At 45.3% G+C, this 72,089-nt stretch overlaps 2 protein-coding genes, 1 non-coding gene and 1 pseudogene across 7 annotated transcripts; 1 reads left to right on the top strand and 3 right to left on the bottom strand.

Annotated features, from left to right (window-relative positions):
* Positions 1-25,769: 25,769 nt before the first annotated feature.
* LOC119334515 lies at positions 25,770-34,574 on the bottom strand (annotated as a pseudogene).
* Positions 34,575-34,830: 256 nt separating this feature from the next.
* LOC119329788 (uncharacterized CRM domain-containing protein At3g25440, chloroplastic-like) lies at positions 34,831-45,996 on the top strand. Of its 4 annotated transcripts, none has more exons than XR_005159765.1 (6): positions 34,831-34,987; positions 35,068-35,413; positions 35,521-35,922; positions 36,051-36,289; positions 37,838-38,144; positions 45,415-45,996. XR_005159765.1 is itself a non-coding variant. In XM_037602880.1 (5 exons), exons 1-4 carry the CDS (start codon positions 34,917-34,919, stop codon positions 36,240-36,242), a joined length of 1,011 nt encoding a protein of 336 aa, XP_037458777.1. In that variant the 5' UTR covers positions 34,831-34,916; the 3' UTR covers positions 36,243-36,289; positions 37,838-38,321. The 4 variants fall into 4 exon arrangements, 1 of the variants encoding a protein (XP_037458777.1); XR_005159763.1 differs by having other exon boundaries at positions 45,410-45,996; XR_005159764.1 differs by having other exon boundaries at positions 37,827-38,144; positions 45,410-45,996.
* Positions 36,671-36,789, bottom strand: LOC119334760. The gene has a single exon (XR_005161525.1). It is a non-coding gene; the product is annotated as a 5S ribosomal RNA (ribosomal RNA).
* A 155-nt stretch (positions 45,997-46,151) lies between the features above and the next one.
* On the bottom strand, positions 46,152-49,500 carry LOC119330891 (aspartyl protease family protein At5g10770-like). Of its 2 annotated transcripts, XM_037604019.1 has the most exons (3): positions 49,383-49,489; positions 48,245-48,403; positions 46,152-47,745 (listed from the first exon to the last, which is right to left on the bottom strand). In XM_037604019.1, exons 2-3 carry the CDS (start codon positions 48,342-48,344, stop codon positions 46,448-46,450), a joined length of 1,398 nt encoding a protein of 465 aa, XP_037459916.1. In that variant the 5' UTR covers positions 48,345-48,403; positions 49,383-49,489; the 3' UTR covers positions 46,152-46,447. The 2 variants fall into 2 exon arrangements, with proteins under 2 accessions (XP_037459916.1, XP_037459917.1); XM_037604020.1 differs by lacking the exon at positions 48,245-48,403 and having other exon boundaries at positions 49,383-49,500.
* Positions 49,501-72,089: the final 22,589 nt, after the last annotated feature.

Raw genomic sequence — 72,089 nt, 5'->3', positions numbered from 1 at the left:
TGCTAAAAGGTATGCTAGCTCCAGCGATCCTTCTAAGGACTGGAGTGAGCATCTCGGAGTTGGAATGTATGCTTTGATGATGATCAAAGATTTTGGGTTTGTACAAAGTTTATGAGAAACTTGTATTTCCAAAGAAGTGAGTGGGAGCACTATAGAATTTCTGATGAGTATATGTTGTTGACATATTGATGATCAGAGATGATGTAGAATTTCTAGAAAGCATATAGGGTTATTTTGAAAGTGTTTTTCAATGGAAAGCCTGGATTAAGCTACTTGAGCATTAAGCATCAAGATCTATAAGGATAGATCAAAACGCTTAATGGTACTTTCAAATGAGCACATACCTTGACATGATCTTGAAGGTGTTCAAGATGGACCAGTCAAAGAAGGAGTTCTTGCCTGAGTTGTAAGGTACGAAGTTAAGACTTAAAGCTCGACCTCGGCAGAATAGAGAGAAAGGACGAAGGTCGTCCCCTATGCTTTAGACGTAGGCTCTTCAGTATGCTATGCTGTGTACCGCACCTAAAGTGTGCCTTGCCATGAGTCAGTCAAGGGGTACAAGAGTGATCCAAGAATGGCTCACAGGACAGCGGTCAAAGTTATCCTTAGTAACTAGTGGACTAAGGAATTTTTCTCGATTATGGAGGTGGTAAAAGAGTTCGTCGTAAAGGTTACGACGATGCAAGCTTGACACCTATCCGGATAGCTCTGAGTAGAGAGACCGGATACATATAATGGAGCAACAATTTAGAATAGCTCCAAGTAGAACAGTTATTTGGAACAGCTCCAAATAGAGCGTGGTAGCTGCATCTAGGAGATGACATAGAGATTTGTAAAGCACACATGCATCTGAAAGGTTCAGACCCGTTGACTAAAACCTCTCTCACAAGCAACATGATCAAACATAAAACTCATTGAGTATTAATCACATAGTGATGTGAACTAGACTACTGACTCTAGTAAACTCTTGGGTATTAGTCACATGGCGATGTGACCTGTGAGTGTTAATCACATGGCGATGTGAACTAGATTGTTGACTCTAGTGCAAGTGGGAGACTGTTGGAAATATGCCCTAGAGGCAATAATAAAAGTATTATTATTATATTTCCTTGTTCATGATAATTGTTTTTTATTCATGCTATAACTGTATTATCCGGAAATCGTAATACACGTGTGAATACATAGACCACAATATGTCCCTAGTGAGCCTCTAGTTGACTAGCTCGTTGTGATCAACAGATAGTCATGGTTTCCTGGCTATGGACATTGGATGTCGTTGATAACGGGATCACATCATTAGGAGAATGATGTGATGGACAAGACCCAATCCTAAGACTAGCACAAAAGATCATGTAGTTCATTTGCTAGAGCTTTACCAATGTCAAGTATCTCTTCCTTCGACCATGAGATCGTGTAACTCCTGGATACCGTAGGAGTGCTTTGGGTGTATCAAACGTCACAACGTAACTGGGTGACTATAAAGGTGCACTACAGGTATCTCCGAAAGTATCTATTGTTTTATGCGGATCGAGACTGGGATTTGTCACTCCGTGTAAACGGAGAGGTATCTCTGGGCCCACTCGGTAGGACATCATCATATGCGCAATGTGACCAAGGAGTTGATCACGGGATGATGTGTTACGGAACGAGTAAAGTGACTTGCCGGTAACGAGATTGAACAAGGTATCGGTATACCGACGATCGAATCTCGGGCAAGTAACATACCGATAGACAAAGGGAATTGTATACGGGATCGATTGAGTCCTTGACATCGTGGTTCATCTGATGAGATCATCGTGGAACATGTGGGAGCCAACATGGGTATCCAGATCCCGCTGTTGGTTATTGACCGGAGAACGTCTCGGTCATGTCTGCATGTCTCCCGAACCCGTAGGGTCTACACACTTAAGGTTCGATGACGCTAGGGTTATAAAGGAAGCTTGTATGTGGTTACCGAATGTTGTTCGGAGTCCCGGATGAGATCCCGGACGTCACGAGGAGTTCCGGAATGGTCCGGAGGTAAAGATTTATATATAGGAAGTCCTGTTTCGGCCATCGGGACAAGTTTCGGGGTCATCGGTATTGTACCGGGACCACCGGAAGGGTCCCGGGGGCCCACCGGGTGGGGCCACCTGCCCCGGGGGGCCACATGGGCTGTAGGGGGTGCGCCTTGGCCTACATGGGCCAAGGGCACCAGCCCCAAGAGGCCCATGCACAAGGAAACTTGGAGAGGGAAGAGTCCTAAAGGGGGAAGGCACCTCCGAGGTGCCTTGGGGAGGATGGACTCCTCCCCATCCTTGGCCGCACCCCTTCCTTGGAGGAGGGGGCAAGGCTGCGCCCTCCCCCTCTCCCTTGGCCCTATATATAGTGGGGAAAAGGAGGAGCAAATATACCTAAGGCCTTTGGTTGCCTCCCTCTCCCTCCCGTGACACATCTCCTCTCCCGTAGGTGCTCGGTGAAGCCCTGCGGGATTGCCACGCTCCTCCACCACCACCACGCCGTTGTGCTGCTGTTGGATGGAGTCTTCCTCAACCTCTCCCTCTCTCCTTGCTGGATCAAGGCGTGGGAGACGTCACCGGGCTGTACGTGTGTTGAACACGGAGGTGCCGTCCGTTCGGCACTTGATCATCGGTGATCTGAATCACGACGAGTACGACTCCATCAACCCCGTTCACTTGAACGCTTCCGCTTAGCGATCTACAAGGGTATGTAGATGCACCCTCTTTCTACTCGTTGCTGGTCTCTCCATAGATAGATCTTGGTGTTTCGTAGGAAAATTTTTGAATTTCTGCTACGTTCCCCAACACTAGTAACTTGATGATAGTGACTAGAGAACTTTGTCAATCACTATATTATCTGGAAGATTAACTCTGACTTGATTCAAGCAATTGTAGTACCCAGACAATCTGAGCACATGCTCACTGGTTTGAGCTATTCTCGCCCATCTTGTAGGCAAAGTACTATCAGATGTCTCATACCTCTCGACACGGGCATGAGTCTGAAATACTAATTTCAACTCTTGGAACATCTCATATGCTCCATGGTGTTCAAAACATTTTTGAAGTCCCAGTTTTAAGCCGTAAAGCATGGTGCACTAAACTATCAAGTAGTCAAAATATCGAGCTTGCCAAACGTTCATAACGCCTGCATCTGCTCCTGCAATAGGTCTGTCACCTAGCGGTGCATCAATGACATAATTTTTCTGTGCAGTAACGAGGATAATCCTCAGATCACAGACCCATTCCGCATCATTGCTACTATCAGCTTTCAACTTAGTTTCTCTAGGAACATATTAAAAATAAAACAGGGGAGCTATACGCGAGTTATTGATATACAACATAGATATGCTAATACTATCAGGACTAAGTTCATGATAAATTAAGTTTAATTAATAATATTACTTAAGAACTCCCACTTAGATAGACATCCCTCTAGTCATCTAAATGATCATGTGATCCATATCAACTAAACCATGTCCGATCATCACGTGAAATGGAGTAATTTTCAATGGTGAACATCTCTATGTTGATCATATCTACTATATGATTCATGTTCGACCTTTCAGCCTTAGTGTTCCGAGGCCATATCTGCATATGCTAGGCTCGTCAAGTTTAACCCGAGTATTCTGCACATGCAAAACTGGCTTGACCCGTTGTATGTGAACGTAGAGCTTATCACACCTGATCATCACGTGGTGTCTCGGCACGACAAACTATAGCAACGGTGAATACTCAGGGAGAATACTTATACCTTGAAATTTAGTGAGGGATCATCTTATAATGCTACCGCCGTACTAAGCAAAATAAGATGCATAAAAGATATACATCACATGCAATCAAAAATACGTGAAGTGATATGGCCATCATCATCATGTGCCTTTGATCTCCATCTCCATAACACCATCATGATCTCCATCGTCACCGACTTGACACCTTGATCTCCATCATAGTGTCGTTGTCGTCTCACCAACTATTGCTTCTACGACTATCGCTACCGCTTAGTGATAAAATAAAGCAATTACACGATGATTGCATTTCATACAATAAAGCGACAACCATAAGGCTCTGCCAGTTGCCGATAACTTTTACAAAACATGATCATCTCATACAACAATTTATCTCATCACGTCTTGACCATATCACATCACAACATGCCCTGCAAAAACAAGTTAGACGACCTCTACTTTGTTGATACAAGTTTTACGTGGCTGCTACGGGCTTCTAGCAAGAACCGTTCTTACCTACGCATCAAAACCACAATGATTTTTCGTCAAGTGTGCTGTTTTAACCTTCAACAAGGACCGGCCGTAGTCAAATTCGATTCAACTAAAGTTGGAGAAACAGACACCCGCCAGCCACCTGTGTGCAAAAGCACGTCGGTAGAACCGGTCTCATGAACATGGTCATGTAATGTTGGTCCGGGCCGCTTCATCCAACAATACCGCCGAATCAAAATAAGACTTTGGTGGTAAGCAGTGTGACTATTATCGCCCACAACACTTTATGTTCTACTCGTGCATATCATCTACGCATAGACCTGGCTCGGATGCCACTGTTGGGGAACGTAGCATGCAATTTCAAAAAAATTCCTATGATCACGCAAGATCTATCTAGGAGATGCATAGCAACGAGACAGGGAGAGTGTGTCCATATACCCTCATAGACCGAAAGCGGAAGCGTTAGGTTAACGCGGTTGGTGTAGTCAAACGTCTTCACGATCCAACCGGTCCAAGTACCGTACGTATGGCACCTCCGTGTTCAGCACACGTTCAGCATGATGACGTCCCTCGAATTCTTGATCCAGCAGAGGGTCGAGGGAGAGTTTCGTCAGCACAACAGCGTGGTGATGGTGATGGTGACATGATCCGTGCAGGGCTTCGCCTAAGCACTATGACGCTATGACTGGAGGAGCAAACTGTGGAAAGAGACGGCGCCCACATCTTGGAACAATTGTTGTGTCTCCAAGGGGTGCCCTGCCCACGTATATAAAGGAGGGAGATGGAGGAGTCCTACTAGGACTCCCATTCCTAGTAGGATTCGCCCCCCCTTCTTTTCCTTCTCATGGAGGGGGAAAGGGGGAAAGGAGAGGGAGTAGGAGAAGGAAAGGGGGGTGGCGCCCCCTTCCCTAGTCCAATTCGGCCTCATCCCTTGTGGGGGGCGCACCAGCCCCTTGTGGGCTGGTTAGCCTCCCTCCTATGGCCCATATGGCCCATATCTTTCCCCAGGGGGTTCCGGTAACCCCTCTGGTACTCCGGTATGTACCCGATACACTCCAGAACCCTTCCAGTTTCCGAATACTACATTCCAATATATCATTCTTTACTTCTTGACCATTTCGAGACTCCTCGTCACGTCCGTGATCTCATCTGGCACTCCAGAAAAATTTCGGTCACCAAAACACATAACTCATAATACAAATCGTCGTCGAACGTTAAGCGTGCGGTCCCTATGGATTCAAGAACTATGTAGACATGACCGAGACACATATCTGGTCAATAACCAATAGCGGAACCTGGATGCTCATATTGGTTCCTACATATTCTACAAAGATCTTTATGGGTCAAACCGCAATAACAACATACGCTATTCCCTTTGTCAATGGTATGTTACTTGCCCGAGATTCGATCATCGGTATCATCATACCTAGTTCAATCTCGTTACTGGAAAGTCTCTTTACTCGTTCCGTAATGCATCATCCCGTAACTAACTCTTTAGTCACATTGCTTGCAAGGCTTATAGTGATGTGCATTACCAAGAGGGCCTAGAGATACCTCTCCTATACTTGGAGTGACAAATCCGAATCTTGATCTATGCCAACCAAACAAACACCTTCGGAGACACATGTAGAGCATCTATATAATCACCCAATTATGTTGTGACGTTTGATAGCACACAAGGTGTTCCTTCGGTATTCGGGAGTTGCACAATCTCATAGTCAGAGGAATATGTATAAGTCATGAAGAAAGCAATAGCAATAAAACTTAACGATCATTATGCTAAGCTAATGGATGGGTCTTGTCCATCACATCATTGTCCTAATGATGTGATATCGTTCATCAAATGACAACACATGTCTATGATTAGGAAACTTAACCATCTTTGATTAACAAGCTAGTCAAATAGAGGCATACTAGTGACACTTTGTTTTGTCTATGTATTCACACATGTATCAAGTTTCTGGTTAATACAATTCTAGCATGAATAATAAACATTTATCATGATATAAGGAAATATAAATAACAACTTTATTATTTCCTTTAGGGCATATTTCCTTCAGATTTCCTGCGATGTAAAAAACCAGCAAAAAACAACAACTGGCACTAGACACTGGGTCAATAGGTTAGTCCCAAAAAATGATATAAAGTTGCTATAAAATGATTGTAAAACATCCAAAAATGGTAATATAATAGCATGAATACTTCATAAATTATAGATACGTTGGAGACGTATCACCAAGGAAGACTCGGCAGTTGTTTCCCACATGGAGTGGGTACGAGGGTTTACTGGTTTGGCTGTAGTGTGAGGTTGTCGTCGCCAGAGAATATCAGGAGGTGTGGATGAGTAGAGGGATGCCAGGCCAGGGATGCGAGTAGGGTGGGGCCGTGAGGCCTGCCCGGCAGCGCAGGCGACCACGGGAGGTGGGAGTAGGCCGTTCCACCAGCGCTGGTTTGGGCGGCTGGAGCAGAAAGATCAGAGACTGAAGAAGCACGATTGTCATTGTATTGACATATAACGGTTTAATGTTGGTAGAGTCGATTGTTGACTAAGTTTCTTTTTTAGAAACCTTGTGTACGCATGAACTTAGTAGGCCCACAAGTCAGTCTTCAAATTTGCGGCAGATAACATAGAGCCCATTTGCTATTCTTTTATAATTGTAGCCCATTTGCTAATTCTTAAGGGATTTATTACAACCCATTTTCTATCCAGGACCACAGTGAAAAAGTTCAACCTAATTTTGCATATTTCGATGGAGTTCGAACTATTTTAATCCAGAAATGATAAACATTTATTTTTTAAGAACTTATTGATTTGCCAAAAAAATTGTTTTATTTTTGTAAGCTAATAAGATGCGGGAAAATTGAGTTAGTTTTAGGGAAAACCAGTGGTAAAAAAATCAGTATTAGGAAGGAAGAAAACAACAACAAAAAAATAAGGATGTAAAGATGAAAAGGGAACTTTACGTATTTTCAATATAATAATACATGTATATGAACTAGTGAAACTATAGGTAGGGATTAGAAAACGGAAGTAGGACATGGCGTTTCAAGAGAAAAATAGAACTGGGTTGCGTGTTCTAAGAGAAAATATAACTAAGGCTGGCGGGCCAGAGGCCAGTTCATACCTGCTCGATCTTTGTGTCCCATTGTCATCATGTGCTGGGCCTGTTAAAAACAAAACCAAGCCTGGGCAGTCTAGAGCCCAGTTGAAACTTGTTTGACTTGAAAAAACAATGTACCTGCTGGATCCCAGTTATCAGTCTGTACTTGCAGAATTCTCTCGTTTATTGACTACGCTGAAAATTTCGTAGGTGTCTCAGACGTCAGCATTATTTTTCCATCGTGATAATAAGTGCATGCACTTGCTTGCATACGGCCATGGACCTGCTGGTTCCCTACGGTTAGGTTGTGTATGGACAATCGTTTTGTGGTTCCACAGACGAATTTCATGCAAATCGGATGGTTTTCAGTAAAATCAGACTGAATACATTGCATCTTACGTATTCCTTTCTATTATGGAATATTTTACATATTTTAACTAATAATAACCGACTAGGCCTTTTTGAGTCCATGGGAGGCGCTTCACGCCATCGAGGTCGCGACGCTTAACTGTTCTGGAAGGCCCAAATTCATCGCTCCTCTCTTTTAACAATTTGCAGTTGGGATTGGCATGCCACATATTGTCATGTCGTGTAGCACTGTGTTAGGTCACCCCTAGCACTACATATTGTCATGGCATGCATCGTGATGCATCTGTTTGCATTGTATTTATTGTTTCTTCCCTCTTTTCTCTCCGGTAGACACCGAGACTGACACTGCTGCTAGATACGACTATAATGTCGATGACCTCTCCTTCTCAGCAGAGCTTCCAGGCAAGCAAATCCCCCTGATACCGCCTACTCTTTCCCTCTACTGCTTGCATTAGAGTAGTGATAATTGTTACTGTCTTATCGGTTGATCCTGTACTGTTGCATAGCCTTTCCTTGTTACTGTTGTTGATACTTTACCTACTATCCTAAATGCTTAGTATAGGTATGCTAGAATTCCATCAGTGGCCCTACATTCTTGTCCGTCTGCCATGCTAAACCCTAAACCCTAACCTTAAACCCTAAAAGTGATTCACACACTGGGGGCTGAAAGGACTTCTCTCCCTACGGCCCCCTGAATGATTCTTTGTGGCGAAGCGGGCAGGTTGAGACCACCTAGGAGAGAGGTGGGATTGATCCCTGGTCGGCGTTCGTAGTTATTTCTTAATAACACACCTAACGAGTTTGGATATTTGATATGAGTTGGTCGTTGACCTATATGCACTAACCGCCACATGGGAACATTTATGGGCACTTGCATCGTACGTTTTCTCCCGAAAGCTTTTCAGACGTCATAGTTGAGTGGCACGCACCGGGGTGGTCCGCGTAGGCACCTGCCTTGTATCAGGAGGTAGCCAGGACTGATCCCGTCTGTCCTCACAACATGCAGGAGTGCAACGGGCAATGGGCCCAAGACCCCTGCACACTTAGGATGTAGACCGACGCGTTGACCTCTCTAGAGAGCCTAGATAGGGCTACAACGTGTTGATCTTCTGAGGTCAGGCATTACCTAGGAAAGCGTGTCCGGTCAGAGCGATCGAGCGTGTCGGGTAATGTGGTGCACCCCTGCGGGGAAGTAATCTATTCGAATAGCCGTGTCCATGGTAACATGATGACTTGGAGTTGTATTCCGACCTCTTACAACTAATACCGGATACTTGATAAAACACACCGAGATAAGTGACAGATACAACCCGGTGATCGCTCTCTCACAGGGAGACGAGGAGAGGATCTCCGGGTAGGATTATTGGTATATGATGATACTTGTTACATACCAGCTACTCTCTTCTATTGCTTCAAGATGGTGGCTGCCAGAAGACCTAGTCTTCGATAGGACTAGCTTCCCCCCCCCCTTACTCTGGCATTCTACAGTTTAGTCCACAGATACTACCCCTTTTATTGATACAGATGCATATGTATTGTAGATCTGATGTAAGTCTTGCGAGTACTTTGAATGAGTACTCACAGTTGCTTTGGTACCTCTTTTCCCCCTATACCCGATTGCTACGATTAGATATCAGAGCCCTGGAGCCAGATGCCACCACCGACGACTACTACTACTACTACCCCGACGATGCCTACTACTACGTGGAGACCATCGACGACCAGGAGTAGTTAGGAGGCTCCCAGACAGGAGGTCTTGCCTTTTCGATCATTGTTGTTTTTTGTGCTAGCCTTCTTAAGGCAAACTTGTTTACTTATGTCAGTACTCAAATACTTTTTGCTTCCGCCGACTCGTTTGTATTCGAGCCCTCGAGGCATAACTTGTAATATAAAGCTTATATGACTTTAATTTGTGTCTAGAGTTGTGTTGTGATATCTTCCCATGAGTTCCTGATCTTGATCGTACACATTTTTGTGTATGATTAGTGTACGATTGAATTGGGGGCGTCACATGCGTGGAGTTCAATATGCCTCGGTAATTAAATCCATCATGAGAACCATGATATGTACAAAACCAAATGTTTCTTGTGCACTAAGTGTTATTAGCAGGTACCAAAAGTGATCCCGGAGTGGCTCACTGGACAACTATTAAAATATTATTAAGTACCTCAGAAGGACAAAGTACATGCTCCTTGTCTATAAGAAGATGAAGAGACTATTGTAATTGGTTACACAAATAAATAGCTCCATGATTGATATAACTGATTAGCTGGCTATGTTTGGAATAGTTGCAAGCCTGAACACTATTGTGGATTCTATAGCGAAAGAAGAATATGTTGAGGCTTCAGATGCTTCAAAGTAGGAAGTCTAAATCAAGAAATGTCATGATATAGTTGGTGTGATCCTAAATGCAATGAATCTAATGATACTATATGCTGAATAGTAGTGACATTGCTAAAAACAAAAGGAATCTAGATCCCACGTATAAATCAGACATAGAAAGCACAAGTATCACAAGGATTTGAATGTGTCAGACCCTATGACGAAGGCTCTACCATGAGAAAATCATGAGCAACATAGGTGTTAGAGAAATAATGTAATTAGATTATTGACTCTAGTGCAAGTGGGAGTCTTTTGGAGATGTGCCCTAGAGGCAATAATATTGTATTATTATATTTCTATGCTCATAATTAGGAGTTTATATTCTATTCTATAACTATTATGATCCTAGAATATGTGATTCAGTGGAAAACTCATATGTAGGTGTGTAATGATAAACGACAAAATAAGATTCCTAGTCTCACCTTTAAGACTAGCTCAAGTGTTGTTTATGATCATGTTTTTCGAATCTTAGGATATCGTTAAGTGTAACGATAGTCCTAAAACAACATTGAGAGTGTGACGTTAGAAGAACGATCATATTGAATCGACCCAATCTTGTTTGTTATACATTGAGATAATACCGTCAGAAGTCAATTGTTATAACACGGGGTGTTAACATGTAATTTAGTTCCTTAGACCATGAGAGTATCTAAACTTTGGGGTTGCTCAAATGTCATTAGTAACACCGTGATCATAAAAACAACTTACAAGTTCATCAGAAAGTTTGACAAAGGACTAGATAGCTCGAGAGTGGAATTTGCTCCTCCTATAGAGAGATATTTTTAGGGCCCTCTCGTTGTGATGACATCCATCATCGTCTGGACAGACACAGATGACTATGTCACGGGGATGCCGGAACATGACAACGAAAAAGAAGAACAAAACTGGGAACAGGGAGACCGGTATAGTGAGCATGTGAATGACTCAAGATGATACCGATATATCTCACATTGGGTTTTGCAAAGTATTGTGAACCAAAGGGAATATCACATCATAACCAAAGGTTCACTAAAATGTCATTCATGTACTCATAGGGATCGATATGGACGTCCACGGTTCTGCTATTGGTCATTGAACGAAAAGGGTTGTGTTCATGTCTATGTTTTACGAAACCTACAGGGTCACAAGTTTAAGGTAATCACGATCTGCTGGGTGTTAGTAGGACTAGAATAATGAGAATATATTTGTGAAATAGTTTCCCTAATATTCAGAATAGAAAGGATCCAGAAACGTTTCGGGGTCACCAGAAGGGTTTCAGAGTTTATCGGGCAATACCGGGTATTTTCAATAAATAATATATAGGTGGAATTTTTTTGATGATGTTAATTAATAATAAAAAAGACTCATAATTGTTAGGAGGATTTTATATTTAATTTAATATTAACGAGCCTTAAAAGGCTAAGTGGTGGAAGAAGGGCCCAATAGGGGGTGGCGCCCCTTTTGGCCATATTGGGAGGCCAAATTGGAGTGGGGGAGGATTCCTCCTCCCCATAGGGTCGGCGCAAGGGGAGAGGAAATCCTCCCCTTGTGTGGCGTCCCCCCTCTCCAATCTATATATACTAGAGATTTTCGACACATTTAGACACAAAAAGTTTTGGAGCCTCGTCTAGTTCCCTAGTTCCAGTTCTAGTTGATCAATTAAAACTAGACCTAGATCCTCTAATTCTCATAATTAGAAGCCTAGTGTGGTTCTAATATCCTCCCTCTAATTCTCCATCGATGATTAGATCTGGACGACAAAAGTGTGGTTCTAATCTCCTCCCTCTAATTCTCCATCGATGATTAGCTCTAGATGGCAAAAGCGTTGCCAGATCATGAAGACCGTACGCTTGCAATCTATGGAGAGACCGTGCTTTCAGTCTTTCATTCGATGCACTGTTCATTGGTGATTCGACAGATCGTTCATCTACAGTTCGAGGGACTCCAAGTACGATCTACACCGACTTGTCTTCTTCCGCTACAACTCAGAATCGGTAACGATCTAATCAAACCATTCATTGCATCTTTATAGTGTTCCCGGTAGATCGTAGGACAATTTTTTTTTGTTTTTCTACTATGTTTCCCAACAACATGCACGAACCACCAACATAGCCGTTAGTGGCCGTCTAGATCAGAGCGGTTCGGGACCGAGAGGCACTAGGCCGGGAAGGCGGTTGGTGAAATTGTAGGTACAGACCACATCCATGACAGTCACCCCTTGCATCGTCGACGGGTGGGCCAACCTGGTTGGTGCCACCCATCCCTCCCACCACCACTACAAACATCACCCCCTTCGGTTGTCATAGGGGCCGCCTCCCCTAGGTCTTCGGCGACTGAGGTATCAACCTCGGGCGCCCTCTCGACGGTTTCGTCCGCCCCCCCCCCCCCGGCCAGGAGAGGTCCTCCGGGACGACACTTCGATGTCCTCCATGGCGATAGGCGAGGGGGCTCGCGGCGTCGTGTCACTCTCTGTCATCTCCGGCGGTAGATAATTCCCCTCCGATAATGGAGTATGCGGGAGCTTGCGGGGAGGGCTGAAAGGCAAATAATAAAATAACTTACATAATTGAAGCAAGTGGACCGAAGATAAACAGTGAGTTTCTGAATACTTATGATTCGGCCAGGGGCTTCACCCCGAGAGGTTTCTTGGGGACTAGTTTGGACTCTAAGTCCGAACTGTCCGAGAGGATCAGCTTCCCTCTCTTGGGCGCCTCCCCCTCTGGGTCTTCGGAGGCCGCCATCTTCTTCTTCCTTCCCTTACGGGGTGAGTCACTTTCCGCCTCCTCCTCCTCTTCTTCCTCACCTCCCTCATAGGAAGAGAGGGCTTAGGTCTCTCCGGACACCGTTTCCGAGGGACCTTTGTGGTGGGGGCCGCCCTCGGCCTCCTTGCCTTTCTTCTTCTTGGTTTTCTTCTCCGGCGCCTGATAGGGCGCCAGGACCAACATCTTCGTCAGCTAGGGTGTGGTCGGGTTCTCAGGCAGCGGTGCTGGACAGTTGATATGCTCCGCCTTTGCCGTCCAGCCTATACGAAAAGCAGGCATATAACCTTTGTTATATCTGAAATATTGACCGAATAGGTCTTCAGAAAGATTATGCTTACCACCGTGGTCGGGTTCTCGATGTCGAGCCCAATGTCTTCAGTCTTCTTCAGCCACTTTTTCTGAGCCTTGAAGAGCTTCTTCCATATATCTTTGTGTGTGGTGCCGAAGAAGCGCTTCAGGGTCCGTGGCTCCTCCGGATTGAACTCCCACATGGGGGAGGGCCCGGAGTTGGCAGGGAAGGGTGCGACGAAAGAGCATCACTTGAATCACGTTTGTGAGACCGGTGTTTTCGCCCAACATATTGGAGATGTGTTTTTATAGCATCTGCACCTCCGATTTGGACCCACAATCAAGGTCCTTGGTGGTCCATGAGGTGAGTCTCGTGGGGGGTCCGGATCTGAAGTCCGACGTGGCGGGGTTCGGTGATGTAGAACCACTCCTGCTGCCACATCCCCTTTGGGCCAGACGGCGTTGGGGATCTTGCTTACCATAGCCCCACCACAGTCCGCATGCTGTCCGTCGACCACCTTCGGCTTTAGATTGAAGACCTTGAGCCATAGGCCGAAGTATGGGGGGATGCGAAGGAGAGCCTCACACACGACTATGAAAGCCGATATATGGAGGAAGGAATTTGGAGCTAGACCGTGGAAATCTAGCCCGTAGTAAAACATAAGACCCCAGATGAAGGGGTGGAGGGGAAATCCTAGCCCCCGGAAGAAATGGGGGATGAACATGACCCTCTCACCAGGCTTCGAAGTAGGGATAACCTGATCCTTGTCAGGGATCCTATGCGCGATATCCGCAGATAGATAGCCCGCGCTCCGGAGGTCCTTGACGTCCTTTTCGGTGATAGAGGAGGCCTCCCACTTGCCCTTGGAACCGGACCCGGCCATTGCTGGGGAGGGTGGCAGCGGTGGAGAAGATCGGAGCTGTGAGCACTGGAGCTTGGAGGTTGGAAGACAGGGGCTAGAGGAAGGCGTGAAGAAAAAGGAGGGATCTTTATCCTTTTATAGACGGTGAAAATACCAAATGTCCCCCTCTTAAGCCATAAAACTTGCATGTTCCTAATGAGATTGTGTGTAAGTTGCGGTTGGATTACCAAAATCATATTGATGAGAATCCCGTAATGGGCGGGCATGATCTCTGTTTTGACGAGACGTGCCAATGGAGGCTAGACCTCGAAACGTGAAACGGGAAGCGTGAAAATGATTCAAAATAATGTTAAAGAGTCAAGTGTGACGCTTCACCGAAAAAGTTATCAGTAAAAGACACTATTCCTATTTTGATGTCTTGCCTTCATGGCTAAGGGTTGTATTGATTATGCAGAGCCGAACACAGTTCCTTTATGCAAGAAGTTAACTTAAAGTATTCAGGAGAAGGAACTCTCCTTGCAATGCTGAAGATAATCCGCGCGCCGAACACATCGTCATCGAAGACTGGTTCAGGGGCTACTGAGGGGATCATGGATTAGGAGGTCCTCGGGTGTCCGGTCTATTCGATATGGGCCAGACTGATGGACCGTGAAGATAAAGCAGAAGGCTATCCCTCGTGTCTGGGTAGGACTCCTATGTGCGTAGAACGACAAGTTTGGTGTCCGGGTGTAATGTTTCCTTCCTCTGCAAGCCGACTCTGTACAACCCTAGGCCCCTCTGGTGTGTATATAAACTAGAGGGGTTTAGTCCGTAGAGGCTATCAGAATAATCATAGGCTAGACAATTAGGGTTTAGCCATTACGATCTCGAGGTAGATCAACTCTTGTAACCCCTATACCCATCGAATACAATCAAGTAGGAAGTAGGGTTTTACCTCCTTTAAAGAGGGCCCGAACCTGGGTAAACATCGTGTCCTCATTGTCCCTTATTACCATCGATCTTCAGACACACAACATGAGACCCCCTACCCGAGATCTGTCGGTTTCAACACCGACAACCCCACCACATCTCCCTGCCTGACACCATATATGGGAAGCGCCGAACTAGCCACCACCCGTCGCCTCAGAAGAGCTCAAGCACCGTCCACATGGGCCGCTCGTAGACGAGATGCCACCGAGATGCGACCTGCCAACCTCTGTAGAGCGCCGCACCGTCGATAGGCCACCGTGCCGCCATGGACCACATCCCATGCATTCGGTGGCCTCCGTCACCACCCCGCGACGCCAACGACAACCAGGCGCCATATACGACCAGATCTCGCAAGCATGCATCGCCAGCAGGCTGCAATAGCCGACGACCATCGGCCTAGGCGTCGCTGCAATGCGGCCAGGCCCCGTCGACCAGGCTGCCCTCAGCACCAAATCCAGCCGAGCAACAGATCCATCAAAGGAAGGCCAGTCAATACGACGCACACTGCCGCCGCCCACCACTAGTAGAAAACAGGGCTTTGGTCCAGGCCGAGGTGGCCCATTAGTCCCAGTTCAGTCCAGAACCGGGACCCATGGGACCATCTGTCCCGGTTCATGAGGCCAAGGGCCTGCCGGGCCTCGTGGGGGCATTGGTCCCGGTTCGTCATGCCCCTTTGGTCCCGGTTGGTGGGACGAACCGGGACCAATGGGCCTCGCTCCTGGCCCAACACCATTGGTCCCGGTTGGTGGCTTGAACCGGGACCACAGGCTTCCCTTTGGTACTGGTTCATGCCACGAACCGGGACCAATGAGGTACCTATATATACCCACTCGCCAGCGGGCAGAGCACTCCACACTGCTCTGTTTTTCTGGCCGGCGAGGGGAGAGCTTTATGGTGCTCTAGCTCACCTCCTATGCACATGAGGTGTTCGATGAAATGCCCGAGCCACACTAGTTAAGCTTTCTCCTCTCGAAGCTCGACCTCAAAGCTCCATTTTCCTCGAGATTTGTCTAGGTTTAGCGGCCCGTCACGTCCCACTCCCGTCTTCTCCGTCGTGGATCGCCCGCACCGATCTCGTCGCTGGCACCACCGTGGTGAGCCTCTTGTTCTTATCTTCTTTCTGAAAGAAAAAAAAATCTTACTTTAGCTAGATAGATACTTGTCTAATTTTCTTACTTTTATTATTGCTTGTTATTACATAGTGCGATGGTTTTGGTATCCGCCCCCGTCGGCCCTCGTCATGGCTATGATTCGGATGTGGTATATATTATCTTTTTATAACTATTTGGTTCATTTATTGTTTATGACAATTATGCCGACCAACATGACATAGATTTTATTTATCTAGGAGGTAGTTGAACCGGAAATTCCAACCAACCCTATTGTCGAGAGGTTAAATTTAGTTGAAGAAGAAAACAATTACTTGAAGGAAAAAATAAAAAAAATTGAGGAGGAGAGGATGATATTGGAGTTGCATGTTGCGGATGTCGTCGATGATCACAAGATCAAGATGGATGTAATGCGGTTGAAGATGAGGAAGATTAGAAAATATGTCATTCATACCGAGGCTTGGTATCATTATGCCGTTGGATCAATTGTTACCTTGGTTGCGATTATGATCTTATTTGTTTTCGCATTGAAATGTTTTACATAGTTTCAATGTATGGTTTAATTAATTAGATGCTCTAGAGAGCTATATGTTGTTAGATGAGAACTATGTATGTACTTTGGTTATAATGTGATGATGAACTTCTATTAATTTGGTCACTTAATTATCTATTCATGATGTTCTGTAATGGTTTTTGACACACTTAATTATATATAATGCACGTAGATGAACCGGCAATGGATGTACGGTGGCAGACACACCTCCGAGTACATTAAGGACGTGCATGATTTTCTCGAAGTGGCCGAGGCAATACATATTCGGTCCTTCTCTGAAGACTCCAGAGAAGTTACCATACGAGAGGACCCCGGAGGAGAACGCCGACATCGCGCAACCGAAGTGAGGAACTTCTTTGAAGGGGTGAAAGCAAAGAAACATCCACCTCTGGAGGAGAAGGTAGATCCAGTGAAAGCGAAGCGCACTCTGGCTGCCCTGAAAAAACCAGCAAAGTCTCCGCCGAAAGGCAACTATGAGCGCATTATTGAAAAGTCATTTGTCGAAGCGGAGCGGTTGGGAAGTACTGTCAGTGATCAAAGGTTAAAAGAACGACGAGCTGGGAAAAAAATTCCCCAGCTCGGCAAACAAGCGAACCAATCGTGCCCCCCGCTCAAGGTGCCTACTAATGATCCGAGGATGGTGCCCGGTTATAACAATCTTGGAGATTACCTGCCTGACAATGTACATTATGAGTTCTTGGAGGTGGAGGAACACATATACGAGTACGGGAAGCCTCTCGTCAAAGATGAAAGATCTCTAACAACGATGATGCGAAGATTCCATGATTGGTACATAAAAACCTGCAGAGAGTCTGCGAGGAGGAATACTTTGCTGCTGAGAGTTAGAGAGGAGCATGTCCTCGTTGGAATTGAACTGTTGAATGTTCCATTTGAGGAGTTCTTCCAGTTTTTCAATCAAAAGACCCTCGATAAAGCAACGGTCACTTGCTACTGTCTGTAAGTAGTACTACTTCTGTCATTAAGTCTCTCTATATAGGTCAACTCTTTCATTGCATGTATTTATAATTATCCTCACTATATTATGCAGATTGAAGATCGCCAAATTGAAGAAAAGACAAATCGATGATATTGGGTTCATTAACACAAATCTCATAGATGCAACTGAGGTTAAATATCATGCTGAAGATACCGAGGCCAACTTGCTATGATCACTGGTAATAAATGAAAACAAAGATATAATACTCTTTCCTTACAACTTCAAGTGAGTGTTACTGTCTTGTGCATATTCGGTTTCCCTTATTAGTCCAGGTTATAGTAATGTAATTGATGAGTTATGCATGCGTGCGCAGCTTCCACTATATTCTCCTAGAGATTAAGCTTGAGCAGGGACTAGTAACCGTCTTAGACTCGAGACAAAAAGATCCCCAGGACTATGCGGACATGACTCAAATGCTCGAGAAGTAAGTTAATGAAGGAAATATGCCCTAGAGGCAATAATAAAGTTATTATTTATTTCCTTATATCATGATAAATGTTTATTATTCATGCTAGAATTGTATTAACCGGAAACATAATACACGTGTGAATACATAAACAAACAGAGTGTCACTAGTATGCCTCTACTTGACTAGCTCGTTGATCAAAGATGGTTATGTTTCCTAACCATAGACATGAGTTGTCATTTGATTAACGGGATCACATCATTAGGAGAATGATGTGATTGACTTGACCCATTCCGTTAGCATAGCACTTGATTGTTTAGTTTGTTGCTATTGCTTTCTTCATGACTTATACATGTTCCTATGACTATGAGATTATGCAACTCCCGTTTACCGGAGGAACACTTTGTGTGCCACCAAACGTCACAACGTAACTGGGTGATTATAAAGGTGCTCTACAGGTGTCTCCAAAGGTACTTGTTGGGTTGGCGTATTTCGAAATTAGGATTTGTCACTCCGATTGTCGGAGAGGTATCTCTGGGCCCTCTCGGTAATGCACATCACTTAAGCCTTGCAAGCATTGCGACTAATGAGTTAGTTGCAGGATGATGTATTACGGAACGAGTAAAGAGACTTGCCGGCAACGAGATTGAACTAGGTATTGAGATATCGACGATCGAATCTCGGGCAAGTAACATACCGATGACAAAGGGAACAACGCATGTTGTTATGCGGTCTGACCGATAAAGATCTTCGTAAAATATTTAGGAGCCAATATGAGTATCCATGTTCCGCTATTGGTTATTGACCGGAGACGTGTCTCGGTCATGCCTACATAGTTCTCGAACCCGTAGGGTCCGCACGCTTAAAGTTCGATGATGATCGTAATTAGGGTTTTTGTGTTTTGATGTACCGAAGGTTGTTCGGAGTCCCGGATGTGATCACGGACATGACGAGGAGTCTCGAAATGGTCGAGACATAAAGATTGATATATTGGAAGCCTATATTTGGATATCGGAAACGTTCCGGGTGAAATCGGGATTTTACCGGAGTACCGGGGGGTTACCGAAACCCCCCCTCCGGGGGTTATTGGGCCTACATGGGCCATAAGGGAGAAGAGGAGGGCCGGCCAGGGCAGGCCGCACGCCCCCTCCCCCCTAGTTCGAATAGGACAAGGAAGGGGGGGGGGCCTTTCCTCTTTCTCCCTTCCTCCTTCCTTTTCCAACAAGGCAAGAGGGGGGAGTCCTACTCCCGGTTGGAGTAGAACTCCTCCAGACACACCCATAGGGCCGGCCGCACCTCCCCCTCTCCCTCTTTTATATACTGAGGCAAGGGGGCACCCCAGAACACACAAGTTGATCCTCGTGATCGTTCCTTAGCCGTGTGCGGTGCCCCCTTCCACCATATTCCACCTCGATCATATCGTAGCGGTGCTTAGGCGAAGCCCTGCGTCGGTAGAACATCATCACCGTTATCACGCCGTCGTGCTGACGAAACTCTCCCTCAACGTTTTGCTAGATCGGAACTCGAGGGACGTCACCGAGTTGAACGTGTGCAGAACTCGTAGGTGCCGTACGTTTGGTACTTGGATCGGTCGGATCGGGAAGACGTATGACTACTTCCTCTACGTTGTGTCAACACTTCCGTTGCCAGTCTACGAGGGTACGTAGACAACACTCTCCCCTCTCGTTGCTATGCATCACCATGATCTTGCGTGTGCGTAGGAATTTTTTTGAAATTACTACATTCCCCAACAGTTAAATCGATCATTATCCACCATATCAGCAACTTTGTTCATTTCCTGATATCAAGTAATTATTTTCTTTGTATGTAGGGTTTGGAGAAAATTCACCAAAAAAGCTCCGGGACTGCCGAAAAAGCTGCAATTTAGACACTCGAAAGTAAGTACTATAGTAACATGTTCCGCGCATCTCCTAGTCATTCAAGCGCTAGTTTCCTCAATACCATTTGGCATGCTTGCTTATCAGTTTGATTGACCTCTATTTCTTGTAAAGTGGTTGTGACAGAAACAAGGGAATGATTTCTGTGGATACTACGTTTGCGAGTCTATCCGCCACATGACCTGTGAACGAGGGTACTTTGATGAACAATATGAAGTGCGTAAGCAATAATATTCACAATTTTATTTTATTACCATCATTTGTGTTGAGTTTCATATATATATATATATATATATATATATATATATATATATATATATATATATATATATATTGACCCCCTTCTTCAAATTAGATTTTTCGGATGCGGGATGAACTCCTAGCACCACATCGTATGCGAGCAATTCAAGAGGAATTGGCGACATTCTTCCTTGACCACGTGATCGCTGAAGACGGAGAATACTATGTGGATCCTGTGTTCGTATATAATTAGGAGATTATATTTTAAGAAATAATTATTGTATATATGTAGCCGATAGTGTCGGATAGATATACGAGAACTTGTTGTTCGACCAATCTCTCGGAGAAGGAGAGGTGGTCGATATCACTTCTCACTGTATGCATATATATTCATGACAATCTTCTGTTTCCTTCGTTTGCTTACTAGCTAGCTAGCGTGTCTAGTCCTCTCTATACGTATATAGTACGTAGCGTCGACCAAGCACGGACATAAGAGAGGACACTTCTCTCTTTTAATTAGCCAGCTAACACAATATATGAAACACCTAAATTAACCTCCCAAAACCCCCAACCCCCCCCCCCTTAAAAAAAACAAAAACCTCAGCCCCTGAAATGCTGACGCGTGGATGCCTATTGGTCCCGGTTGGTGCCACCAACCGGGATCAAAAGCAAAAAACAAAAACCTCAGCCCCTGAAATGCTGACGCGTGGATGCCTATTGGTCCCGGTTGGTGCCACCAACCGGGACCAAAGGCCCTCCTGCCTGGGCTCGACGCACCGGCCACGTGAAGGCTCATCTGTCCCGGTTCCTGTTTGAACCGGGACTAAAGGGCCAGGGCATTAGTAACGACCCTTTAGTCCCGGTTCAAAAACCGGGACAAAAGGCCCTTATCAACCGGGATAGAATACCCTTTTTCTACTAGTGCACGACCCTTTACGCCGCCTCCAGAAGGCCGTGAGCCATCGCTGCACCCTCTGCAAGCGCTGCACCGCCACCCGACTACCTCGGCCCGTGCTTAGCCACCCCAAGCGAGAGAAAGAGAGAAGGCCCTGCCAAGGCTAGTCGGGCTTCGGCCACCAACGCGTCGAGACGGTGGCAAGGAGGGTACAAGGGAGCGAGGGAGGAGTTGAGCGGGGCAGCTAGGGTTTCCCCTCAGGTCGCTTGCGATAGGGACACAAAAGGTGGAAGGAAGGGATCTAGTGGGCTTACTAGCTGACACTAAGGTACCGTCATTCCAAACATTATAATACTCTGGTAGCCAACTGTGCGAACTAACGAGTTCGGAAAAAAGTTGCCAAAAATTTACCCATATAATCATAGATATGGATTGAGCTTCAGTGCCTTAAAGGCACCTACCTTTGAGTCTATGACAGGTGGGCTAGCCACCTGTTAGGCCCACCTGTCACAAGCCCAAAGGCAGGTGCCTTAAGGCACCGAAGCAGAGCAGCGTCCCATAGATATGCATGGTTATTTGACAATACAAAAGCACATTTACAGTTGGATATAGGTATGTTGAGTTGTTGACCATCCAATACAATGGCAGGGCATAACTAGTTGCCCCGTTTTCCTTGCGTTTCACCACCAAAACATGCTACTATATTTTTTTGGGTAGGCATTTAATCCCAGATTTTAGCATGAAAGTATTCGATAAATTTCAAATCTGGGTGCCAGGAGTAGACCGAGTTTCTTCACAATCTACACTTATCTTTTGGACGTTTAAAGCATGCATGGTGGGATGGTGGAAATACTAGCTTTCTCTTAGCCCTTTGCACTATACAGAGAAGACAATAAAAAACCACTACACAATTGGCCATATCTTGCAATTAATGCCTACATATATATGCCAATGAATATCTATATATATGCCAATGAATATCTATACGGCGATCGAAAGTCAAACCAAAGAGCATATGCCAGTGGCTCCTTGGGCATTCCTGGTGGTCAAAGGCAAACAGCGTCTACAACCTCCCGCTTGCATGCGCGCGCCCTTGGCAGCTACCACACCATACGCAAACAAACAACATCGCTGGTGCTTTCGAGGAACTCGATATCCCGAAGATAATAGTAACTCGTGATAATAAGCAGATAGAGAGAGCAAAGGAGCTTTACATAAAGTCATTATTACAAGCAATAAAAACCCCGAGAAGCGACGGATACCCAGCCAAGCCGTCCGGGGCCGGCGGGGAGCTGCACTCCCCCGTATATGCATGCATGCAAGGCAACTCATTAATCGAGTACACTAAATACTTTAGCAGGATGTGTATCGCCAGCGTTTAATGGGCAGGCCGGGGGGCGGGGGGGCCCACGCCGCGGCCACCCACCCGAATTCCCGACGCCCCGCCACGACGATTTGAGCAGAAGAAACAGAAATAGCAACCGATCAAAATCAGATCGGAGCCGTTTTTATTCCTAAAAAAGAGAGCCATGATCACAACCTACTCGCCGCGGTGGGCTTCCTCCTCGTCTCCCAGATAAGGATTTGCGCTTGCCAGTTCCCACCACCATTACTACCGACCGAGGAAGGAACGCGTTCGTTCATCATATATATGCGTCCGTTCCTGCTCCTTGCCACCCGAAGCGCCGGCGGCTATCCCTCTCCCACTTCTCCACCGCAGCGCCCAGCTAAGCAGCCATCGCCTTCGTCTCCCCACCCAGCCACCGAACCCATCCCCTCCCCTCCCTCGCTCCGCCTCCTCCTCTGATCCGTCTCTACATGAGTAAGCGGAGCGGCCTGCTCTGCGTCCTGCTCTTGTCGCTGGTGCTGCTGCTGCAGGCTGCCTCTCTCTGCTTGCCCGCGGCCGCAGGCAGCAACCGCCAGCTGGTCGTTGCTGCTGCTGCTGCCCGGATTGGAGACAAATTTTTGTGTCAAGATCCGATCGGGCGACCCAGCAGCAGCAGCGTCATGTCCAGCAATGCCGGCGACGAGCTCAGCAGCCCCCCCGCTGCCGCCTTCACCCAAGAGGGCTTCACTGCTCCTGCTGCCGCCTTCAACCAAGAGGGCTTCACTGCTCCTGCTGCCGCCTTCACCCAACAGGGCTTCACTGCCCCTGCTGATGCCTTCACCCAAGAGGGCTTCCTTGGTGACGAAGCCTTCTCATCCGGTGACAGATACCCAAAAGAAGATGAAGACGAACTGCTATCCGGTGATGGATATTCAAGAGATCCCGACAGATCTGTTGAAGAAGAAGGGCCTCTAGGCGAAGAAGAGGAAGACGGAGATGATCTGATGCTCATCGTTAAACAAGGTGCTCAAGTTGAGCCTAGCAGCAACAACTATGAATTGCATGGGAGCAGTGCCGACGTGCCGTGCCCCGAGTGCGGGAAGCTCTTCAGGAACGACAAGTCCATGTTCGGTCATCTCCGAAGCCATCCCAATAGGGGGTACAAAAAGGGTTCTGGTCATCTCAAAAGCCGTCCAAGCAAAGGCTACAAACCACCTGCCAGGCCCAAGCCACTGCCGAGCCGCAACGGTAAACTGTCGCCACTGCCGAGCAGCAGCGCTAAACTGTCGCAACTGCCGAGCCGCAACGGTAATCTGTCGCCACTGCTGAGCCGCAACGGTAATCTGTCGCCACCTGCCAACGACAGCAGTCGCGTGGCCAGGTACAGCCAGCGTGATCCCGAATTAAGTAGATTTGAAGTAATGATGGCTTACGTGATGCTCACGCTTAAGCAACGTGGTGATGGGGTAGCGCAGGATCAGTCTCACAAGAGAAAGCGTGAGTCCAGCGAACTAGATGTTCCTGAAGAAGATTTGGTAAGGAACAAAGCAGGAGATGGTGTCGTGCTCGGTGATAGACATGGCACCTCTGTTGCTGAGATGCTAGGAGATGATGTGGTGCACCGTAGCGAACAAGGCAGTTCCCTTGTGGAGATGGCAGTAGATGATGCCGTGCTCGGTGATAAACATGGCACCTCTGTTGCTGAGATGCCAGGAGATGATGCGGTGCACCGTAGCGAACAAGGCAGCTCCCTTGTGGAGATGGCAGTACATGATGTCGTGCTGGGTGATAAACATGGCACCTCAGTTGCTGAGATGGCAGGAAATGATGTCGTGCTCGGTGATAAAAATAGCACCTCAGTTGCTGAGATGGCAGGAAATGATGTCGTGCTCAGTGATAAACATGGTACCTCAGTTGCTGAGATGCCAGGAGATGATGCGGTCTACCGTAGCGAACAAGGCAGTTCCCTTGCGGAGATGGCAGGAGCTGACGTGGTGCTCCCGAACGAGCACCACGGTTCTGTTGCGGTGATGGCAGAAGATGATGTGGTGCACCGTAGCGAACAAGGCAGTTCCCTTGCGGAGATGGCAGGAGTTGATGTCGTGCTCGGTGATAAACATGGCACCTCAGTTGCTGAGATGCCAGGAGATGATGCGGTGCACCATAGCGAACAAGGCAGTTCCCTTGCAGAGATGGCAGGAGATGACGTGATGCTCCCAAACGAGCACCATGGTTCTGTTGCAGTGATGGCAGGAGATGCGGTAGTCCGCAACGAACATGGCAATGTCGAGGTACCAAGGAAGAAGGGGAGGAAGAAGTCCAAAGAAAGCACAGAGGCACGTAGAAAGGAGAAGGTGCCCAGTGCAAGCATGGTCAAGCGTTCTTACACATGCAAGCAATGCAAGGCAGAATTCCCCACACATCAAGCTCTGGGCGGGCACATGGCTGCGCACAACAAGGACAAGAGGATCCAGGCCCAGAATGAGCAAGCAGCAGCAGCATGGGAGGCACATCAGCACCAGATAGACCGGAGTCTAAACAGGCTGGTAACCAGCAGCATGAAACCAGCATGGGAGGCACATCAGAGCCAAAAAGGCCAGAACCCAAACAGGCAGGGAACCAAAGGTGGCGGCGAGGAACCCAGGCAAGGTGGCGGCATGTTCATGTCCACCAGAGAACTGCTTATGGAACGCTACACCAAGCTGTTCAACCAGGGGTGGCTATCCAGGCAGGAGGCTGGAGGATCGTCCAAGAGGCAGCACACTGAGAAGGAGGATGGTGGCTCTTCGTCGGTAGCGCCGCCCCTTGCGGATGGAGGTAGGCGCAGGCCATTTGACATTGACCTCAATGCCATGGCTCCAGAAAAGGAATAGAACAAACACATACCTTTTGTGTGTTTTAGGAAAAAGAAGGAATAAATAAAGCCATTCTGTAGGCAAGCAAATTACCATGTATCTTGAGAGAATCTTGTACTTTCACAACAATATTATATAATGTCTCTCCAAAGCTATACTTGCCAACAATACCCAGCAGAAAATATGTCATGTGAACACAGGTAAATTCGCCACCATGACACACTAACAATACTATATATACTAGTAAGATTGAATAGTAAATTTTAGTTTGCGTCTATGGATCAGAATTAGTTCCACACTAAAGTTTCCAAATAGTAGAATCGTGCTTGCAGTAAATTAATTCCAGACTATATCATTTTTAAAGGCTAGTACACTTGATTTATCGACCAATGAACAGCATATATACATTCTTACTGATTTCTAAAAACTACTGCATAATGCAAAAATATAATTCTATTATAATATTCATTAATATGGTGCAGTTGTAAAGTCAAATAAATAAGAACCTGCAAATGAACATATTGAGTATTATCATGTGACGTATTCTTTATTATCCGACCTCACATGCATGCTAAAGGATAGTCAGGTACATACAAATCATGCTTGAACATCGGTTGTTTATTGTAATCACCTTATTTCAAAGCTAAGACAAAAGGCATCATAAAATTCATACTACAGGACATAATTAATTTATACAAGGAAACGCCAAAAGAAGAAAGTTCTGGACCTCATGCTTTAATTTCCCATGCAAACGTGCTCTCGAAGACACTAACATGCTGAATTGATAAGTTTTCGCATAACATATTGTAGTATTCCCCCATGATCAAAGTAAGACAGTTCCACCTGCAAAATCATGTTTAAGGAAAAACCTTAAATTCTGTATGCATACTACTTGAAGAAATTATATATAATAAAAATAATGCGATATCATACAGCCTGTCTACTAAACTGTGCATATTTCATTAGAAATGAAATTTGATCATACAAAAATCAACGTTCTACTGCATCCTAAGATGTTATAAATAAGGAAATGTTGAAGACATTGCATTAAAGCTCAGGAAGATTGAAGTATTTTTTCGTTAGCATAAATTCTCACACGAAGTTCTTTTGGGTTTCATCTCCATAATAGTGGCTGAATTTTGATGATGGCTCGCCAAGCCTATCACAACCCTCCTCCTTTATCTGGGCTTGGGACCGGCTCAGGGTAGACAAAACTTGACATGGGAGGAGTCCATAAAGAGGGACCTGAAGGACCGGAATATCACCAAAGAATAGCCATGGATAGGGGTGCGTGAAAGTTAGCAGTCCCAAACAAGTTGGGTTGGCTAGAGTGGAAACCTAAAAGATCTCGAAATGGTTGTTAGCATAAATTCTCACACGATATTGAAAATATAGATTTAAACAGTTTTCTTTCTTTTGTACATTTCTTATAAATATATTCTATAGTTTCATAATATATTTCAAGAATTTCCTGAGTTAAGTTTATCTCAGTATCTTTTATATGATCAAACGTCGACCTAATGTGGCGTCAATAATAGGGCACAAATAGATGCAGCAAAAGAGAGAAGGTTGGTTTTAGATGGCATGAAGTATTCTCAGTACAGGAACAACTCCAGAATATATATCATATAATTTACTTCTCAATTTCACATTCCTTGCAGACAGAAGCAGCACTAGTTAGCATCCTTAAAAGGAAATTAGTTTACAGAAAATTAAAGGCTCCTAGAGGATTAGATACTTGAAAATTATATGCAGTATATTCTGAGAAGTACTTTGTAATTTGTTATTGGATTTAATAAATATATTATGATATTTTATTAGTAAAAGTTGTGTTTTAGAGATCATATCTATGTCTAATATTACAGCTTTCAGGGAAACGGAAGGAGTAATAAGTAAAGGTTCCATTTACCTCTGTGTCAAAGCGAAGCGTACATGTAAACGATTTTCGTGTGCTTGTGGTAACAACAATATCCTGGCCGGGCTGCATTTCATGAACACTGCTTGGAAGATGAATAGTGTATTGTTCTTGTCCAGTCAAACCAATTGAGTCCATATCTTCTCCAGACTTGAAGCATAGAGGAATTACACCCATCCCGACTAAATTGCTTCAATGGATTCTTTCGAAACTTTTGGCAATTACAGCCTTAACTCCCTGCGGCGACACATTATTCCATGAGCCTACAAAGTGAGGACGTGCAAGGCACGAAACTTCTGTACTAAAATATTTACCAGCAACATAGTACCTTTTGCATCCCAGTCCCTCGAACTTCCAGTCCCATATTTGGAACCCACCAATACAATTGTGTCTTGCCCATCATTCTTATACCTCTATCAATAGTATGGAGAAAAGAAGAAACATGAGTAGCACAACTGCTCTTTTTCACAAATAGAAAGTTTTAAAAACTTTTGCAGCAGGAGAAATAGCCATCAACTAATTCATGAATATGGGAATTATGGACAGTGGAAAAAACCAAGACCAGTCTTTTTGTGCAAAGGAACTAACCATGGCAGCATCATAGACATAAAGCTTCTCTCTTGTTGGAATGTGAATTGTTTTTGGTCCAGGTTCACCGTCCAAAAGCTTGTTGACAATCCGAATATTGCCGAAGGTTCCCCTCATCATTACTTCATAGTTTCCGTGACGGCTGCCATACGAATTAAAATCCCTGTGCTTCACAGAATGGCCAACGAGATACTTGGCAGCTGGGCTATCCTTGTGAATGCTCCCAGCTGGTGAAATATGATCTGTCGTTACACAGTCACCAAAGCTCAACAAGCAGTAGGCATCCTTTATACTATGAGGCCCAGGTAGATCCATACTCATGCCTTTAAAGAAAGGAGGCTCACGAATGTAGGTTGAATTAGGGTCCCAAGAGTAAACATCTGTAGTTGGAACCACCAGTTGATTCCACATGGGATTGCCTTTCGTGATTACCTCATAAGTACTTTTGAACATATCAACCAAGACATTGGAATGCACAATCTGTGATTTGCATTGTCAGCACACAACAATTAGAATCACCATTGAATAAGTTCATGTACTTCGTTTGTGTTAGACGTAGTGAGGGCAGTACCCGTGCGTATGAATGTGATACCCAAGTGTGTCTGGATATGTTGTGTGTGTCTGTGTGTGTTAGGATATTTGTGGTATTCCACCTCTTGTATATATATAGTACAAGGGTAGCACCCGTGTGTATAAGGGTGATACCCGAGTGTGTCTCTAACAGTTAGAAGCGCCAATGTCCAACAGGAGTGCAGCTCCATTGCTAAATTGAATCTTGTTTGAGCAAAGGTGCATATGTGAATGCTGCCTATTCAACCTTTGCAATGTGATGTGCATCAATTGCTTTCCAAGAAAACTTACTTACTTCTGATACTTCCTCGCTAGATGGCCAGATGTCCCTTAGGAAAATTGGTCTGTTGCCCTTTCCAGTTCCAATTGGCTCCTCTTCAAAATTGATATCAACCTAAACACGACACTCTAAACATAAGAATCCATACCGTTTTGGGGAACAGGATCCACTTTTCTTTTTCTATTATAACAGTTTCTAATTGGCAACATGATTTAACTATACAAAACAACCACTATGCTAATGGATATTAATAGCAAAACATACATAACAAAATACCCTATAAGTTACATATTTTTACGTTAGCTGGAAAGCATCATTGCAAACATTTACAATATTTCCACTTACAGTGCCAGCAAGAGCATATACAACGACTAGAGGAGGAGAAGCAAGATAATTAGCTTGAGTTAATGGATGTATCCGCCCTTCAAAGTTACGGTTTCCAGAAAGAACAGCAACCGCGATGATGTCTAACAAAAAGATAAAAAATTATACTAGTGTCTTCAATATGATACTTTGAAAGGAGTGAAGAGGCACATGCAAGAAGATAGTACCATTTTCTGTAATTTCATCTGCAACGATTTGATCAAGATCACCTGAATTTCCGATACAGGTAGTACAGCCATACCCAACTAGATTGAAACCCAGGTCGCTCAAGTACTTCAGCAAACCACTGAAAATGTTATATTGCATCCACGATCAGTATGATTGGAGGTTACAATACATAATTGCATCCAGGCCGGATTGCAGGAACAACAATAAGGGGCATATGATGAATTAAGTGACATGTAGAAACATACCTCCTAAGCAGATATTTGGTAACAACTCCTGACCCAGGGGCAAGACTTGTTTTAATCCATGGTTTGACCTTACCAAACAGAAGAAGGCAATTGAGTACCCTGACTAGCCAAAGGGCAGAGAAGGAAGATGCACACCTACAGTAACTATAAACTATTGATCATAATTAACTAAGTGCTGACCTCGAGGCCCAACTCGTAAGCTTTCTTTGCAACCAACCCAGAAGCAATCATAACGGTGGGGTTTGAGGTGTTTGTGCAGCTTGTGATAGCAGCTATGACAACAGTCCCATGTTTAAGCTCTGCAGTTCGCCCATGAAAATCAAACTTCACCACTCTATTTTGCAAATCTTTTGGGATACCATAACCCTGAAATAAATAGAATGAATCATCCTTGCTTCTGTCTTCTCAAGAGAATAGTTACATTAGGTAAAGCAAACACACTCAACATATCTTATGACCTAAAAATACCATGGATGTTAGTCAGCGCATGAAGCTATTGGAAAATGAGAAAAATTGGTAATTTTCAAATGTATCAGCACAGCCCATGAACTTTTTATGAATACAGACTTGAGACCAGAATTCTGGAATTTGTTTGCAAAGACAGGACAAGAGGCACACTTATAGGCTGTAACGAACGTGTAACGTAAGTTTTGATATATTATGTTTGCTCTCTTGCGCAACACCTCAACCACTTGGAATTAATAGACTTAAATATATAATCTAGGCATCAAGATCCCTTCAATTAGTATGAGCAAACAAATTTATTTGTCTGATGATCGACGCACCTTGAAACCAATTTTATTTTCCAGACATGCATGCCAGTCTGTCTTCATGTCTTTTAAGGTGACTCGATCATGAGGTCTGCAAGAAGAGCTTGTATTAAAACCATGTAAGAGAATGGAAGTATACCACAACATAACAGGATAAATTACCTCTTCGGACCAGAAATACATGGCTCAACATCTCCCAGATCCAATTCTATGTATGATGAATATGTCGGTTCTATTTTAGGCTAAAATCATAATGGAATACGCAGTCAATATTCCTGCATGGTGTTCACTATATTCATAACAGTGAAGAATTAAACTTACTTCATTGTAATCCACAAACATTTTGTTTGCACGTAGATATGCCTCTATTGTTGATACCTACATGGTCAAAGCATTCAGCATTACCGAATAAGAACGTAGTTCTCAGTAGAAATTATGTTAACCATCAGGACATGGATATACTAGTGTACGTTTTTGTTCCAAACAGCATCTGCAAAGCATAGCAATGTATATGTAGCAAAGTCATTTTGAAAGAACAAACAACCATTATACTCACAGTTTCATCTTCTCTTCCAGTCATTTTAAGATATTCTAAGGTGATATGGTCAACTGGAAAGAAACCAACAGTTGCTCCATACTCTGGTGCCATATTTGCAATTGTTGTTCTATCAGCCAATGCAAGCTCTTCCATACCTCGGCCTACACTTACACAGTAACAAAGCTAAGTCCCTGATAATAGCCGCTAACTGTTTGTGACAGGACAAAGGATATCTGCCAATGATCTAGACAATAAAATACCATAGAACTCCACAAACTTTCCAACAACACCATGTTTCCGAAGCATTTGGGTAACCGTGAGAACTAGATCAGTTGCTGTGACCCCATCCCTTAGTGTTCCATGTAGCTTGAATCCAACGACACCAGGTAATACCATGCTCATGGGCTGCGGACAAAATATAGAAGAGGTAAATATATAAAGCATTCACTGAGCTTGTGAGGAAATTTTGTTCTCATGTACTATCGATTCATGGCTCGGTAGTCGCTGAACATTTAATGTTCATCAAAACTGCAGCAACAGACTGACAGGATCATTTACATGTTCCAAACAACTACCTAGACTAAAATTAATTGTTTTATTGATAACTAGTAATCGTGCACGTGCAAATGCACATATATGAATAAAATTGATAATTTAATCTCTTGTAACCCTGTGCTCCCGATCAAATAAAACTATCTGCCTGAAGGTGGTTCGAGCTCCGAACATAACATCAAGAATCAGCTAAAGGCACTATCTTTGCGAAGAATCAGCTAAAGGCACTATCTCTAGACTCTGATAGGAAGCAATTTATGTGTTTCATATTACAGATTACCAGGTTGCTAATAACTTTTAATTCCTGCTGTAGTAACAATCATGCTTTTATATTAAGTATGGTGATAATGGAATAAAATGTTATGCTGATTACTGGCAAAACATGCAAAACAGGGTCCTTGCACCATTTATGCAATAGTTTTAGTTGCAATAGTCAAACAATTATAAACATCATACTTGATTTGGTCCCTGCGACAAATTGTTTCAAACTGAAAAACTAGCACAAGAAACAGGCAAATATCACTCAGCATACTGTTTTCCAGGAAATTGCATATGCAAGCACATGTCAAGGCCAAAAGAATTTGAGCATGTACCTGACCAAGCATAGCTGCCTCAGCATCAATCCCTCCAACCCCCCAACCAACAACACCCAGTCCATTAATCATTGTAGTGTGGGAATCAGTCCCCAGAACACTATCGGGATAAAGAAGGCCATCTCTGTTGAAAACAACTCTGGCAAGATACTCAAGATTTACCTACACTAGATAACATAAGATAAGAGTTCAAACATAAAAAAAGGGAACTCTTGATGTTATTCCTTTCACCTGATGAACAATACCAGAACCAGGAGGTATGATAAGCATATTGTGAAATGCAGAAGACCCCCATTTAAGGAAGGCGAACCGTTCCTTGTTTCTCTCGAATTCCAGTTCCATATTGGCCTGTATCGCATTTTGTGACCTCACCACATTAGCAGTTACTGAGTGATCAATTACAAGGTCTGCTGGAACCAAAAAGCAGAAATACGGAACTGTATATTAATTACAAAGAATATGTGAAAGGAAATATGCTCTGGCTAAATTAATATAGTATAGGAAATAATTTAATACCATCGGGTTAATCTTATCAGGATTGCCACCTAATTCCAACATTGCGTCGCGCATGCTTGCAAAGTCAACAAGGACAGGCACACCGGTAAAATCCTAAGCCGAGGTATCATTAGAAAACACTGCATGCAAAGAGTTTTATATGGGAAATCAACTAATGTTAGATCCTTGTACAGACGTACCTGAAGTATCACACGTGAGGGTTTGAATGGTATTTCAACTTGCTCCAGGGAGGTCTTCTCCCAGCCCATGATCTTCTCTACATCCTCCTTGGTTATTTGGAACTCGTCACAATTACGCACCGCAGATTCAAGAAGAACACGAATGGTGTATGGCAGTTTATCTGGAGAAGGCATCACCAAGCACTCTAATAGGTGATGTACTTCCTTCACAGTTCCTAAATGCAGCTTTGACAAACATTTTCTTATGATGTTCAATATATTTGCAAATATGTTGTTTGGTCCAACTTGAACCCTTAACTATACAACCTGTTTATAATAAACACCGAACTTTATGAAACCATTTAACCTGAGACATAGATACTTGATAGTTGATTTTGTATTATAGGATTCTAAAAAATTATAAATTTCATAGGGGTAGAGAGTGCTCTGAAATGATAATCTGCGAAAAATTCAATCAACAGGATGAATATATGTGTCCTGTGTAAAAGTGAAAAGACAAATTCCTTTATCTCTTGTGTTTTTTTTTGTATAGAACACAAATAGTTATACTGTATGATGAAGTTTTAATGGTTCTCACTTTATAGCATTTCCCTTAGGCATGAATTGTTTCAGATTATTGGTAACCCTTGGAGACCAACCACCCTTCAAGCCTTCCCGCAATATTTAGGGTGGTTTTGCACCTATGAAACTTCAGAAAGCTTTGAAGTATGGAAGACTGAGAAACTGCAAATTTTCATCCAAACATCTGAGTATTTGTCCTCTGTAACAAAACAGGACTCTGTTTATCTATTCTCATTTCGTAAAATATATTTTTGCATGATATAATATCATAACATTTACTGCATATATCAACTGTTTTACATTTTTTGGAAACCAGAAATTAAGAAAACATTATAGAAAACCAAGGAAGGGTTCAGTTTAAATGATTTTAGAAGTTCAGTGTTTGACATAGACGGTTTCATAGTTCAGAGCTTATGTTGGACCCAGCACCATAGCTCACGGTTAAAAATGGACATTTTGCTATAATAAAACTGCAATGGAATTGTTGTAAAAAGAAAAGCCTAGGGTACAAACGCTAAAACAGAAAACTTAGAGAATATCATTATTACACAACTATAGCCACAACCCACATGTAACATGCGCCTGGCCCTGCATGCCATTCTTGCATGCGACGATATATTCTACCCCCTTTATTATGGCATATTTATTTTCATGCAGTTTATACAAGCACGTGTTACTGTCCGAATAACAAACCGGTTTGACCGTTAGCGTGGTCGTGGAAGCATTATTTGTATGAAGCGGTTTGACTGTTAGCGTGGTTGCGGAAGCATTAGTTGTATGTGAAATGCTGTTTTGTCCAAACATTTCAGTGGATTTCACGCGTGGATTCGAACGCGGGGTGTGTGAGTTTACCACCGCAAGATCTAGCCACCGAGCTAGCGGCCGGTTCTCTCGTGGAAGCATCATTAATTTCTATGTGAAATGTTATTTTGTCCAACCCAGCAATACCTATTCGCTGATCGCCTAGGTCGGGGATGCTGTAGTAGCTGCCACAATCGCCACCCTCACGGTCTCGGAGCCCCCTCAACGCGAAGCTGAATGGATTGCTGTTGCTGCTGCTGGTAGCTGCACACATAATCATCAAAAGTGCCTGATTTAGTTAAACTGATTCCATGAACTGCCTACAAAATGACGTGGGAGCCGATCCCCTAAGTCGCCGAATTACGAACCACAACGACGAAACGAAAAGGAGGGCTAAAAGCACATACACTTAAATTAACCCCAAAAATACGGCGAAATTCTTTGCAGCAAGGAGCAACGAGGACTCGACATGCGCTCGAAGATCAAAGTAAAAGTACAGAAAACGAAAAGTTGCAGCAGAAAATCGTACCCATGGCCACCGGACCGATCGGACGAAGAGGGGAGCAATGCGACAAGCGGCAGGCGGCGGGGGGATAGCATTTGGCGCGTGGCGTTGATGAGGACGGGGAGGCGCCGAGGTCGAGGTGCTGTCGTGGCGGGGCGAGGAGGAGGGACGCGAGCGGCGCACCTCGTGTTCCCCCGCGGCATTCCCCACCTGGACGACGACGGATAGCGGCGGCAGGAAGGAAGGAGACAAAAGTCCCACCAAAACGCGGGCCTGGCTGGGCCGAAACCGCTCTGCGCAGCAGGAGATTGGGCAACCGCCAATTCGTGATCGGACGGTGGCCGAGTGTAATTTTGAGTTTCGGGCCGACGATCTCCGGCCCATGTTCTGTGTAGCAGACGTGTGGCCCATTATAAGCCCATCCAAGGTTTTACCAACCAACCACAGGCCCTGCTAGCCCAAACACACAAACAAACCCAGTTGGCCCTAACTGAACACCTCGGGTGTCCGGCGACCGGAGCGCCTTCACTGCTCGGTCCGCCATGGCGTCCCTCGTCCCCCGGCTCCTTGGCCGCCGGACTCTGCACCCCGCCGTCGCTCTACGCTCTCCACGGTTCATCGCCACTCCTCCTATTAATGCCTCCATCGCCATCTTGTATTTTGGGTTTGATTTATCTGTTGCCTCCTAACCAGCGATGCTTGGATGCGATTCCACGGCGCAAATCCCCCACGCCCCTGCCCGCTGTTCCGGCCTTCCCTGGGGGTTGATGGATGCGCGGGAGCTGCGCGGAGATGGTGGTTTCTCTCGCCGGTAAGGCACCGGAGCACGGCGGTGACGCTGAACACGGACGGTGGCTTTGCGCGGTTCTCGGTCGGAGATCTGGACACGAAGCAGAATGGAGTGCAGAATCAGCCGCCGGCGAAGAAGAAGATGTCCAAGAAGTCCAAGGTCAACCAGCTCAAGTGGTTCCGCCTCAAGGCCAAAAAGAAGATGAAGTCGCCCAACCCCGAAGTCAGGATAAGATACAAGCTCGGAAAGGTTGCTTGGTTTTAGCATGTTATATATTACCACTCTGTTCCCTTTCGTATGTATAGTTGATGAGAAATGCTGAAATGCTGCATTGTCAATTTCTCATATGAATTCAGGCCAAGAGGAAAGAAGAATGGCTGATTGAGAAACTCAGGAAGTACGAGGCCCCGAGGGCTCCAGAGCCGGTTCACGACCCTGAGATTCTGACCGAGGAGGAGAAGTTCTATCTGAAACGGACTGGGGAGAAGAAAAAGAACTATGTTCCTGTTGGGAGGAGAGGGGTGTTTGGTGGTGTGGTTCTCAACATGCACCTCCACTGGAAGAAGCATGAGACTATGCAAGTAGTCTGCAAGCCCTGTCAACCTGGGCAAGTGTATGAGTACGCAGAGGAGCTGGCGAGGCTCAGCAAAGGGACAGTTATTGATATTAAACCTAATAATACCATTATCTTTTATCGTGGAAAGAATTATGTGCAGCCAAAGGTTATGTCACCTCCTGATACTCTTTCTAAGCAGAAGGTAATCATCACTAGTCCTATACCGACAAATCTGCTTGTTCTCATGGTACTCCTTTTCTATCTGAGCATACTATCGTTTAGTTTGTTCAGTTGACTTGACATCATGTATCTATACTCCCATGTCCACAGGCCTTGGAGAAATATAGGTATGAACAGTCTCTTGAACATACCAGTAAATTTATTGAGCAGCTGGAACAGGAGCTTGAAGATTACCAGAAGCATGTTGCTTTATTTAAGAAGCGTGAAGGGGCTATTTCTGAGCAAATCAGTAATGAAGACTCTGCTGTGGATGACCTCACAACTAGCTCAGATACCGATTGAATTGCCTTCTTCCTCAATTGACATCTCATATTCTTTCCGCAATGAAGGTTTGAGAAGATCTCGCTACCCTAAAAACTTATGTCATGTTTTTTTTTTCACTCTTCCAAATGCTTGGCAGGTGCAAGAAACGTTTGGTAGCAGCCACATTTGTGGCGTTCCACACTTGTCTAACATTGTATTTATACCCCACCTATCATAGACCTTTATTTACCCAAGTTTTGCCACAAGTGTGGTGACCAATTTGATCGCCACAAAACTGCCACTTGCCATACCTGTGGCACAACAACAACAACAAAAATCTTTTGAGTTTCATCTCCATAAGAGTGGCTGAGTTTTTATGTTGGCTCGCCAAGCCTATCACAACCCTCCTCCTTTACCCGGGCTTGGGACCGGCTATGTTGAGACAACATAGGCGGAGTTTCTTTAAAGGAATGCAACACGAGGACTTCCCAGGAGGTCACCCATCCTAGTACTACTCTCGCCCAAGCACGCTTAACTTCGGAGTTCTGATGGGATCCGGTGCTTTAGTGCTGGTATGATCGCATCCACCTGTGGCACAAAATTGAGTTAATTTATGGATGGCAGCCAAACATGCCCTTAGATGCAGAGCTTAATATTCATACTGAATTGAGAAGCTTTCCCTTAGATAGATTGCAATAGGAATTAAACAGCGCTTCAATGCTCAGAATCAGGTAGAAAAAGAGCGGTAGCATATTCAGGGGTATTATGCTTAAAATTACTAGTCTGGGTAGTTGGTAGGTACTTGGTACAAATGTTCTTTGTTTGTGTCTTGATGTGGTCTTAGATTTGATATATCCATTTAATGAAAGTTCTGTTGTTACTTGAACATCAATGTTGTCAGCATTTGATCTTCATAGGGCTGGTAGTGAGTAAAAAGCTAGTTTTTTCTGTTCAGCTTGATTATATTGGTATGATTAGTTTCATGGGTTTTTATCATGTATGCCACTAGTTGTGTCCCACTAAGTTTTGCCAGTAGAAGTTACAACTGCTAAAAATGCTATCGTTTTGTGAGATGCTTGCTCAAAAATGCCATTATACACCTAAAAAATGCCATCGTTCCATTAGATGCTTGCTCAAAAATGTCATTAGACACCGTTACTGTCAGGTCAAACCCGTTGACCATGTTATATGACCAAAGTACCCCTAGACCCATATGTCAGCTCTCTCTATTTCACAATGATAAGTGTGGGCCCCACTTGTCATGAGTAAGCAAGCAAATAATTTTAGAGGAAAATAAGAACATTGTTGGGGGTCGAGTGGGACCCACACTTTATTGTAGTGAGATAGAGGGAGAGCTGACATTTTGGTCCATGGTTATTTTGGTCATATATCATGGGAAACAGGCTTTGAGCTGACAGTAATGGTGTCTAGTGGCATTTTTTAGCATGCGCCTAATGCAGCGATGTCATTTTTGAGCAGTTGAAACTTAGTGGCATAAATGATAAAACCCCTAGTTTCATTGCACTGCTTTTAGGATCCTAAGAATAAGTGACCTTCTTCTCTTTTAGAATCTGTTGTACATTGCCTTACAACCATTACGCGTGACTTGTAATTTTGCAATAGCCCTTGTGTAGGGTTCTCATGCTTCCTCATAAAATGGAAAAAGGGACAGTTAGTAGTTCAAGAGCTATTATACTGCTGGAGTACCATGAACCCAGAGGAGCAATACCTATGAGGAATCAAGTACCATAAACATATTTATGGGATGCTCACATTGAGAGTTAGTAAAGTTTATGGTTTGAAGATTTAAGGTAGTAGTGGATGCTGATGGTGGAGGAGATGAGTTGAACTTTTTGAGAGAGATGGGCTTGCTTGTTGCTTCGATACTGAAAAATCAACTTGGGTTATCTGCTGCAAAGGAAGCCTCTCAAATGGAAACTGGTAAGCTCTTACCTGGATCTCAACGAGTAGATTATAGCATACATAAGATTGATGTTTTCAGATTAGAATTTACTTTTGTAAGATTAGTTACTATACTGTCGGTGAAGTCAAGATAATGTCAAATGAATAAATTATGGTTTGCAGTAGCAAACTTATATAGTTCATACCATGTTTTACTCGTGAGCAACATTTTGTTCTACTTATTGTTTTCCTTATTGTAGCCGTGAATGGGTTCAGCCCTATTGTTAAAAAAGTCAACTTTTTGAATTTGGTTTCTCTTAGTACTCACCAGCCCTTCTATATTTCACATTTGATCGAATGCTTGATTTGGACTTATATATTCCAAAGATAGTTTCAAAATCTTAGTTATTATAAAATTAAAATTCAACCCAATTTACTTTTGGAAAACTGAATTCGGCAAAGATCATAAGATACTTGCGGTAATTGGTTTTACCACTGGGGTCTTGAATGCTGGTACGACTTACATGCTGCTAGCCATGATACCATGCCATATGTTGTCACAATTGATGATCTCACCATTTCCAGCAACGCACGTACCACCTAGGGGAATACTACCTTATGGCCCTGAAAAGGAAATGAAGTTATTGCTTGACTTCTTCACTTTATGACACTAGTCAAGTGGAGGACTACACATAACTAGTGAAATACCCACGCTTTCCAATTGATAAAGGATTATAAACAATCATGGCATGCTATCGCCGCCGGCTCAATACTCCGCTGGACATACTCCGTGCGCACGGGCTAAGTCATCAGGCCGCTGGATACCCCGTGCGCACAGGCTCACTTACCCTGTGCACACGGGGCTGCCTGTGTGCAGCTGTTGGGCTTTGCCCATGTATTCACATTTCGCCCCTCCTTACCCCTTCATGTCTTGGACCTATATATACTGCTCCATTTAGGGATAGCTAAGAATAGATCTAGACATTAGAGCTTCACTCATGTATCTCCCCTTGTGGGATTCCTCTTGAGAGAGAGAAGACTCCATTGAAGTTCAAGACATCCGTTGGAGAAGATCCTTAGGGATTTGAAGACCCCTTCAAGGGAAGATTCCTCCATGGAATTCAAGACCCATTACTCCTAGAGATCTAGATGAACTATCTTGTATCTTTATTTCCCTTGTTGTCTTTGGATTTTGATGCACCTCTTGCATTACTTGTGATTTGAGGAGTACTTGGAGTGAATCTTGTCCATTAGAGTGTTCTTGTGTTTTCCCCTTGTGTTCTTGATGTTCTTCCTCAAATTCACCTCCAAATCGTGAACATCAGGCCACCTAATTGGAGGTCGATTTGAGGAAGAACACCAAGAACACAAGGGGAAAACACAAGAAGAACACTCTAATGGACAAGATTCACTCCAAGTACTCCTCAAATCACAAGCAATGCAAGAGGTGCATCAAGATCCAAAGACAACAAGGGAAATAAAGATACAAGGTAGTTAATCCACATCTCTAGGAGAGATGGGTCTTGAATTCCATGGAGGAATCTTCCCTTGAAGGGGTCTTGAATCCCTAAGGATCTTCTCCAATGGAGGTCTTGAACTCCCATGGAGTCTTCTCTCTCTCTCGGAATCCCATAAGGGGAGATACATGAGCTAAGCTCTAATGTCTAGATCTATTCTTAGCTATCCCTAAATGGAGCAGTATATATAGGTCCAAGACATGAAGGGGTAAGGAGGGGCGAAATGTGAATACATGAGCAAAGCCCAACAGCTGCACACAGGCAGCCCCGTGTGCACGGGGTAAGTGCAGCCTGTGCGCACGGGGTATCCAGCGGCCTGACGACTTAGCCCGTGCACACGGGCTTGTACCGTGGGCACGGGGTCCTGGGCTCGTGCGCGCGGAGTATGTCCAGTAGCTCTCCGGAGGGGTCGTGCGCACTGGGTCAGGAGGGACCGTGCACACGGGGTCGCCTGGGTGTGTCTTCTTCCTTCGTGTTGTTGGCTTCTGGCTTCCTCGAGATCTTCCCGTCGGTGTTGGTGGAACTTGGCCTTCCTCTTGACGGTTCCTTCTCCACTTCCTTGGATGGTGTAGTCGTTCCCTTGCGCTTGCACTCCTTGTCATCCCTGAAGTTCTAACAATACCTATGTATGCACACGAGAGGGGTGTCAACTGTCAAGTAGTATACCATCCTCGAAGGGGTCAAGTGAACACGCGTAAAGGAGATGGTTCGCCTTTATGTATGTGAACTAGATGTGGCACTTGTCACTTGCCAAACGGACTCTTGACATGGTGATGTCCGTAGGATGCTCCGCATCATGTTTGCTCTTGTGTTCAATCACAAGTCAGACATAGTCCTTTGGTAGAAGGACGAACTGGTCTATCAAATTCATCTGTCGCCATCAAGTACCACTTGTTCACTTTACTTTACTGCTTTTCCCTTAGCAGTTTACTTCCGTGCTCTGTGTCGATAGACTTATTTGATCTATTTTAGTATTTCGTGCTTTCCTCTGTTTCACTCTATCGGTTCGCATCCTTTTAGTTTGTACTTAGGTTGTTTGTCAGCATGGTCTTCTTTGTGTTTGTCTCTATCTATTCAGCTTGTTTTCATTCGGTGTTATACCTGTTTTCCTAGCTAGTATTCCTATCGGTTATATTGTTGTCATATATCTTCCCATGCTACAATATCTGCTGACCTACTGGATTACCATCGTAATAGTCAGACCTATGTTCTACTATGCACGAACAATTATCGCATCTTTCCTCGAAAGATTTGTTCTTCTCTGAAGTGCATGTTTAGCTTTTGCTTTACCGAACTTATTCCGCCGCTGTGATTCGGTTCAATTCAAACATTCGAAGAATTTTTTTAATCTCCCATTCACCCCCCTTTGGTCGATATACTCTCGGTCCTAACAGTGTTGTCTTGTTGTATATATGTGGTGCAGTCGCGTTCCGTTGTTTAACTATTTATGGCTGGAAGAAGCCTATTAACCATGTAATCATGACTTACATCTGCCAGTAGAACCTTGGTGACCATTCCCACCTCACGGATTTTATTACTAGTCTTTACCATCTTTTCATACGTGAAAGCTCAAATGCCTATCTGGCCAATAAAATGTCATGGCACACAAGGTAGCCTTCGCCATATGTAGCTCTAGGAAGATCTTTCAAAGTCGTTCCCTTGCTCAATTGTACTTTACATCTGAATTAAACTCGTATCTTTTACGACCATAATTCTTAGTCCATTTGCTCGCGTCTGGATGTATTCTACCTGCTTTCTAAGCTCTCTTCCATATGTTCTACATTGTACACAAACAACAACTGATGCCACTTTCAAGCTCACTTTCGTGGCTCAATACCTCGAATGCACGGATACTTCAGCCGACCAGCGTATCAGTATCGGATACCGTATCCGATACCGATACTCCTCCGATACGCCCCCGATACGTATCCCTGGAGTATCCGAGAATTAATGATTTAAAACAATTGCGATACTCGAAGGATACTTTGCCAGTACATTTTGGATACTTTTCCAGCCCAGGTAAGAGCCCACTCAGCCCAGTTAAGAGGCAACCAGCAACCCTAGTGCCCGGATGCCCCCCATCCTTTCCCACACAGCGTCTTTCCTCCCTCCCGTGCTCACACCAGGCGGCGGCTGTGTCGCCAGCGGCAGCTCACCCAGGTCCCAGGGCCAGCGGCGGTGGCAGCTAGCTGGTGACAAGCTGCTCCTCATCACCAACGTCCCCTCTCACGCAGCAGCCATCCTCCTCCTCAGCAACGTCCCGTCTCACGCAGTTGCCATGTATGTACAATTCTCTTCATTTCTCCTGCCCAGCCAAGCTCATCTCCTCTTCTTTCTTCTCTGATCTCTGAAGATCTCTTATTCTCATCACCCCAGATTGCTTTGAGTAGCTACAACGTATCCGTATTGGCACTTTTTTGAAATGACGAATTTACGTATCCGTATTGGCCCGATACTGATACTCGTATCCGTATCGGTGCATTTGAGCTCAATACAGCTTGTATGGTTCTCTCTAGGCGCATCGCATATATGGCATCTTCTCTTCATCTTTATATTGTCTGGTTTTAGCTCTTATGTTACCATTGGTGCTTAAGAACCACCACAAGTAAAAATAGTGACATGCCAAAATATTTTACTCGAACAAAATAGTGAGAAGATGCTGACATTTCCAGAGAAAGTCACTGCCGTGGCATAGAAAACTTGGATTCACTCAGGTTTCTCTGTCATGGCAGTGTTTTCCATAAAATTGCTCATACACATAAGACTTGAACATGGTCTCTACGCCGACTACTAAAAAGGACAGACCCAGTGCATAGAAGCTCCCACACAAGGTGGGGTCTGGGGAGGGATTATAGGAACCTAGTCTTACCCCTGCAAAGTGCAATGCAGAGAGGCTGGTTCGAACCCAGGACCTCTTGGCACAAGTGGGGAGGACTTCACCACTGCGCCAGGCCTGCCCTCCTACGCCGACTACTACATTCTCAAAAATCTGACCATGATCTCTACTCCTACATCATGAGTACATCATTTGCTCCTACAATCATGTGCACACAATTACCTGTGCTGTTATGACCTTGTACATCCTCTTGGCCTCCCCTCTAGTCTCACCACCTCCATGTCCAAGCCCACCGCCCTCACGACCTTCATCTCTCCACTCCCGCTACCCTCCTTCATCTTAGCCATGTCGCTCATCGTTTTCCGTCGAAGCCAACATTCATGTCCAGGCCAATAGTGGGGTGGCCAGTGTTCATGCCATGCCCACGGCCTTGAAGACCGGGAGAACGAAGTTTGCATCTACTGCTTGACTGGCCGAGCCATTTTGTGTGCATGGGACCGTGCTCGGCCATGACCCATCAGTCTAAGCCTTCCAAGGCCGCATGCGTTTGGACACACCCGCCATGCCTGCGACCACCATGAGTGTGTCCACCGTCCCCACGACTACCTGCTAGACTGTTGTGATTGTGACCATGTTTGCCTTCCATGTCAGGATGTAGGCAGGGCAGGAAACGGTCAGCCTGCACTTGCTAATGCGGGTGGTCATGGTCCCGGTGGGTTCATGAGGCGGTTTGCATGTGCTCGCGTGTTTTCCTCGTGGGTTAAGTGGCAACTCGTGAAAGCCGCATACAGCCAGAATCATGCAACTGTGACAGGGATTAGAAAGCAGGTAAGGGCGTAAGGCGTTTCCTCACGTCCGGGGCACAGTTCACCTGTAGCACGCAGCAGCCAACACAGCTTCCCTACTGCACGTCCACACAGTCCATCTCCCGCGCCACCTGAGGCAATGCTGCCTGCCGACCGCTGCCGGCCGCGCAATTTTCAGGGTGCGAGTTTACTGTGCATGTACAGTAGATGCGGCTTGCTCATTTACTGCTGTGAATTTTCAGGGATTCTCCTGGTTGGATAGAGCTCATAGTACGAGTTATGTTTTAGTTGGAGATGCGGGATGCTGCGGCGCCCGCCGGACAAAGCGGCCATATCGCTTGAGCCCACTTATGACCATACGGTTTGTCCAACAGCGCTTAGCGGGCATACTTTGTGGGGCGGCGTTGCGGCCAAGCGGGTAGTCCCGTCCAGCTTGCATCCTGACTTCCACGCCACCCTAGGCCGTTGTCATCATGACCGTGGACATGTCCCAAGTCGTCGTTGGCGCTATCAACGTGATTGCAGGCAAGTCGAAGACCATTTGGGGCACTCTAATAAAACCGCAGCCCACTTTTGTATTTCCCCACCTCCTCGCTCGAGACTATATGTTGAGCGTTGCGCCGCCGTAACGAGGGACGGGAGGCGTCGCCGGCGTCCACGACGCGGCAGGGGCGAGGCGCTGGCTATTTACAGGGATGAGAGATGCCGTCCGCTCCGAAGCCGGCGAGGTCCCCGGCGACCGCGATATGCGCGGGGTCTAAGGGCAGCCGGCCGTTTGAACGTGATGTTGACGGCGGCGAGCGGCGGCCGCTCGCTCCCTCCTCCTGCTCCAAGCGGCCAGATCCGCACCATGCTCGCGGTCACCTCTGCCCCCTCCCCATCCTTTGGATGTTTGTTGTATTTCTTCAATCATCGTTGGATGATACAGTGCTGAGACACATCGGGGCCGCTTGGGTGTTGCAATCTGACGGCGGATTACAGGCGGAAATGTATTCGGTTGTATTTTACTGGTGTACAGTAATATCCAGGTGTAATAATTTACAGTTGTAAAATTTCACAGACATTCCAAGCGCGGCCTAAGTGTAATTTCCAGAAACATGGTTCATCCAACTTTTGGTACAAGGGTCTAGGTATCTGCAGTGCCATCTCTTCCAAATTTTGCTGTGAACCTGAACCGTGTAACCTAAATTGGTTTGTGTATGACAAAATTATTATGACATAGGCTTCTGTCACAAAACTCAGACCATGGCCCTTAAGTTGCCTTCCTATAATATGTTTAATTTGGCAACATCAGAGAGTGAAACACCAACCAGCACATGTTTGTTGCTCTTTGTTTTTATTTTGTGCAGCCTTCACTTATTGTTCTTGTCAAAGCCTTATAAAGAATCCAACAATAAGAAACTGAATATCATAAATTGTTCTTGTCAAAGCCAGTTGCCTGGTGGGTACCACGTAGAAGTGTTCCACTTTCACAGCTCATGTGTCAATGTCAAAGAACCCTTTCATATTATCCTATCTGTAGGCCATAGCCAACTAAGACAAAGCAAACCCCAAAGCCATTTGGATGTCTTGCACACCCGCTGCCATTATGCCACATCAAGACTCATATGGTCCCTTTCAGCTGTCCTGTGGTGTATGCTGGCGAACAATTTATGTTAGGCCCCAGCCATTGACATGAGCCCTCACCAGTTGGCTCTGAAGGATTCCTAGTCTCCATTTTTGGTTCTAGTCCAAAAGATGATAAAATCGGTTTATCGGCATCGAGATCTGTCAGTCCTAGATAGCAATCACTCATCATGTAGAACTGGTCATCCTGCAGCATTTTACATCATCTACTTTCTGCGATACAGACATGGTTTAAATTTAAGGCATCATGTCAATTGTGTAATACGGAGACCTCTGAATTTTCCCTTGTGAGTTTTTATGCTGTTAGCATATGACGTTAGTTGGTTCTTGCTTGGCTATGTGTACTTTATGAAGTGAACTACTTCTGTGGATTTTGTTCGGAACCAACTCATACTGTATGACACATGAACAACATTACTATAACATGTATGCATAAATTTAGTTACAATTCGGAAGCTACTGTTTTTCTTATGAGGACCCACAATCTAGTGCCCGACACTGATTGTACCCTTATAACAGTGAAGACCTGGAGACGTAATGGATGCCCATCAGGGATTTCTGAACCATTGAAGAGCTGATTTACAGACCGTTGAAATGAGAGCATACTGGTTATTCTATATGTAGGATGATTTCTTGGATCATCTATCTGTGCTCTGCATGGAATTTGCTGCTTCACAAGCTTTTGGTCTTCTTCACTCGAGAGATTAACAGATTATAAATGGACGAAGTCCTTATCTGCATGTAAATGTAAACTAGTTGTGCTTTCTCATATAATTGGTGTTGGTTTTTCCTTTTCTTCTACGAAGCTTATCAAGAAGATTGCAATTCTATTAGAAGAGAATAACACCGGTTAGTTATCAGTATCTTTGTTTTGTTGTCACTTTCGATATATGCATGTCCTGGCAGTCTTGCCATCCATCATGGGCAGCTTCCTCCACATCGAGAAGTACTTGTCATCCATCCATGTACTCTCCGTTCACAAACATAAGATGTTTTAACTTTTTTCTGAATCAGATGTATATAGACATGTTTTAGTGTGCTTGTTCACTCGTGTCAGCCTGTATGTAGTCCATATTAAAGTATCCAAAACATCTTATATTTATGAATAGAGAGAGTAGCAATTATTGGAGGCGGCAAAACATCCAAACCAATTGAATAGTTTGGCTAATGTTCTGCATTTGTCATTTGTTGCAAAATTTATGATAAGGAAATTGTTCGTCGAATGGAAACAGGGAATCAATGAATCGTTGGAGAACGCACATTAACAAGTCATGAGTGTATCATATCCCATAATCCCAAATCTTTAGGCCATTGCAATACTTTTTGTACATTTACAATACAGTGGTTGAAGCACTTGTAAAGACAGAAGAAGAGCAAACACAGCAGTTGCCCTGCCTGTGTTTGACACAGTACTATTTCACATGCATCATTGCTTTATGACATTGTTTATCTTCTTTGGTGTAATTGTATTTGCAAGTAGCTTGGCGTGCTCTGGTTGCAGATTTACCTAGTTGGGTCCATGCATGCGATACAGGTGCGGTTCGTTTCATCCATTCTTCAGCTGCAGCCGCCGGCCGCGAAGCCGATCCTGGACTGCGCGACGTCGTAGACGACGCTGAACGTCTGCTGCTGCGTGTTCCCGATGATCGCCGTGCTGTCGGTGGCCGCGAACGCGAGGCACGTCGTGGACTCGTCCACGTCGATCAGCACGTTGCCCGGCGCCAGCTTGAGCGTCGCGCCTCCGGGGAACGCCATGTCCATGGCCGGCACGCGCAGCGTTGACGCCTGGCCCTTGAAGCACGTGTCCAGGATGGAGTACGCCGGCGAGCGGGGCGCTCCGCCCATGGCTGCGCCTAGCGCCTTGCTCAGCGCCGTGTACACGGCCGTGGGCAGGCGCGTGATCACCGTGCCGGAGTCGATGATCGTCGGCAGGCTTCCATACTCCGACGGCGACACCGTGAGCGGGCTCCCGGCGACGGACATGCTGGCGAGGCTGACGAAGTAGAGCGAGGCGTCGAGCGAGCTGGACACCATGGGCGTGTACGAGTACTGTCCCGGGCTGTACGACCCGAAGGACAGGTACCCGGTCGACGCCGATGTCGGCAGGCAGTAGGAGAAAGAGTCGCCGAGGCTCGGCGCGAGCTGGTAGAGCAGCGACAGCTTGTTCCGCGCGAGGCCGATGAGCCCGGCCGACCGGCCGAAGAGGCCCTCGTTGTCCTGGCCGCACCCGTAGTAGAAGCCGGGGAACCTGCCGGAGCCGAAGGAGACGGTGTCCCTGCTGAGGTACCCGAGGGAGAAGGAGCTGTCGCCGTAGGTGGCCTGGTAGATGCAGACGCCGGAGGCGGAGCACGCGGACGGGTTGAGCGTGGCGGCCTGCAGCTCCCCGCACTGCGGCGCCGAGCACGGCACCGCGGCGTACGTGCTGGACGTGCGCGGGTTGTAGAGCGGGCCGGCCTGCCGGTGGCACGACACCACGCAGGGGGAGCACTGGAGCCACGTGAGCGACGACCCCGTGTCGACGACCATGGCGTAGGAGGTCGCCGGCGTGCCGAGGCCCAGCTGGGTGACGTAGTTTCCCACGCCCACCGACGCGCCGGGCGCGAGCGGCACCGAGCTGGCCAGCGAGTCGGCGAGGTGGTTATCGCCGGAGGACTTCTCGCGGTGCTGTTGGCGGAGCGACGTCGGGTGGCGGGAGGGAGTCTTGGCGAGGCGCGAGGCGAGGCGGGCGATGCGCGCCTCGTCGTGGGCGATCACGGCGGAGAAGGGGAGGTCCGACGGCAGAGGCGCCGGCGAGCAGGGGCTCTGCGGGTGGTGCAGCGTCAGGTGCATGCCGGTGCCATTCATGTGCTGAAAATCTGCAACAAACGACCATCGTATAGTTTGTTAGTATTACTCACGCCATTATCTTAACATGTTACTGTTTGCTGGGATTAACTGATAGTAATGGTTTATAAAATTTCCAACTCTACTCTTGCTAAGAGAGTGGCGCTTGCATGTTTTCTGACTACTCAATGTGGTTTGCTTTCGCGAACCAACCTATGGTTCGATGGTTAGAGGGACTGTATGGTATCCCCACCCATCAGGGTTTAAATCCGGATACTCGCATTGCATTCAGTCAGAGGAGACGTTCCCGTCAACGACGAGACGTCTATGATGACTTTGTAAATCTCAACATGATATGCCGGCTCAGTCTTTTGAAGGTGTTCATAAAGGTAGGGTGTGCGTGTGTGCGTTTATAGGGATGAGTATATGCGCGTGTATATGAGCGCTTGTGTCTGTACTAATATTTAAAAAAAAATGGTTTGCTTTCAGATGGAGCTAGTCCGTCCGTCCAACCGATGATTGCTAGCTCACCGGTGGTAGGGTACAAACCGTCCGGCCCCTGCATATTTTGGTAGCAGCGGACTGCACGTAACTTTGCACGCACACGACCATGACGCGTCGGGTTATTCATTCCAGCGATGTTTGGATATAAGTTGGTACTGAGTCACGGTCTGGTGTTGACGTGGAGAACTACAAAACGAAAGGGATCGTCAGCAGATTAGCAAACAGGAGAATCTGGCCTAACATTCTATGAATGAATTCTGTCACAAACCATTTTATCAATTATACACGCCTTCCGTAATGTACTAAAACCCTATCCATTTTGTCACCAGCTGCAACCGAAATTTGTCGCGGAATCTCCTGTTTTTTTTTCTCTTTCTCCCTTCTCATCAATGGGGTCTCATCCAGGCACCAACAGACGATGCTCCCATCCCATGGAGCACCGGTTGCCATGCCCTCTCATTTGTCTCCACATCACAACTTTCAAGTCTTAATCAATTATTGACAGGTTACCAATTTGTCCATGATTGTACTACCCGAAAGTCCAACGCCAGAGGAAACCCGTCAAATGGAGTAAACTGAATTGATTCGTCGACAGTTACGGGAAGGGAGAGTCAGGCTGGTTCACGCAAGCGTCTATTCGTGCCACTTATCACTGCTTGGTTTGCTCTGTGTGGTCACCTTCTCTTTTCCTAAGCACTGTTGCTTACTTTCTTGTAGCTTAACGGTTGATATCTCTGCTAATTATCTGGTTCGCTGGCTATCTGGCGCCTGAATTTCTATAGAAATATGCGTTATGAATTTCAAATACTCTCCTATACTATAGATGTTCCTGGGAATGTGTATGCTAATCTATTTAACAAACCTGGCACCTGCGATCCATGGTTAGTGAAGGTGGTTAATATAGTTATCACCACATGCTGCCTGTCTAAGCTCTACAACGCCAAAAGAACAAACGACATAGTATCCAGCCCTGATTCAACCATAAGCCATCCATCCGTCTACTTATCATGGTCCCATGAACGGTTCAAGTTAGGTTGTGTACTGCGCAACAAGATGGTATCTAACGATGATGAAAACCTCTATAATAAAAAAGCTATGATGGACGGAAAACTAACTGGGGAAGAGATAAATACACTGCCAATATTACTGAGTATTATGGGAGTACCATTAGCTTGTGAGGTGCAGGCGTTGGTGATCTCCCTGGCAGGAGCCACAAGAGGGAAGATGAGAGAGCCTGCGAGAAGAAGAAGAAGCGACTCCATGGTGTTGCGGGCTAAAAGCTTCTGCTTCTTCTTGAGGACGTTCAGTAGGCTTGTTCTTGTGGCCTCTATATAGTGTGTGTGAGTGGTTCGTTGGAATCTTTCCGGTAGCTTTCAACGCACATAGTTTGTCACAATAGATGCGTCTGAGTTTATCCACCCAAATGATTATTTTTTAGGGACACAAATTATTATCTGTGGTGACGATGCTCTGGGCGAAGCGATTACTGAATTATTGACGAGTAATGTGGCGCTGCTTCTCAAGTCCCGATTCTCAGTTAAGTGCGTAATTTGTGCACTGCTTTTGCTTAGGGAGCACAGATTTTATTTTTTTTGAAACGGAGGCAAAAGATTTGCCTCATCTATTAATTAAGATAAGAAGAGAGTTTGTTACAGAAGTCACTCTTACACGGCATGAGTGATTACTCGCATAAAATAATAGCCCATAATTTCTTTGCACCGGCAGTGACCCAAAAGTTTGCCTCGCAAATGATGAAGTTGAGCAAGATTGTTGGCGGAGCGCTCTTCTGTCGAAAAACACGGGCATTCCTCTCATTCGAAATGGTCCATGACACGAGCATGGTAAGAGCTCTTCCTATTGGGGACTCCGGCACCGGTTATATTTGTCCACCACTCCTCTACCGAATCATGTAGCTGCCAAGTAGTAGTGTCCAAGTGGTGAAGGTCGAATTTCGCGATGACCGAGTTCCATAGCCGAATGGTGTATCGGCATTTGAAGAAGAGATGTGGTCCACTTTCTTGATCTCTCTTGCAGAGAGTGCAAAGCCCGCAGTTTGACCATCCTCGGTTTGCAAGCCTATCCGCAGTCCAAATTCTATCTTGGATAGCCAACCAAGCAAAGAATTTAGCCTTTGGCGGCGCCCAAGCCTTCCAAATCATTTGATCCATGGGGGAGAGGACCAATCCTAAAAATTGGGCCTTGTAGGCGGAGGCCGCAGAGTAATGCCCGCTTGTCGTGTGCTTCCACACAATGGTGTCTTCGGCATGTTCAACAAGGTGGACATCAATTAAAAGCGTCCAAAGAGTGAAGAATTGCCGAAGGTGTTCAACTGATACGACCGTGGAGGTGTTGATCTTGAGGATCTATGCATTATTTTTTAGAGCCTCGCGCACCTTCCAATTCTTCCTCGAGGAGGCCTCAAAAATGAGAGGAGCGACATCCTTGGGTTTGCATCCATGAAGCCAAGGAGAATCCCAAAAAGGTGTTTTAGCACCATTCCCATGGTGATGGTTGTGGATGCATAGAAAAAGTCAAGGTCATCCTCGTCACATGGGTTTCCCAATCCCACCCACATCTTGTGAGGCGCCGTCCATTCAAACCATGGCCACCTCAAACGCAAGGCCCTCGCAAATTTGTCGGTGTTGAGGACCCCTAGACCACCATATTCACGCGGCCGACAGACAATCTCCCAATTCACTTTGCACTTGGCACCCGTCGTCTTGTCCGATCCGGACCAAAGGAAGGCTCGCTCGAGTTTGTTGATCCGGACCAAAAGAAGGCTCGCTCGATCCGGACCAAAGGAGCACAGAATTTAACTTGTCTGCTAAACAGACGTATCTACGGCAGATACACTTAGATGCAGGGTTTATTTTGTCGGCCGGTGCACGAGTAGAAAGAGAAATCAGGCACCGTTTGGAAGTTGATATTGAGGCTCAAAATTGGATAATGGTATTGGGGCTATCTGAGTGTTGATGTCTTTTTTGAGAAACATGGTACATATGCACACGCTCAAAAACACGTACATACACTCACCTCTATAAACGCATGCATGCATACTCTTCCTATGAACATCTAGAAGAGACTGAGCCGACGGGTCTTGAGATTGATGAAGTCACCACAGGCACCTCGCTATCGACGAAAACGTCGCCTCCACCTGAAAGAATATTCCAACTTTTTGGGACACCAAAGCATCAAACCAAGGGTTTGTGACGGGGAACGAAGCATGGAAATCAAAAAATTCCTACGAGCACCAAAGATCTAATCTAGGAGATGCAAGGCAACAAGAATGGAGTGTGTCTACATAACCTTGTAGACCGAAAACGTTAGCGTCGTAACGTGGTTGATCCAATCATACTCTTCATGACCCAATCGCGATCCAATCTGATCAAGTGCCGAACAGAGGGCACCTCTGAATTTAGAACATGTACGGCTCAGCGGCGTCCTCTCCTTCTTAATCCAGAAAGTGAGGGAAAGGAGGTAGATGAGATATGAACGAACACGACGGCGGGATGGTGATGGTGGCAGCGAAATTCCGGCAGGGCTTCGCCAAGCGCTGACGGAACATGAAGGAGTAATGGGAGGGAGACGAAGCAAGCATGGAGGGGCTGGCTGTCCCGTGCGCCTCCCCATTATATATAGGGGTGAGGGAGGGGCGTACCAGCCCTAGCCCTCCTCCCAAGGCAGGGGGTGGCGGCCAAGGGGGAGGAGTGCCCTCCAAGCCAAGTGGAGGGCCCTCCCTTAGGTTTTCCATTCCTCGGGTGCATGGGCCTTGTAGGGGCTGGTGCGCCTGCCCAATAAGGCCAGGGCGCCCCCCTATGGCCCATGCTACTGTATGGGACATGGTGGAACCCTTTACGGACTTCCGAAACCTTTTGGAACCTTCCTGGTACAATACTGAAAAAACCAAACTTTTTTCAAAACCCCGACAACAACTTTTCATATATAAATCTTTACCTCTGGAGCTCCTCGTGATGTCCCGGATCCCGACTGGGACTCCGAACAACCTTCCGACTTTCCACTATTAATATCTCAATACTACCCTAGTGCTATCAAACGTTAAGCGTGCGGCCCTATGGGTTCAAGAATCATGTAGACATGACCGAGACTCCTCTCCGATCAATAATCAATAGCGGGACCTAGATGTCCATATTGATTCCCACATATTCAACGAAGATCATTATCGGCTGAACCACGATGTCAAGGATTCAGTAAATCTCGTATGCAATTCCCTTTGTCCAGCGATATGTTACTTGCCCGAGATTCGATCGTCGGTATCTCCATACCTAGTTCATTCTCATTACCAGCAAGTATCTTTACTCGTTCCGTAATACAAGATCCCGTGACTAACTGTGACACCCCAAATTTTTTGACCTTGTTTTAAATTAATTAAAATTTTGCCAGGAAATAAAATTTTTATTTTCTGGATTTCCTTTTGATTTCAGAACCATTCTTTTCTTGGTTAGTATGGAGTTTTTACCGCAAGTGAAAACTTTCCAAATGTTTTGTTGGACTTGTATACCCTCTCAAGAAAACTTTTCTTTTTATCAGAGGAATTAATTATATAATTATTTTCCTGATCTTTATTTCTTTAAAAATGTTCTCCCATGGTTTTAGGGTACCATTTGAACTACAACCCTTTGATAAATTTATTTAAAATTCCAACCAAAATTTGGGGATGTCATGTGATGTTTTTAAATCACTTTTATGGAAAAACATCTTTTATTCATTGGATATTTTGAGCTCTACGCCAAATTTTCAAATCTGGAACAGTTGGCAATTTTGCACTACAACCTATTTAAATATTTATTTAAAGCTTCCACCAAAATTATGGGATATCAGTGGCAGTATATAATTCAACTTTATGCAAAAATCGATTGATGTTCTTTGAAAAATTTGAGTAAATCAACCCCATCTTCATTCTGGTCCAGCTTGGTGATTTGTACTGCAATCATATTTTTACTTACTCTTTTACCCATGATTCTTTTTCCTGCTTTTAGACCACCCTACAAAACCCTTAAGTCCAGGAGAGTGGACCCATTGGAGGATTTTAAGTGCATGCAAAAATACCCTTATCTTTCTGTCCAGATTTGGCTTTCTCAAAAACTTGCACTATCAAGTTTTGATTTTTCCCAAACCAACCATGCCATGTCTTCTAGTACCTAAAGAGACTCTGATCTAGAAACTTTGGTCACTTGCAAAACCTTCTGGATGCCCCTAGCATTTCGTCGAACAGTTGGAGTGCATGAACTATTTTGGCATAGATTTTAGTTAGCATTATAGAGTTGCTTTACTTGCCTAGCCAGCTTGTCCACTAGAGTTTTAGTAACCACCCTAACTAGTCTGGTAACTTGCAGTATCATCCAAGCCCTCTGGGTGCCATGGCATTTCGCCGAGCAGTTGGTGGGCGTGCACTGGGCGCGCCCAGAGCGCGCCAACTGCAGCCACGCACCCGAGCCGCCGCGTCGCGCTTACTCCGTGCCTCCTGACCCTCTGCCGCTCGCAGCGTAGGGCCAAGCCTCGACCTGTACCCCCTCACGAGCACCACAGCCCCTCGCCACGTCTCCCGCAAGCCAGAAGCTAGCCGCCATCGCCGCCTGCTGTGGTCGGTGCCGTACGGGCCACCTGGCGCGTCCCCGAGTACCCCTGCCCACCGTGCTCATCCACAACCCCATCGCCTACCTCTGCAAGCCCTGCCAGCCAGCCCCCACCTCCCCTGCTCTGCAATAGTGCCGCCGCCGTCGTGCTTATCCTCGGGCAGCCGACGAACCGACCTCTGGCGCCTATAAAACGAACCCCCCTCGCTCTGTCAGCCACAGGTAGCACCGTATATTTCCCTTAGACCAATCCCGCACATCAAATTGACCCGCAGAGGCCATCTCCTTCACCTTCGGCCGAGACGCTCACCGCCACCCTTCTGTTCATCCCGACACCACCAGAGCCCCTCCCTCTGCCCTATCACCATCATTAGCTCCATCATGACCCCGAGGACCCTTTCCAACATCCAATTTTGCCCGGGAGTCGAGGTGTGCAAAGCATCACTCCCTCCCGAAGCTTCCACTCCGCAATGGAGGAAGGTGCTCTCACCCTCAAGCTTCCCCGCGCCCCTAACCACTGCAGGTGGATGCGGTGCCTCCTCCCGATCACCCCCATATCGCGAGGGCGTCGAATGGTGGCTTGTGTTGCCGGGGATCGCCATTGGAAACGGCCCCTGTCTCTGTCGAGGCGCGCATAGGGGGAAGAAGATGAACCCGACAGGTGGGGACCACCTGTCGGTAAGCCAACCCAAGCCACTAGTGGCGCAACCCGTCCGATGTGTTTTCCTCTGGTGGAAGCGTATTTCGGGTAAGTACGCGACCACTCACAGAAGACGTATTCCAGGCGAACCGTTTTCCTTTTTCTGTTTTATTTAAAAAACAGAACTTTGACTAAACTTTGACTGGGCTTATCTTTTTAAATATAAGTCCAAATGACTTGATTCTTTTCTGTTGTTCCTCAAATTTGGTCTAGTTTATTTTCATATTTATTTCAAAATTTTCCAAACAACCTTTTTATACTGTTTTTAAAGTATGTGTTAATTTAAATTTATTTAAAATAGGAATTTGGAGAGGGAGAAGAAAACTTTCAAAAGTTTGGAGAGCACCTCACCTCTCCACACCTTGAAGGCAAGCATTTTTGAACCATGGCATAATATTATTGTGTGTTGTTTGATACGATCGCAACACCACCTCGACACGAAGTTTCCGTTATTTCATGTGATGATATGATTATACTCATAAGTGCATATTGCTGAATTCTGGGTTGTTGGCATTCGATATATTGTGATAGTAGACACCCTCGTATACCTTTCTTGCCTACCGGGAGGAAGTCGGGAGAGCCTCTGTCTTGGGTAGACACGAGCTTGTCTCCGGTCTTTGTTTTGTGTCCGGTACGGCAAAGTGAGGCATGACGAGTGGTGACTTTGTCTGTTGGTTGAAACATATTTGTTATGCTAACCATGCAGGAAATACTTAAACCTCCTGAGTCGACCATAGATCGAGTCTTGTTCCGGTAACCCCCATACTTGTTTCGTACTACCACTTGTCCCTGCCACAGGTAGGGTACGGTTCAGTAAGTTGTCAACCCCTTTCCTAGCACACACCGTACAGAGAGGCCATGGTGGAAGATACCGGAGGCCTCCAGTAGGCATGCCACCTGGTCCGGGGGCATGTGTGTTTTCGGTTGTAGCCGAAGGGGGTAGCTCCCCCAGTTTGCGCGCGGTATAAATTTTGTGATCCCATGCTAAGTCGAGGTTGTAGCCTCCCCACTTAGAGTTTTGCTTAATGGGTGTCAAGGGTGATTCCAGACTCCGGTGAGTTTGGCTGGTGTGTGCGGTTAGGTGGGTTTTCAATTAAAAGACCGTAGACGGAATTAGTCCCGATGGACTAAAGGAATCCGTTACTCGTGGGTAAAGAGTACACCCTCTGTAGAGATTATACCTATTCGAATATCCGTGTCAATGGTTAAGGACTATAGTCTGGGATGGGTCAAGTATCGGTCTTAGTGTCGGTCTTCGGAGGAGAAACTACTAAACCAGAACATTGATTAAGACATGTGACATATGATGATTATGATTATTATTGTGGACTAATCATTTGTATTATTTGAAATTAATGAGTATCCCTGGGACGGTTCTACCTCCTAGATATTCACTGTGATTATTTTTATATATAAGCCCTTTATGCGGTGTTGCTGAGACGCCCGACTGTGGCATGCTTGTTATTTTCATTTACTTATAAAGCCCTTTATGTGGTGTCGCTCAGACACACGACTGTGGCATGCTTGTTATTTCAATTATTTATAAGCCCTTTATGTGGTGTCGCTCAGACGCCCGACTGTGGCATGCTTGTTATTTCAATTATTTATAAGCCCTTTATATGGTGTTGCTCAGACGCCCGACTGTGGCATGCTTGTTATTTCAATTATTTATAAGCCCTTTATGTGGTGTCGCTCAGACACCCGACTGTGGCATGCTTGTTATTTCAATTATTTATAAGCCCTTTATGTGTTGTCGCTCAGACGCCCGACTGAGGCAGGCTTTATATTATTATCCTTTCGAAGCGTCGCTTCAGACAACCGATCGGTGCACTCTATTTTTACTCCCTGATTGCATATTCATATTTGACATGATTGACCTGCTTGCATGCATCATGAGTTTCATTTATGACTGACGTAGTGATCATGGCATGTTTTAGAGCATGATTATCTTTTGATTTATTATACCAGTGTTCATGATGTTTGCGAGTACATTCAAAGTACTCACTGGCTTGTCCCTGGATATTGTCTTGGCCAGTTTTCTTGCGTGGACAGGAGCGTTGCAATGACAGCCCCGGAACCTACGCAATGGAGATAGCAGCCTCGCAAAGATAGGAGTTATCCTGGTCAGATGTTCCTGTGGGAAATGGAGTCCCATAGACACTGATGACCCGCAAACCGCTTCCACCATCAACCACTAGAAACCATTCGTTGTACTCATAGGCCAGAATGGTCTTGTACTACATACCTTGTATTTTGCTTGGAGTTTCTGTAACAAGTTGGTGACTCATCAGCTAACAGTAATCCTGGGGCTGGTGAGCACAAGGGCCGCTTTTGGGAAATTAATACCCCGAAAATCCGGTCCTCACACTAACTCATTAGCCACATTGCTTGCAAGCTGTTTATGATGTTGTATTACCGAGATGGCCCAGATATATCTCTCCGTCATACGGACTGACGAATCCCAGTCTCGATCCATGCCAACCCAACAGACACCTTCGGAGATACCTATAGATCATCTTTATGATCACCCAGTTAAGAAGTGACGTTTGATAGCACACAAGTTATTCCTCCGATATCCGGGAGTTGCATGATATCATGGTCTTAGGAATAGATACTTGACATGAAGAAAGTTGTAGCAATAAACTTAAGTGATACGATCATATGCTAAGCTTACGGTTGGGTCCTGTCCATAACATCATTCTCCTGACGATGTGATCTCGTTATCAAATGACAACTCAGGTCAATCGTTAGGAAACCTTAACCATCTTTGATCAACGAGCTAGTCTAGTAGAGGCCTACTAGGGACACGGTGTTGTTTATGTATTCACACATGTATCTAAGTTTACGGTCAATACAATTCTAACATGAATAATAAACATTTATCATGAACGGGAAATATGATAATAACCATTTTATCATTGCCTCTAGGGCATATTTTCAACAGTCTCCCACTTGCACTAGAGTCAATAATCTACTTCACAGCGCTAAGTGATTAACACCCAATGAGTTCCGGGGTTTGATCATGTTTTGCTTGTGAGGTTTTAGTCAACGGGTCTGCAACATTCAGATCCGTGTGTACTTTGCAAATCTCTATGTCATACTGTAGATGCTGCTACCATGCTCCACATGGAGCTATTCCAAATGACTACTCCACTATACATATCAGGTTTGCACCTCAGAGTCATCTGCATCGGTGTCAAAGCTTGCATCAACATAACCCTTTACAATGAACTCTTTATCACCTCCTTAACCGAGAAACATTTCCTCAGTCCTCTTTAGGTGCCTAAGGATAATTTTGACCGATGTCTAGTGATCCACTCCTGGGTCACTCTTGTGCCCCCTTGCCACACTCATGGCAAGGCACACATCAGGTACGGTACAACATGGCATACATTATAGAGCATGTGGCTGAGACATAGGGGACGACTTTCATCCTTTCTCTTTCTTCTACCATGGTTGAGCTTTGAGTCTTACTCAACTTCACACCCTACAATATAGGCAAGAACACCTTCTTTGACTGATCCATTTTGAACTCTTTCAAAATCTTGTCAAGATATGTGCTCTGTGAAAGTCTTATTAGGTGTCTTTATATATCTCTATAGATCTTAATGCCCAATATGTAAGCAGCTTTACCCAGGTCTTCCTTTGAAAAACTCATTTCAAACAACCCTTTATGCTTTCCAGAAATTCTACATCATTTCCAATTAACAATATGTCATCCACATATACTATTAGAAATGCTATAGAGTTCCCACTCACTTCCTTGCAAATAAAAGTTTCTTCATAAACTTCATATAGACCCAAAAAGCTTTTATCACCTCATCAAAGCATATATTCCAACTCCAAGATGCTTGCATGAGTCCATAGATGGATCGCTAGAGTTTGCATACTTTTTTTAGCATCCTTAGGATCCATAAAACCTTTATGCTGGATCATATACAATTCTGCCTTAAGGAAAGTGGTTTTCACATCCATTTGCGAGATTTCATAATCGAAAAATGTAGCAATTGCTAACATAATTCTAACGGACTTAAGCATCGCCACGGGTGAGAAAGTCTCGTCGCAGTCAACTCCTTGAACTTGCCAAAAACCCTTTGCAGCGAATCGAGCTTTATAGATAGTGACATTACCATCAGCGTTTGTTTTCTTCTTAAAGATCCATTTGTTCTCGATGGCCTACCAGTCAACGGGTAAGTCTACCAAAGTCCAGACTTGGTTCTCATACACGGATCCTATCTCAAATTTCATGGCTCTAGCCATTTGTCAGAATCCGGGCTCATCATTGCCTCTTCATAGTTCACGGGTTCACCGTTGTCAAACAACATAACTTCCAGGACAAGATTACCATACCACTCTGGTGCGAAATGTGTCATGGTCGACCTACGAAGTTTAGTAGTAACTTGATCCGGAGTTTAATGATCATAATCATTAGCTTCCTCTTTGGTTGGCGTAGGCATCATGGGAACTGCGTTTTGTGATGTCGTACTCTCCGATTAGAGAGAAGGTATGATTACCTTACCAAGTTCTACTTTTCTCCCACTCATTTCTTTTGAGACAAACTCCTTCTATAGAAAGGACCCATTCTTAGCAACAAAAATCTTGCCCTTGGATCTTTGATAGAAGGTATACCTAATGGTCTCTTTAGTGTATCCTATGAAGACACACTTCTCCACTTTGGATTCGAGCTTATCAGGATGAGGCCTCTTGACATAAATGTCGCATCCCCAAACTTTAAGAAACAACATCTTAGGTTTCTTGCCAAACCATAATTCATACGGTGTCATCTCAACGGACTTAGACGGTGCCCTATTTAAAGTGAGTGCGGCTGTGTCTAATGCATAGCCCCAAAACGATAGTGGCAAATCGGTAAGAGACACCATAGAACACACAATATCCAATAAAGTACGGTTACGACGTTCAGACACACCATTACGCTGTGGTGTTCCAGGTGGCATGAGTTGTGAAACAATTATGCATTGTCTTAAATGCGCCAAACTCGTAACTCAAATATTCGCCTCCATGATCAGATTGCGAAAACTTTATTTTCTTGTTATGATGATTCTCCACTTCATTCTGAAATTCCTTGAAGTTTTCAAATGTTTTAGGCTTGTGTTTAAGTAAATATACCCATATCTACTTAAGTCATCTGTGAAGGTTAGGAAATATCGATATTGCACCGCATGCCCCAATACTCATCGGACCGCATACATCGGTGTGTATTATTTCCAACAGGTCACTTGCCCTCTCCATCGTACCGGAAAATGGGGTTTTAGTCATCTTGCCCATGAGGCATGGTTCACATGTTTCAAATGATTCATAATCAAGTGATTTCAAAAGTCCATCAGCATGGTGTTTCTTCATGCATTTTACACCAATATGACCTAAGCGGCAGTGCCACAAGTATGTGGTACTATCATCATTAACCTTGCATCTTTTGGCATCAATATTATGAATATGTGTATCATTACGATCGAGATTCAATAAGAATAAACCATTCACAAGGGGTGCGTGACCATAAAATATATTATCCATATATATAGAACAACCATTATTCTATGTCTTAAATGAATAGCCATCTCAAAATAAATAATATCCAGATATAATGTTCATGCTTAACATAGGCACCAAATAACAATTATTTAGGTTTAAAGCTAATCTCAAAGGTAGATGTAGAGGGAGCGTGCCGACGGTGATCACATCAACCTTTGAACCATTTCCGACGCGCATCGCCACCTCGTCCTTAGCTAATCTCCATTTACTCCATAGCTTCTGTTTCGAGTTACAAATAAGAGCAACCAAACCAGTATCAAATACCTAGGCGCTACTACGAGCACTAGTAAGGTACACATGAATAACATGTATATCAAATATACCTTTGTTGACATTGCCAACCTTCTTATTTTCCAAATACTTAGGGCAGTTTCGCTTCCACTGCCCATTCCCTTTGCAATAGAAGCACTTAGTCTCGGGTTTGGGTCCAGCCTTGGGTTTCTACATGGGAGAGGAAATTGTATTGCCATTCTTCTTGAAGTTCCCTTTCTTTCCCTTGCCTTCCTTGAAACTAGTGTTCTTATTAACCATCAACACTTGATGCTCTTTCTTGATTTCTACCTCCGCGGCCTTAAGCATCGCAAAGATCTTGGAGATCGTTTTCTCCATCTCTTGCATATTATAGTTCATCACAAAGCCCTTGTATCTTGGTGGCAATGACTGAAGAACTCTGTCAACCGCTACTTCATCCGGAAGATTAACTCCCAACTGATTCAAGCAGTTGTAGTACCCAAACATCTTGAGTACGCGCGTGCTCACTAACAGAGCTGTTCTCCTCCATCTTATAGCTAAAGAACTTGCCGGAGGTGTCATACCACTCAACCCAGGCACAAGCCTAAAAAACTAATTTCAGCTCCTGGAACATCGCATATGGTATGTGGTGCTCAAAACGTCTTTGGAGCCCTGGTTCTAAGACGTAAAGCATGGCACACTAACTATCGTGTAGTAATCACTTTTATTCTGCCAGACATTCATAGCGTCCAGATTTTTGGGAGCGGGTGGTTCACCTAGCGGTGCATCAAGGACATAAGCCTTCTGTGCAACAATGAGGATAATTCTCAAATTACATACCCAGTCCGGATAGTTGCTTCCATCATCTTTCAACTTTTATTTCTCTAGGAATGCATTAAAATTCAGGGGAGCTACTCTTGATAACCCACAAGTATAGGGGATCGCAACAGTTTTCGATAAGTAAGAGCGTCAAACCCAACGAGGAGCTAAAGGTAGAATAAATATTCCCTCAAGTTCTATCGACCACCGATACAACTCTACGCACGCTTAACATTTACTTTACCTAGAACAAGTATGAAACTAGAAGTACTTTGTAGGTGCTGTTGGATAGGTTTGCAAGAATATAAAGAGTACATAAATAAAAAGTAGGGGCTGTTTATAAGTAAAGAAGCAATAAAGTAAATATAGCGAGTGTGGAAAAGTGGTGGTAGGAGTTGCGAAATTGCCCCTAAGCAATTGACTACTTTACTAGACCGATAGCAAGTATTATGTGGGAGAGGCCACTGCTAGCATGTCATCCCTGACTTGGAATTCTATGCACTTATGATTGGAACTATTAGCAAGCATCCGCAACTACTAATGTTCATTAAGGTAAAACCCAACCATAGCATTAAGATATATTGGCCCCCCTTCAATCCCGTATGCATCAATTTCTATGCTAGGTTGAAGCTTCTGTCACTCTTGCCCTCCAATACATAGTCCTATCAACATACAACTAACCCTAGGGTGTGATCCACGCGCGCAATCATATGATGGGCACCAAAGGACAGCAACATAACCACAAGCAAATTAAATCAATCATAGCAATTCATCAACCACCGATAGGACAACGAAAATCTACTCAGACATCATAGGATGGCAACACATCATTGGATAATAATATGAAGCATAAAGCACCATGTTCAAGTAGAGGGTACAGCAGGTTGCGGGAGAGTGGAACACTATAGATAGAGGGGGGGAGGTGATGGAGATGTTGGTGAAGATGGCGGAGGTGTTGGTGTAGATCGCGGTGATGATGATGGCCCCCGGTGGCACTCGATGCCACCGGAAGTGAGGGGAGAGAGCCCCCTCCTTCTTCTTCTTCCTTGACCTCCTCCCTAGATGGGAGAAGGGTCTCCCCTCTGGTCCATGGCCTCCCTGGCAAGGGAGGGGCGAGAGCCCCTCCGAGATTGGATCTGTCTCTCTTTGTTTCTGCGTTCCCAGATTCTTCCCTTTCACCATTTCTTATATTCCTGGAGATCCGTAACTCCGATTGGGCTGAAATTTTAACACGATCTCTATTCGGATATTAGATTTCTTGCGGCGAAAGAAGAGCATCAACCGCCTTACGTGGTGGCCACGAGGGTCAGGGGCGCGCCCCCCTGCCTCGTGGGCCCCTTGAGCATCGTCTCGCGTGGATTTTTCTTCCCAAAAATCATATATATTCCAAAAAAATCTCCGTCAGTTTTTATTCCATTTGGACTCCGTTTGATATGGATATTCTGCGAAACAAAAAACATGCAACAAATAGGAACTGGCACTGGGCATTCGATCAATATGTTATTCTCAAAAATAGTATAAAAAGTTACCAAAAGTATATGAAAGTTGTAGAATATTAGCATGGATCAATCAAAAATTATAGATACGACGGAGACGTACCAGCATCCCCAAGCTTAATTCCTGCTCGTCCTCGAGTAGGTAAATGATAAAAAAGATAATTTTTGATGTGTAATGCTACCTAGCATAATCTTGATCATGTAATCTAATCATGGCATGAATATTAAGATACAAGTGATTCAAAGCAATAGTCTATCATTTGACATAAAAACAATAATACTTCAAGCCTACTAATAAAGCAATCATGTCTTTTCAAAATAACATGGCCAAAGAAAGTTATCCCTACAAAATCATATAGTCTGGCTATGCTCCATCTTCACCACACAAAATATTCACATCATGCACAACCCCGATGACAAGCCAAGCAATGGTTTTCCCTAGTAGTGAACCCCTCCGGAGTCCTTTGAAACCTTTTGGAAGCTTCCCAGTACAATACCGAAAAAAATCAAACTTTTTTCGAAACCCCACAACAACTTTCCATATATAAGTATTTACCTTTGGACCATTCCATGGCTCCTTGTGATGTCCCAGATCCCGTCCGAGACTCCAAACAACCTTCAAACTTTCCACTATTAATATCTCAATACTACCCTAGCGCTATCGAACGTTAAGCGTGCGACCCTACAGGTTCGAGAATCATGTAGACATGACCAAGACTCCTCTCCGATCAATAATCAATAGCGGGACCTAGATGACCATATTGATTCCCACATATTCGACGAGATCTTTATTGGTTGAACCACGATGTTAAGGATTCAGTCAATCCCGTATGCAATTCCCTTTGTCCAGCGATATGTTACTTTCCTGAGATTCGATTGTCGGTATCTCCATACCTAGTTCAATATCGTTACTGGCAGGTCTCTTACTCATTATGTACTACAAGATCTTGTGACTAACTCGTTAGCCACATTGCTTGCAAGCTCTTTATGATGGTGTATTACCGAGAGGGCCCAGAGATATCTCTCTGTCATACGGAGTGACAAATCTCAGTCTCTATCCATGCCAACCCAACAGACACCTTCGGGGATACCTTTAGAGCATCTCTTTATGATCGCCCAGTTACAAAGTGACGTTTGATAGCACACAAGGTATTCCTCTGGTATCCGGGAGTTGTATGATCTCATGGTCTTAGGAATTTTTTTTAGAAAAGGGGGACATCCCCGACCTCTGCATCAGAGTGATGCATACGGCCACCTTTATTAGCAAGCAGATAGGTTCAACAATAGTCTTAACGTCTCCAACAAAAGCTGCTCACAAAGAGCTAAGGAACAAAATTAAAAGCCACAACCGGCTGGCAAAAGAGTGAAAGTGCTAGTGATCGACTAGAGGGGGGTGAATAGGCGATTTTTATGAAAGTCTTCAAAACATGGAAGTTTCGCAGACAAACGATAGAAATAAACCTATTACCATGCAGCGGAAGGTAGACTACACTAAGCAAGCCATAGTCAAGTATTCAATGAAATGAAAGCACAAAGACTAATAGCAGCTAGGCAGTATAGATCAGGATGGAAGATAGTATGAAGCCAATCAGAACAAGCAGTCACACGGTGAAGACAAATAGATAATGCAAACATGCAATGACTTCACAAGGACCAATCTGCAAATAAAGAGATGGGAAGGATAGAACCAGTGGATCGTTGAAGACAATGATTTATTGGACCAGTTCCAGTTGCTGTGACAACTGTACGTCTGGTTAGGGAGGCTGAGATTCAACTCAGAAGACTGCGTCTTCACCTTATTCCCCTTGAGCTAAGGACACCCAGTCCTCGCCCAATTACTCTGGTAAGTCTTCAAGGTAGACTTCCAAACCTTCACAGACTTTGTTCACCGGCAATCCACAATGACTCTTGGATGCCCAGAACGCAACGCCTAACCGGCTGGAGGATTCACAGTCCTCAAGTGTAATAAGTCTTCAGATCACACAGACAAGAAGACTTAAGTGATGCCTAACACTCTTTGGCTTTGGGTGTTTAGGGCTTTGTCCTCGCAAGGATTTCTCTCTCAAAGGCTTCGAGGTGGGTTGCTCTCAAATGACAAAAGCCGTGCACTAACTCTGAGCAGCCAACCAATTTATGGTGTAGGGGGTGGGCTATTTATAGCCACTAGGCAACCCGACCTGATTTGTTCGAAATGACCCTAGGTCACTAAGGACCTGACACGTGTTCCAATGGTCAGATTTCAAACACACACGACAACTTTACTTGAGCTAAAAGCAAAGCGGACTTATCCAGCTCTGGATAAGATTTGCTCTCATTGTCTTCGCTCGAAGACATAGGATTTTGGTTAAGCATCACTTTAGTCATTCTGACTGGTTTACTTGGACCCCACTTAACAGTACGGTGCTTCCTATGACTCAACAAAGAAGAAAAAGAACGATGAAACAACTAAGTCTTCGCACTCCATAGTCTTCACGCGATGTCTTCTCTTGTCATAGTCTTCAATGTGAATGTCTTCACATACCACCTTTGACTTCAATGTCTTCATACATTTTTAGGGGTCATCTCTGGTAGGAAAACCGAGTCAATGAGGGACTTCTACCTGTGTTATCCTGCAATTCTCACAAACACATTAGTCCCTCAACCAGGTTTGTCGTCAATACTCCAAAACCAACTGGGGGTGGCACTAGATGCACTTACAATCTCCCCCTTTTTGGTGATTGATGACAAACTGGTTGAAGTTTTCAACGTGGATAGAAATATGTGAAATTGTAAAGGATTTAAGTATTGTCTTCGTAAGTAGCAGAAAGGCTCCCCTGAAGATGTGCATATAAGTATTTTGCTTTTGAATGCAAATGCACATGGCAGGTTGTACTCGCGGAGCTCCTCTTTTACTTATGAAGACAATTCATCATGCATGAAAGGATATATCGAAGATAATGACATGCATAATGAAAAATGGACGTCTGCAAAATGACTTCGTGCGGAATTTATCGCCGCACATGCGGAATTTATCATCGCATCACATAGTGTTGAAAAAGGTAGCAAACGACCATCAAGTTTAAGTGTTACAACTCAAAACAAACCAAATGTTTCAGAAGCGAGAGTTGTAAGCACTTGGCAAAAGTAGCAAAAAGTAAAGCAACCACCCATATGGACCCGCTTGAAGACTATCAACTCATATGCTTCTCCCCCTTTTGTCAGGAAGGACCAAAAAGGTTTGAAGACACAGAGCTTCTACTCGTTCCCATGAGGTGCAGGCGAAGCAGCAGGGTCGTCATTGAGGTCCGGTGGTGCAGAAGAACTTGGTGTAGTGTCAAGACGCGCTGAAGGTGGGGGTGGTGAAGTGGCATCATCTTGATCATCGGTAACTCTGGCATTCACCGTGGCAGCTGAGGAAGAATAGTCAGAGTCTTCAAGGGAGGGATCCAACGCAAGTGAGCATTCCTTGGAGGAGTGGAGTCAAACTTGAATCTTTTTGTGAAGCTATCGTCTTGAAGATCTTCTTCAGCAGTGAGCAAAGTCAAACTCTTCTAGGACCTTCGACAGGTTTCATATGTAACAAAGGAATTCTTGGTGGCAAGATTGCGAATGCGATTGACGTCCACCAAGAGGCTTTGCATCTGACGCTTAAGCCAGTCATGATGCTTATCTTGTTTCTGATGTGGCGCGATGAGAATCTCTCGGTCATTGAGAACACGAGATCGCTTCCGAGGCCTTTGGGCAATGGTGCTTCCAGTGGCATCAATTTGGGCGCGAGGGGCACGTGTGTTACCAGCCAAGGGATAAACACGAGAGACTGCCTGAACTCCTTCAATGGGCTAGGTGAAGCTTTGACGATCAACATTGTGAAGATAAATCGGATCCTTAGCAGGCTCTGGGTAATAGCTTCAACAGACAGATCAACCTCTAGCAAGAATACAAGATGATTGCGCGCAGACGGCTGATAGTTGAAGGCAGAGTGAAGCTTGATAAGACGCATTACCCATGGAGCATAGAACTTCAGACCAAAAATGTCGGAGCCAGATGCAGCCAACTGCCTGATGAAGAAGTCTTGAGCATTGAAGCTGATGCCATTGAAGATATAGAAAACCAAAGTCTTCATTGCTCCTTCAAGCTTCGCTGCAGATGAATGTCCTTTGACAGGCCATAGAGTTTTTCTGATGATATGGTAAATGGTACGGGGCAGATACTCTAGGTCTTCGACAAAGAATTTGGTTGGGTATTCAGCGTCGCGTGGCAAAGGCTTCATCATGCTTAGCATTTGGCTCATGTTGGGTTCTGGCTTCTGAAAAATGCTCTCCAAAGCATTCTGGTGTTGTTGACAACCTGGTTCATAGTATTCACCAAGAGTGGGCAGGGCTATGAGCTCAATGATGTCTTGAGCTTTAGCTTCATGATGAACATCTCCTGTCATCCACTCAAGGATCCAAGTCTTCGGATCCCTGTTGTATTCGCGAATGTGGAGGGTAGCATAGAATTGAAGCAGAAGTTCTTCACTCCAGTGTTCCTTGTCAGTCACAAAATTAAGCAGACCCGCATCACGGAAGCAGTCAAGGGCTTCTTCAAGGCATGGCAGTCCAGCAATGGCTTCACAATCAAGATGCATGTGAGGGAAGATGCGTCCCTGATTGTACAAGATGCATGAATAATAGCTTCACTGCTGATAACTCCAGAATCGGTCCATAGAGATTCTTGGCCTTGTGTAGGGGTTCTTGGCACTGTTGAAGAATGTGTTGTGTGCCTTGAATCCATTCAGATTAAATGATCCTGGTGAAGTTGTAGTACATGGAAACCGTGGTAGCCTTGGCTTTGGCTTCTGGACCTGAGGCATGTGCTCCACATGATAGGCAAACTGAGGTCCGGTAGCAGGCGGAGGAACCAGGATTGACGAGTGGACAGTAACAAGTTGTCCACGATCATATTCTTTCTCGATGGTGTGTGGCCTTGGAGGAGGTACATGAGCAAAGGCATTGGCTTCAGGCAGCGGATTTGCTTCGGGTGCTGCATTGGCTTCAGGTGCATTCACTTCTGGCACCACATTAGCTTCAGGCGCCACATTAGCTTCAGCCATGACAACATTATTGGCTTCAGTGTTGATGTTGGTGGCCGCCTCAGTATTGGTAACCTCCACTTCAGGAGCTGGAGGGTCGGACACGTTCTCCTCGAGAACAACTTCAGGGTTGGACGGGGGTGTACCAAAATGTTCTTCTTCTCTTGGTTCTTCTTCATGGTCATCGGCTGATGCAGCCGGAATATCTTCAGTCATTTTGGCTTTAGATTCAGGAATGTTCACAGTAGGAGAGGCTTCAGGAAAGACTTCGCATGAAACGGATTGGCGCTCTTCTCCTTCTGGAACACTTGACAATGTGACATGTGGCCTTGGTCCTTTGCGAAGCCTGCGAAATGCTGGCGACACCTGTGGAGGTGGAGTTGGTTGGGCCTCAAAGTATTCACTATCAATCACCGGAGTGGTGACCTGTGGTGGGGGAGTGACTGGTGTTTCTTCAGCACGAGGGGATTCTTGAGGGTGATCAGCCCATGAGTCATCCTGAGCAATTGGCGTCAATGGACGACCAATGCTGATGAGTTTGCTGTTTGTGAGAACAGGCGATGATACCAAATTGTGCTCGATCTGAGGAAGGACTTCATCATCTTCAACATTGTCATGTGGACCAATGTCTTCAGCTGTGGTGGGGTCAATAGCTGGATTCTCTTCAGATTCAGGAGCCTCTATGAAAGCAGGCTCATGAACTACCAGACGACGTTCACATTGTTCAGACGCGGGATGAGCAACAGAAATTGGCTCGACAACAAGGGGCTCTGTGGAAGCAGCCCGGTCTCTCTTCTTTGTTTTCCTTTTCTTTGTTGGGGGAGCATCATCAGTGGTGGCTTTGGTCTTGCGCTTTTTGGCTTCGGCTTCATCTTCTCTAGTTTTCTTGAATTCTGAAGACACTGTGGGGATTTAGGCTTCGAGCCTGTCATACTAGCTGGGAAGACAATGCGAGGTGCTTCCTGCCTTGATGCTTCTGGTTCTGCCACAGCTGGCTTCTTCTTCTTCTTGGCAGCCATTATGGGGTCGATGCCTGGTCGCTCAAGGCCTTGCGCTTTTGAGCTTCATTGTAGCCTTGAACACATTTGGCAGCAAGATTCTTCATGCGCTCACGAGAACCTTTTGCTTCTTCTCGTTTCTTGTGGAATGCCTCCTTGAGCTCATGCATCATGACCTTGAAGTTTTGAATGTCTTCAACATTGAGCTTGGCCATGTGCTTCTTGAACTGAGCCTTTTCATAATCGATCTTATGCTTTAGCTCAACAATTTTCTGAGCAAGAGCCAGCTCAGGAGCAATGGCTCCATGGAAGGAGACGCTGAGGCCAATTGGAAGTTGACGATCATCAAAACTGACATCTGGACTGTCAAACCACTCATCAATAAACTTGTATAAGATTTCCACATCAAAGAGGGGAAGATTATTGAAGATTTCCGCCTCTTGCTTTCTCTTTATCAACTGCTCAAGAGCGTCATCGCCAAGATCGTCATCGCTGGACAGATCAATGTCGTCATTCTCGTTTCTCAAAACAGCAGCAGGGGTCGGTGCTTGACTAGTGGGTTGCATGGGCTTTTTCAACTTGGCAGACTTGGAGATGCGTGAGAGATCTTCAGACTGCACACCGGCTTCAGGAGGTGCAGTGGCCAGAGGCTTCGCCCGTGAGACCTTTGGTGCAGAGGGGGGCTTTGAAGCCTTTGGTTTCTGTTGCTTCACAGGCTTCGGAGGTGCAGGCGCTTCATCAGAATCAGAGTCATCTGCAGAGTGGTCCACGGCTGCCCCTTGAACCTGAATGTGAGTGATGAGACCTTCTAAGCTGTAGAAGGGCCCAATAAGATTGGGTTCAGCTTCGCGTGTGCCATCAGCTCGTGGTGCAGAGGGGCCTGGGTTGAAGTCTAATCCCAAAGACTTCTTGTTTTCCTTGGCCGAGTTCTTTGCAGCCTGAAAATTGCGCTTGAACAGATTATCTTCACGACTCCATAACAGAGAGGATGGGCCGGCATTAGCAGGCTGAGTTCCATGGATCATGCAGGGGTAGAAGCCTTGAGCAATAGCTTCGGACTTCGACTTGGGCTGAAGACCTTTGTATATTATATCTCCCTAGGGGCCTTTTAAGGCATTCTTCTCAGCATACTCCTTGGTGACGAATCTGTACTTGAACCATTCCTCTGCCCAATGTCTTCGAATCCATTGGATTCGGTTCTTGCGTTCTCCATAGGTTTCTTCTGGATCTGACTTGTATAACTCATAGAGATCCGGTGGCAGGTCCTTAGTAGTGTTTCCACGGCATTGTCCGCCGCCCTTCTTGACTGATTTTTGAGTTGTCATGAAGTTTAGACTGAAACGATTCAACACTGTTGAAGTCTTTCGTCTACTGGTCAGACAGGAACTAGCTTCAGGAGAATTTATGTGACGATGTAAGAACTTTGCAAATGAATGCAGACTATGAGAACCAAGGGATTCTCCCACGGACATGTACCTGTGACAACATTAGAGATGCGAGGGAAGGGGAAGAGGTCATATGCATTCTCAGAAGATTTTGAAGATAAATCAGTTTAGAAGACATTGACCTCATAGTGCGAAGACATTCACTCATATGTAGAGAGTTGGTTCCAGATTTGTACGAATCCACGAATAAGTACAAGTGAGGAATCTAACTACTTTGTGAAGCATAAGTGAACAAACTAGGCATGCTATGAGATGCAGAATGAGATAGATCCAACTTGTAGGAACAGAAACCACTTGTGGTTGAAAAGGATGAATCTATCGAATCAAAAAGACTGTCAAAAGAGGTTTTATTTACCACACGAGGAACTGCTAGACGAAGTGGGAGAGGAGGCCGAGCAGTTCGATCTTCCGTGCCCTAACTTGGCGACGGAGGACACCTACAGCGACGGCGGAGAAGACGATGTCCGCGGCCGGCGTGAGGACGGCGCCGGTGAGGTCGCGGCAGCTAAGCGCTTCGCCGCCGGCGTCGTTGAGGGCTAGCGGTGATGCTAGGGTTTGTGCGAGTGTGGAAGAAGAGATAATGACTGGGTGAGGAGTGTATTTATAGGGATAGGGATGGCACAGTGTTATTACACAGGTGCCCCTGGCGGTTCACATCTGAAGGACACGTGGCGATCATGCAATACATTGGAGGTTGTTCCACATTCCCACGCATGCTTGGATTGTCGGGTGGTCGTTCCCACTTCTCCGGGTTTCAGGTAAAAAGGATTGAGCATTGAAAACATATTAATGTTTGTCTCTGTGTCTTCTGCTGACAAGGACTCAGAGAAGACATTCGATAGTTTCAATAGAATGCATATGATTTGGATAGATAGATTTGAGGTAGAAGCATAGAGAGGTTAGGGTCCGATCACATTCACTTAGATCAAAAGATTCAAATGAAAAGACATAGCTATAAGTGAATGCTGTAGAGGACAGAACACTTAATATATGCATATACCAAGTCAACATTGTGAAGATGATCAAGAAAGCAAATCAATGTTGAAGACAAATCAAGTGTGAATACTTTGCAAAAGTAACGCCATGAGAAAAACACTTCTAAAGGAAGAATTTGGTGGTGGCGTTACCCACCGTATAGGAAGTATTAGACCCAGACACGGCGCACAATTATCGAGGCGCTCTGAAGTCAAATTCCACGTTAATGTATTCACACTCAGAATGTAAGTCTTCATTGATTCAAGATATACTTTACTTCGTGTGTTGCACATCTAAGTCATGAACATGCATAAGTGTTAGGATGTGTGCATGATCACAGGACATTTGAGGATTCCAAGTGTAACGCCCTGAGACCGATGTGCCAGGTGTTGTCCAGTTATTCGTTGTTGTTGCCTTGTCATTGCTTGCGTGCCATGCATTGCATATCATGTCATCATGTGCATTTCTTTTGCATACGTGTTCATCTCATGCATCCGAGCATTTTCCCCGTTGTCCGTTTTGCATTCCGGCGCTTCGTTCTCCTACGGTGGTCATTTCTACCTTTCTCTCGTGTGTGGGGATTAAACATTTCCGGATTGGACCGAGACTTGCCAAGCGGCCTTGGTTTACTACCGGTAGACCGCCTGTCAAGTTTCGTACCATTTGGACTTCGTTTGATGCTCCAACGGTTAACCGAGGGGCCGAAAAGGCCTCATGTGTGTTGCAGCCCAACACCCCTCCATTTTGGCCCAAAACCCACCTAAACCTCCTCCATCATCTCAGTCGTTCGATCATGATCGCGTGGCCAAAAACCGCACCTCATTTGGACTCTCCTAGCTCCCTCTACCTATAAATATGTGGCCTCCCCCAAAAATTCGCGGATGAACCCTAGCCATCTTCCTCCTCGCGCCGCCGGACAGACTTCCCACCACCGGCCGGACATGTCCGCTCGCCGCTGCCACCTCACTCCGACCTATCAGCATCCGCCATGTCAGCCGAGCCGCCTCCCACCTC

The sequence above is a fragment of the Triticum dicoccoides genome, chromosome 7A (assembly GCF_002162155.2).
Source record: "Triticum dicoccoides isolate Atlit2015 ecotype Zavitan chromosome 7A, WEW_v2.0, whole genome shotgun sequence".
Classification (NCBI taxonomy): domain Eukaryota; kingdom Viridiplantae; phylum Streptophyta; class Magnoliopsida; order Poales; family Poaceae; genus Triticum; species Triticum dicoccoides.
The sequence above is the reverse complement of the archived record's forward strand: the minus strand, read 5'-3'. Positions and strand labels throughout refer to the sequence as shown.

What these genes read in the sequence shown, in the direction of transcription:
- LOC119329788 (XM_037602880.1), top strand. Translation starts at nt 34,917, where the DNA reads ATGGCGTCCCTCGTCCCCCGGCTCCTTGGCCGCCGGACTCTGCACCCC. An exon ending in TAAGATACAAGCTCGGAAAG is followed by an intron (nt 35,414 to 35,520) that starts GTTGCTTGGTTT and finishes ATATGAATTCAG; the next exon opens with GCCAAGAGGAAAGAAGAATG. An exon ending in ATACTCTTTCTAAGCAGAAG is followed by an intron (nt 35,923 to 36,050) that starts GTAATCATCACT and finishes CCATGTCCACAG; the next exon opens with GCCTTGGAGAAATATAGGTA.
- LOC119330891 (XM_037604019.1), bottom strand. Translation starts at nt 48,344, where the DNA reads ATGAATAACCCGACGCGTCATGGTCGTGTGCGTGCAAAGTTACGTGCA. An exon ending in CGGTTTGTACCCTACCACCG is followed by an intron (nt 47,746 to 48,244) that starts GTGAGCTAGCAA and finishes CGTTTGTTGCAG; the next exon opens with ATTTTCAGCACATGAATGGC.